The 72089-nt window shown below is 37.4% G+C and overlaps 1 protein-coding gene and 2 long non-coding RNA genes across 4 annotated transcripts; 1 reads left to right on the plus strand and 2 right to left on the minus strand.

Moving 5' to 3' along the window:
- Positions 1-779: 779 nt before the first annotated feature.
- LOC141576124 (uncharacterized) lies at positions 780-10007 on the minus strand. The gene is made up of 3 exons (XR_012504362.1): positions 9419-10007; positions 1849-2001; positions 780-1091 (listed from the first exon to the last, which is right to left on the minus strand). It is a non-coding gene; the product is annotated as an uncharacterized LOC141576124 (long non-coding RNA).
- A 2312-nt stretch (positions 10008-12319) lies between these two features.
- LOC141576184 (uncharacterized) lies at positions 12320-54199 on the plus strand. Of its 2 annotated transcripts, none has more exons than XR_012504439.1 (3): positions 12320-12731; positions 50623-50674; positions 53579-54199. It is a non-coding gene; the product is annotated as an uncharacterized LOC141576184 (long non-coding RNA). The 2 variants fall into 2 exon arrangements; XR_012504438.1 differs by lacking the exon at positions 12320-12731 and adding an exon at positions 45729-46961.
- Positions 13999-42667, minus strand: LOC141576183 (uncharacterized). Its single transcript, XM_074358652.1, has 13 exons — positions 42663-42667; positions 34514-36098; positions 32938-33013; positions 32538-32653; positions 32351-32432; positions 30990-31055; positions 30123-30186; positions 28721-28788; positions 26626-26757; positions 25175-25281; positions 23188-23302; positions 22745-22807; positions 13999-20517 (listed from the first exon to the last, which is right to left on the minus strand). Exons 1-3 carry the CDS (start codon positions 42665-42667, stop codon positions 33005-33007), a joined length of 1599 nt encoding a protein of 532 aa, XP_074214753.1. The 3' UTR covers positions 13999-20517; positions 22745-22807; positions 23188-23302; positions 25175-25281; positions 26626-26757; positions 28721-28788; positions 30123-30186; positions 30990-31055; positions 32351-32432; positions 32538-32653; positions 32938-33004.
- Positions 54200-72089: the final 17890 nt, after the last annotated feature.

Consider the following 72089-nt stretch of genomic DNA (forward strand, 5'->3'; position numbering starts at 1 on the left):
AGACTTTAAATCAAAGATTATAAAGAAAGTTTAAGAAGGACATTTTATAATGATTAAAGGAGTCATAGATGAAGATATTACACTCATTAACATATATGAACCCAACATAGGAGCACCTAAATACATAACAGATAAAAAGGGAAAATTTGATCGGAATACAGTCATGGTAGAAGAATTTAACTATCCATTAACATCACTGGACAGATCTTCCATACATAAATTTAATAAGACAACATAGAAATTAAATGATAAAATAGAACAATTTGTCTTAGTTAATATTTTCAGAACATTATATTTCCCTAAAATAGAATATACATTCCTCCCAAGCGCACGTACCACATTTTCTAGGATAGAACATATACTTTGGCACAAAAGAAGCATTAACAATTTGAAGAAGATAGAAAATATTTGAAACAACTTTTTCTGAACACAATACCATAAAAGTAGAAACTAACTACAGAAAAATAAAGGAGAAATAAATGACAGCATGGAGATTAAACAACATACTGCTTTAAAAAAAAATGGGTGGATGATGAAATCAAAGAAGAAATAAAAAAACACAGTGAGACAAATGATGATGAAAACACAACCACACAGAACCTATGGGATCCAGAAAAGGCAGTGCTTAGAGGGAAGTTTATAGCGAGAGTATCAGGTCTACCTCAAAAAAGAGGAAAAACTGCAATAAACAATCAAACTTACCACCTAAAAGAATTAGAAAAAGAAGAGCAAAAAATAACAAAAGTAAGCAGAAGGAAGGAAATAATAAAGATCAGGGAGGAAATAAATAAAATAGAGATATTAGAAACATTTGAAAAAATCAAGCCAAGAGATGGTTTCTTGAAAGAGTAAACACAATTGACAAAATTCTGCTCTATGCTGGAAATTGACACAACAATGCAAACTGACTATAACTCAATAAAATAAAAATTAAAAAATAAATATATTAACAAAAGAAAAAAGAAAAGGTAGTTTCTACTCACCAGACTGGAGGAGGGGACTGCACCCCATGCGGGGTCACACACCATGGGAAAGCCTGGGGTCAGGATTGGAGGAGCAGGGTGCTGTGGACAGGATCTGTCACAGGGTTTCTGCAGGAGGGGAGGGTGAGGCATGTGAGCAGGCTGAGGACTGGCCATTTGAGTAAGTTCATGGGCTCTAGGGTGGAGGGGCTCCCCCAAGTGTCTGGACTTGACTCTGGGTGAGTTGGGCAGGTGGACAGTGGCTCAGTGTGAGTCCAAGTCCAGTGGAGGAGGTAGTGCGTTAGATCTAGAAGGACTCCTTCTGGGGTGGGAGGGCCCACAAGGGAGGCAGGAGGCCAAGTCCAGGTGACTGAGAACAGGGTGTGTCCTGCATAGGCCTGCAGGGCAGACGAAAGCATCCAGTCTACAGAAGGTGGAAACACGGTCCATACAAGGGCTCAGCTCAGATGTCAGCCCCTCAGAGGAGCCTTCCCTGCCTGCACAGTCTACTGGGACAGCCTCCTCCACGCACATCTCCCCAGCAGACACCTTCTCCATTTCCTGCATAGCATTCAGGACCCGGGCCCCTGCTCCACGCCCAGCCATGGTTTCGCTGCCCTGAGGAAAAGCCCTCACAGGAGCCATCAAGCCCTGCAAGACCTGGGCCCCACCTCTCTGTCTCTTCTGCCACCACTGTCTCCACCTCGCCCTCTTCTCCTCCACTCCTGCACTCCTGACTTCCCCCAGCCCTGTGTGCTCTCCAGAGCACGTGTCCCTCCTAACATGCTGTGTGTGCTCACTGTGTCTCATCCACTGCATGCCTCCCACCCAGGTCAGTATCCAGTGCACAGTAGGGCTCAGTAAGTAGAGAATGAATGACTCTTACCATCACTGCTGGGAAGACTTTTGTCTGTGGCCTACAGTGATCACACACCCGTCACACATTCGCTGACGTCCTACTGTGTGTTGGGCGGGTTCCAGACACCGGGCACAGCAGGTAGTGAAGCAGGCAGGTCTCCATTCTCATGCAGCAGACAGCCTGGTGGGGGACACAGAGAAAATTAAGTAAAATATGCACAGTGTCCGGAGGTGATATGTTCCATGGAGATAAATAAGGTCAGGGAGGAAAATTGAGCAGATTCCTGGAGGTGTTTAAGAAGCAGGCAGAGAGAGACCCTGGCTGAAAGAGCAGCCAGCACAAAGGCCCTGAGGCCACAGTGGGATGCGCGTGGAGGGTCTTAGTTATCCGTGTGAGTTCTTAGTCCTGCCGTGAGTATGTATGTTGCTTTTATTTGTAAACAATTGATTTCACCTTTATAGCAAATTAACCTGCATCATCAATCTGCATAATTTAGCCAATTCTGTTTCAGGTGTTGTGGGCACAATGGCGGGCTAGTTACTTGGGTTGGTAAAAATTACCAGCATCTGAGAAGGGTTTAGGAAAGTTTAATAGGGACACTGCTATAGGCAACATCAGGCCACACAGGCAAGAGGTGCCTACACGAGGGCCAAGGTTGAGTTTGTGGGGTCTGTTATTGGGGGGGTGCTGTGCACACAAGGAGGAGGGGGATGCATGATCAATTCTTGCACAGGTACCTGGTTGGTTGTGAGATCTGACAGGGGCTTCTCTGAACAACAGTCTTTACCACTTTAATAAGGGCAGGATGTGGGGCCTCTCTTCCTAGGGCAATGAGTTTTCATAGGGTAAACACACAGCAAGAGAAGATGTTTTATAGCTTGTGGAAATGCATGTGTGCAAAGGGTCCTGCAGTGGGGAGTGGGAGGTAAGGTGTCACTGGGCTCTAGGCACACAGAGAGCCCAGGTGTGAGGGTGTATGACTCTAAAGAGTGCCAGCTGGTTTCACACCAGGGACTTTATGTGGAAACAGGAGACTCTAGGTTGTCAGCACGTGTCTACTCAGTGAGCTCCCTAAGTCTAGCTCTGTCAGGCACCATGTGAAATGAACATGAAGGTCCCCACCCTGAGGACCCCAATGAATTAACATCTTGACATCCTCAAGCCCCTTACCCTGCACCACCGCCCCACCTCATCTGGGTCTCAGCCTCTGACACTGACATCAGTGGCACCTTTGTTCCCCATATCCAGCTTCTCTGGACGTCTCTGTGATGAGATGTTCCATGTCAGCGAGCCCCAAACTGAGCTCTGCATTTACCCCATGAATGCTTCCTCCCTGTGAAGCCCCTTGAGAAGGAGCCACCACTAGCAGGATCCTTCAGCCCTGAGTCTCTGCCTTCCCCACCCCTCTGATTTCCCCCAGCCCATGATCCCCTCTGGAGGTCCCTATTATCCTCTCCCTCCCACATCAGTCGGGCTGCACACCAAATCCCTCTTCACAATCTCCCACAAGACAGGTCCAGGTCCACTTGGGGACACTGAGTTGACACAGGTGGGTGTTGCTGGGAATGAAGAGCAGGATCCTGGAGCAGAGGAGAGGCAAGGGCTCCCAATCCACCAGAACACAGGCTAAAGTGGGGGCAAGACACCCATAAAGGGTGAGGCAGGCATCACACTGCAGCCCCGCCCTCTGTTCCCCCAGGGTGCCCTGTGTTTCCTGCTTTGGCCTGGGGGACTTCCCCCCTCACTCTCTGTTAGAGGGGTGCCCATTCATTCATTCACACCCTCATTCACCATGTACATGGGTCCTGCTCAGTGCCAGGCCTCAGATGGATGACAGCTCATCCTTGGGGACACAGCTCAGATCTCACCTCCTCCATGAAGCACTTCTGGATTCCCACCCCTCCTGAAGTTCCTCTGGCCTCAGTTGGGACCACTAGGGCTGAGACCACACTCTGATTACCTCCCAAGTCTGTGATCTCTGTGAAAGCCCTGGGCTCAATGTGGAAAGAGACTCAGAAAAATGGGGCCAAAAGGGGCTAAGAAAAATGTTACTAGTTCTCTATTACAGAGAAGGGCACTGAGCAGAGAGAGGGCAGTGTCCAACCAAAGCCACAGAGGAGGGTCTCAGTGAGCCCTCCCATTGCCCTGTTACTAGTTCTCTGTTACAAATGAGGACACTATGCCACAGAGAGGGAGCAGAGCCCTGCTATAGTCTTGACCCCACAGCCTGTGTCCTTTATGACTAGCTCCATGCTGCCAGCAGGGGTGTGGGCCTGGAATGGAGGTTGAAAGCAGCCTGACCCCCAGGACCCCTTCATACACAAAGTCAGTCTCAGGAAACACCCCTCAATACCTACTCTACACCCCTGGGATTGGGACCTGATTGCTGTTCCTGGAAGCTGGCTGGGCTTCCTGTGAATTGGCCCAGGAGATGCTTGGGACAGACACAGGGCCCCTGAGGCTCCCTGTCCCCAGATGAGCAGCTCTGGTCCCCTTGACTGTCCCTGGCAGAGGCCTGATGACATAAGGTGTTGGCCGCGTAGCCAGCTGTGGAGATGAGGAAATGGGAGCAACATGCAGGTATATGCAGAAGTCCAGGTATTCACTCAACAATCATTGATTCAGGCCTTGCAGTGTGGCTGGCCTGGGCCCAGGCCTGGGTGTCCAATAGTGAATACAGTCAACCCCTTGAGCCTTCTGGGAAAGCAGTGCTCAGAGAAACGGGCCCTCAGTGCCCCCATCCTGCTCCCCATGAACAATCACACTGAGATGAGGCTGCAGCCATGGGTCCTAGTGGAGGGTGAAGGGAGGAAGGAAACCCAGAGTGGGCACTGACCATGAGCCTGGACACTGGAACCAGATGGCCTGGGCTCTGTAATCTGGGGTGGTCACCTCCCCTGTTCTCTCTGTGCCTCAGTTACTTCTTCTGCAGAAATGGTTGATAACGCCTGTCCCTGCCCCACAGATTTTCATGAGGAGTCAGTGATCTCTTATGCGTGTAGGACAGTGCCTGTCTATGGGTCAGGATCCTGCTCACCTCACAATAGTCTGTCCCACTTTAAAGATGAGAAAGCCAAGGCTAAGGGGGTTATGAGACCAGCCTGGGCTAGCCCCCTTCTCATGCTCTGCTGTCCAGGTCTCCTGCTTTTACATCATCCCTCTGCCCCCATATCCACCCAGCAAAGTAGGTGCTGAGAATCTGAGCAAATCAGAGTATGAATGGAGGCACACCCTCTCCCCAACTTTGGCTCTTGGGGCGGTGGGCAGGATGGGGATATCGGGCTCCCCCAGACTGTCCAGGAGGCCCAGCATGTCTGTCACCTCATTTCCACTCAACACGGAGTAGGTGTGTGTCCACGGGCCAGAGGGCGATGAAGTAACCCAGGGCGGGTGGATGCTAGGTAGGTGTGGGAGGCACAGAGTGGCCCCTGGAAGACAGTGTCCAGGCAGCCAAGGTGTAGGGAATGAGGGTGCCCAGAAGGGGCAGAGGACAGAGTCCAGCCTGGAAACCACCCCCTGCTGGACCCTGATCTGGGGTGAGAATTGGGACAAGCCAGGGCCCCGCTAGGACTCCTCATCCAGCAAAGAGGTGAGGAAAAGTTAAGGAGACAATGGAGGCTGACCCCACCGTGCTCCCTGTGTGAGGGCGCTGCTTCCAGGATCCTGGAGTTTCCTTAGACCTTTGTGAAGTGGCTGCTGTTTCCAGCCCCATGTGGGCAGAAGGACTGAGGCAGGGAGGACAGAGTGACTCAGGACAGAGCTAGCATTCATCCAAGTGTGTGTGCTGGGCCTCTCGCTGAGAGCAGCTTCTGGGCATCATGGACTCAGGAAGTGTCTTGTCCTCCCTCTTAAGGCCCCTGGCATGTTAGGCAGGAAAGGTCCCAGTGCCCATACCTGGGCCTCTCTGGGTGATGCTGACATGTGGGATCATGATGGTCCTGGGAAAAGAGAGAGAATGTAGGCTGGGCGTCAGGTCTGCATCAGACCCTAATGATGCCCCTAATGTTGTGTGACCTGGAAACTCCCTGACCTCTCTGTGCCTGGCTTTCCAGCTCTGACTCAGAGGACTGCTGTGCTTGGCACACAGTAGGACCTCAATCAGAGGAAAAAGCCAGCCCTTCCCCAGGAACCTCTCCTCTTACATGCCCAAAGCTAAGCCCATGTGCCACACATCACCAGAGCTGATACTTGACAAACAGGGCAAGTGAAATCTAGCAACCCCTCCCTCCTGCCTGAGGCCCTTCCCTCCTCAGTGAGTGGCTCAGAGCAGGCCTCTGCATCCCAGAAGCCTGAACTGAGCCTTGTGACCTGGAGGAGTCCCTGTTCCACACAACTTTTTTTCCAGGTGCTTCCAACAAGACACAAAAACACCTGGTCAGTCTCTTAGCTGCAAGGTCCTCCCTTTGCAAATTCCCCCATCATATCCGGGCTAGAAATGTGAGTTCCAGGGCACATGACCATCCAAATGATGACTTCAGGGAAACATCCCTGCCCACACTGCACTCTTCAGAGCCCACCTTCTAAAAGAAGGGGTAGTGACCCACGGTTGTGCACAGTTTTATCACAACACAGCCCTCACCCACCCACCATTGGAAACATGTGAGAAGCAGAGATTCCCAAGTGCCTGGACCCCTGTCATCCAGAAAGCAGAGGTTAGGGTAACAGACAGAAGGGGAGAAAGTAATTTCATACTATGTATCTGATAAGGGGTTAACACCCAAAACATATAATAACTCTTACAATTCAACAGCAAAAAAACAAGCAATCTGATTTAAAAAGTGGGCAGAGGAACTGAATAGACATTTTTCCAAAGAAGGCACACAGATGTCTAACAGGTACATGAAAAGGTGCTCAACATCACTCACCATCAGGGAAATGCAAATCAAAACCACAATGAGATATCCCCTCACACCTGTCAGGGTGGGTGTCATCAAAATACAAGAGATAACAAGTGATGGTGGTGGTGTGAAGAAAAGGGAAACTTCTGCAATGTTGGTGGGAATGTAAATTGGTGCCATCACTCTGGAAAAGAGTAAGAAGACTCCCCCAAAATTTAAAATTAGAACTTCCGTATGATCCAGCAAGTCCACTGCTGGGAATATATCCAAAGGAAATGAAAACACTATGTCAATGAGACAACTGCACCCTCACTTTCACTGTATCATTATTTACAATAACCAAGATATGTAAACAACCTGTGTCCATCAACAGATGAATGGATACAGAAAACGTGACGCATATATATGTATATATAATGGAATCTTATTCAGACATTAAAAAAATGAAATCCTGCCATTTGTGACAACTTGGATGGACCTTCAGGGTATTATGCTAAGTGAAATAAATAAGACAGAGAAAGACAAATACCTATGATCTCATTTATATGTGGAATCTACAAAATAAACCGAAACCCATAGAAACAGAGATCAGGTTGGTGGTTGCCAGAGGTGAGTCAGGGGGTGATTGAAATTCGGGAAGATAATCAAAATGTACAAACTTCCAGTTAGAAGATAAACAAGTCCTGGGGACATAATGTACTGCAAGGTGACTGTAGTTAACAACACTGCGCTGTGCATTTGATAGTTGTTAAGAGAGTACCTCTTAAAATTTCTGATCACAAGGAAAATAGTGTGTGACTATGGGTGATGACAGACGTCAAGTAAACTTAATGCAGTGATCATTTCACAATATGCACATGTAACAAGTCATTATGCTGCACACCTAAAGCCAACAATGTTATGTGACAATTGTATCTCAGGAATATTTATCCCAGGAAGCGGGGGTGCGAGCCTGGATTACCTACTGCAGGAGCTGCCTTTGCCCTCCAACAGCAGAGGGTGGTAGTTGTGACAGGGACTGTAGGTCCCTCAAAGCCTAGAATGTTTACTGTCTGGACCTTCACAGGGAGAGTGTGCAGACCCTGCCCTGGAAGACGGTGGTCATGGCAGCAACAACGGCCTGCCTGTGTGCAGGCTCAGCCCAGACAGCTCCTGTGCTCTGCTGTCACCGCATTTACTTCCCTCCACACCCTCAGAGGGAGAGGCTTCAATGTTCCGATTTTACACATGAGAAAACTGAGGCTCATTTGCTTTGAATTATTGACCAAGTGGTGGGGGAAGCTTTGAACCCCAGTGTTCTGATTTCAAAGCCACATCTCAGTCCTGATTTTTAGAAGGTGGAGGTCCAGGCACTGGGGACCCTCCACCTTCCCCACTTGTAGTCTTACTCTAGGGCTGCCATCCCCGAGGGGTCTGGGTGAACACATTTAATCCGCTTACTCTGCACCAGCTGAGCCCTTGGCTGCCAGTCTGTTGTCGCTGCCTGACACCAGCTGAGTTTTACAAGTGAACCATCACCCCCTGCCAGCCCACCTGCCCTGCTATGTGGGGCAGACCCCTCTTAGCCTGGTCATTCTAAACCCTTAGCTCACACATTTGCACAACTGCATCGAAAGAGCCCTACTCCCTGTGTGGAGGTATCGACAAGGGGAAGGGAGGGGAGTTTTGGGTGGCCCCTTACTCTGAAGGTGACACATGACAGGGACATGTTCATGTCCATAATGGCACTCAATTTGAAGCTAAGAACATGGTCACAGCGAGGGGTAAAAGCTGAGAGGCTACAAGGCTGCTGAGAAAGGGGCTTGACTATTGAATTGTAAATGTGTAATTTAATTTAAAAATTAGCCCCCTGGGTGATAAGAATTTGCCCCGAAGGCCAGAATTGGCCACCTGACCCCTGGGAACCCCTCAATTCCAGGATGTAATCATCTGAGCATGGAGGGGGCTTAAATTGGGGTGCTGTCCTCTCAGTCATGGTGCACCTGCCCACGTATGCACCCATGAACTGCAGTTCTCACACATCAAGGCACCTCTCATGCCCTGCCAAGGAGGTCCAGGTCATAAGGAAGGGATGACAGACTGTGAGGTCACACGTGTGCCCCTGCAGTGGTGAATGTTGTATAGGGAAGAGCCACCCCCCACTCTCACCTCCAGGAGGGGTGCTGGAGGGAGCAGGACTCCTGAGCCCATAGGCTTAGCAAGCATCCTGGCTGAGGGTGGGGAGGCTGTCCACTCTGAAGTCATAGGTCAGATGGTAGATTGGGGTCCCACCCCCACAGCTCACCAGTGAGACCGTCTAGTCTGTTTTCTCTGTAAACTGGAACCCAGTCACCCTCACCCTCAGAAGTGGGGGCAGCCTGTGTAAATTACAACACAAAGCCCTGGGCTGTTTCAAGTGCCCGGGGGTGTCCAGCCCCCCTAGGCCGGGCAGGTGGGAGAGGAGATGTATGAGTTAGCAGGTGTGAGAGCGGAGCTGAGACTTGGCTGAGTGCATGCACTCTAATATCCAGGAACTGCGAGCTACCACTAGCAAATCTGTTCACTGAGGCCATGTGTACTCTCCCTTGTCATTTACAATCCCCTGTTTGAACAGAGGCCTCTGGAGTCTATTAGCCACATTGTTGCCTGTCACCACACTGTTGCAGTTCCAGGGTCTCCATTTAGCCAGCTTGAAGGAATAGTCAAACTTTTTCTTAAAACCAGTGACAGAAAACCAAAGTGGCTTAAAGAAGCAAACAGGGCAGGAGAGAATGACTTACCTAACTGAGACATCCACAGGGAGATAGCTTCAGGCAGGGCTGTACCTGGTGCTCAGTGACATCAGCAGAAGTCATCCTTCCCCACCTCTGGGCTCTGCCACTGGTGTCATCTTCACATGGCTCTGCCTTTATGAGAGCAAGATAGTCACCAACTGCCACAGGCTGACATCATCACCCCTCAACTCCCAACTGAAATAGAACTTCTCTGCTCCCAGGATTCCAGTAACTAGGCCTGACCTCCGTGGAGCCTGATTAGGCTGGTGCCCAGCCCTGAGCCAATCACAGTGGCCAGGGAGGATGGAAAATGCTGATTGGCCAGATCAAGGCCATGTGACCATCCTCTCCAGGAAACCTGTGAGCTGTTCACCTGTTTTCAGGTTGGGAGAGTGTGATGTCTCCCAGAGGATCCTGCTACTAGTACAACCTGCAGGTGGCACAATGAGCTGAAATGAGCCTGTCTGCTTGGTGACAAGTGACAGGTCACTTAGTGGTTCCCTGCTCCAGGGAGGGAGGCATGTCCAAACAGTATTGGGGCTTCAGAGCCAGAATGTAGTAGAAAAGCCTCCCAGTATCCCAAAAGGTGGGAAAGTGAGCAGTGACACTGGAAAGGCACTCCTCTCTGTGGCCCTTGGCTTTCTCCTTGTTACAGTGGAGAGTGCAGTGTTGCCACTGACAGCCCCCTTCCCTGCTGGGAGGCCTTTGCAACAGGTGGGGAGTGCTTGGAAAAGCCCACTTATTCTGAGGAACTGTTATTGCTCCTGGTGGCATTATTATTTTCATGTCACTTGTGAGGTGGGCCCTGAGGGGTCCCTGACCTGGGGGCACAGACACCCACAGAAACTTGGCCCAGTATTACTGTTCATTCAACAATGACTTACCGAGAACCTACTGTGTGTCAGATTCCCAGGGTAGAGCAGTGGTGTTGACAGCGCAAGCCCCTGCCTCACCTCATCTCTGCATCCCAGGTGGGGTCACCAGAATGGGAGTTCAGGAAGCAGAGGACATGGCAGAAGCCTTGTGGGAACCCCTGGGGTTTTCTCTGTGCTGAGGGCACTAGCAGCACACCGATTGTGGGACTCAGTACCCGCAGGACCTAGCATTGATGGTTAAAGGAGAGAGGCATTTCTGCAAGCCCATCCTCACTAACCCCAGGCTCTGGAGGGCAGCTCCACTCTGCTCAACCTCAGGGGGCATCTTCCACCATCCTGATCACCCTCTGGTATTACTCCCCGCTCAGATACACTTTTCCCTGTGGCAGCTACACTCAGAATATGTGTTTGTTTCTCTCCCATGTGGTTAAGTGGACTTCAGACACATGATAGTGATGGAGTGGCTAAGCCTCTGGGCAGATTACTGGGTGACCCGCGGAAATTGCTGCACATGGTGAGCTCCCTTCTGCCAACCAATGGGCCAGGCCCCACCACTGTTCTGTCTGTTCTACCTCACTTAATCTGCACAGACATTCTGTGCAGGACATCCTGTTATCCCCCATCTCTGATGACCTTGGGTGGACAAAGCTTGGGTTTGAGAAAGTTGCCCAGGTCACATTGTTGACAAGTGGGGAGCTGGGGATTTGCACTCTGGTCCCAGGAGTCTGGATCATGGAAAGGCCTGGGTGGGGCAGCTTATTGCCAAGGGAAGTCCTGCCCAAGCCTCTCCCATGAGAGCCCACCCAACAGCACATCTAGCAGAGTCAGCATTTCCTGGACCAGATGGACAGAACCTCAAAACCTCTTTGCAAACAGATTGTTTCCATGTTCTTTTGCAAACACAGAAAGGCCACAGGCCAGGGAAGGATAAGGCCAAGAGTGTTTTCATTGGGGAGAGTGAAGGACAAGTGTGAAGACACACAGCACTCCCAGGAGCTTTCTCGGCAGAGCTTGCCACTGGGTGAGCAGCTACCATGACTACCTATCATAACACTGTGAGGTTCATGCCTGTACAACCCTGCCTGTGAGAAGAGCAAAGTGAAGCTCAGAGAGGTGTGGGGACACTCCAAAGACAAACAGATAAGGTGGGATCATCACCACCATGCTGTGCTGGGACAGGCAGTCACCTGTCACACTGCTCATGCATGGCCTGCTGGGAGTAGTGAAGGCCTGATAGGAGCACAGGAACACTGTGGTGAAGGTGATGTTTCTACTTGGGACAGCTGGTACCGGGGGCTCTAGCTGATTCTTCATTGTGCCTGCTTTGAGTGTCAGAATGTTGCAGCCTCATGTAGGGGAAGGGCTGTCTCCTTTCCACACCGGTGCACAAGGAAGAGCATGCACACACTGGCATCACCATTGACCACCGGCTGGATCAGGATCTGGAGCTCAGAGCAGAAACTGCCAACACCAGGAACTGGTGCAAGAGGAGGACATGAGTGCCCCCTGAAACATTTCTAATTTTAAAAACATACTTAATTAGGGGGAAGTGATAAACAGTTGATCCCTTCAAAATATTGTTTTCCAAGGAACAATAGCACCTCAGCATTGTAAGAGGATTAACTCAGTCGTCAATAACCGTCACTGTAGGTATGAGAAAACAGTGTTAGGAGTTACAAAAGGGTCTCAAGATCATGCAGGTCAGAACTGAGAACCGTCCAAAGCATGTGCTGCATGATAGCCTCTCTAAGCTACCTGAGGCTTGGTCTGCTCCTGACACAGGGCAGATGGTTCTGAGAAAACCACACTCCTCAGGGGACCCCAGGGAATTGACAGAGTTGAGTTTGGGTTCCTGATCATCTTCTAAGTCTAGAATTTTGAGATTCTTCTGCACCTGTCCTTCCTCCAGAACAGAATCTGATTCAGGCGGGATTCCAAAGATTGAGGCATGTGCCAGGCAAGAGAGCAGGCATGGCTGGATGAGCGCATCGCCAGTGCCATCAACATAGAGGCCAGGGCACTGAGATTTCCAGTGATTTAGCATCCTGGCTGGGAGGGGTCATGTGTTCTACAGTGAGTTCTGAGCATACTGCACCGCCCTCGAGGACCTGCAGGGGGCGCGCGAAGCCAGCGTGTCTTAGGTGGCGGTGCGCATGCGCAGTCCGCGTCAGCAGCCAGCATCTTCCCTGGGGGCGGAGCTTGTTTTCCTCAGGACTGAGCGGGCGGCGCCATGGAGGCTCCAGGACAGCGCTGCCTGCGTGTCCGCGGGAGGAGGACGCTCCCCGCCCGCTGTCTGAAGTTACGCCGGTTTCCCACTGCCTGCGCCCGCTTCCTGCCGGGGTGTGTGTGGACCTGACCGAGCTGGGGCCCCGGCCGGCTGGGCAGGAGGGGACGGGTGCGCTGGCGGGCCCGCTTCGACTATTCTCCTCGCCCGCAGGGAGCGGGTGAGTGTCCGCGTCCCTGGTCCTCACTGCCCGGGTCCCCGCTCCCCCGTGTGATCGGGGGTGTGTACACCGCGGGTCAGGAGCGGGGACGCAGGTGTAATGGGAAAGGGGCTGAGAAAGTACTGAAAGAGTTAAAGAGAAGTGTGTAAATCACATTATGTTAATTTTTATATTTTAAGTGTGTCAAAGTCAGAGTTTATCGTGCTTTTACTTTCTTGTCTTTAAAGGCATGCAATCATTTATTTTATACTTAAAATATGCTTCTCAGCTTATCTCGTTTTCAAGTCAAAATACTGCCATGGTTGACATTTTCTCATAATATAGTGACAATCTTCAACATGTGTGAATATAAACTCATCGAAAAAATCTTGCACCATTCCATGGTGAGTAGTCTTGTTAAAAATAATATCCAGGCCATTACTAAATTATTACAAAAATATAAATTTTTTGAATCACTTTTAGAATTTCCACACACAGTGGTATTTTTAAAACACCAACCACTGCATAGTGCTTAAGACCATTTAAGATGAAATATATTCAAACCTAAAACTTTAGAATACTCAAAAGGCAGGATAATGGCTGTTTTTTCATTGCAAATACATTTTTTCTTCATAAGTGCAAAATACGAAGGTATTCAGCTAAATTTTGTATATCTTTATTCAAAAGGTGAAATTAGAATATAATCTCATTTTTTATTTTAAGGCTATATTTCCCATAAAAATTGGTATTTTTATCTGTAGGATCTTAATTGTCCATTCATTTGTTTTTTTCTTTTGGTTTATTTTCTTTAACAGAGAGTGCATTTTTGTGTCTTGTTAAGAGTTTTTAATTCTCCTAACTTATACCAAGAGACTTTCTCACACTGATAGTAAATAAGGGGAGAGCCCTTATAGTAACTGTGCATCTTTTCATGTAGTCAGGATTTTTTTTTTTTTTTTTGGATGACTTTTTTTTACAACTTCCACTTGGTTCACAATATTCCCATTATGACAACTCAATAAAAAATTGTAATCTATTTACACCAAGATACTTATGTCAGCACAGTGCTTTTGCTGATATGATTTTACATTAGATTATAATATTTTATTTGATTTACATATATACTAATACATATTTTACATATGTACACACATATATGAATATCTCCTAAATGCCATTAATTTGCATGGGGTGGTAGCTGGTAACATGTGATCTTTCTGACCATTGGTTATTCTTATGTGTGTCTAACGTACTTCTTAGAACAGATACTAGAACATCACACCTCTCATTATACAGTATTTTAAAGGTTATATTTTATTTTACTTATTTTTAAACATTTTTTATTGAGTAATAGTCATTTTACAATGTTATGACAAATTCCAGTGTAGAGCACAATTTTTCAGTTATACATGAACGTACATACATTCATTGTCACTTTATTTTTTTGCTGTGAGTTACCACAAGATCTTGCATATATTTAAGATTCCACACATGAGTGATCTCATATGGTATTCCTCTTTCTTATGTTCTGCTCCACCTAGAATAATATTCTCCAGGAGCATCCATGTCTCTGCAAATGGCGTTATGTTGTCTTTTTTTGTGGCTAATACTATCCCATCATATAAATACCCCACATCTTTATCCAGTCATCTGTTGATGGACATTTTAGGCTGCTTCCATGTCTTAGCTGTTGTAAATAGTGTAGAGAAATCAGCTGAAAACCTTATGGGGGTTCCCTTGTAACTCACTCTTTGTTTTTCTCTCACTTCCTTTAGGATCATTTCTTTATCCTTGACTCTGGCTATCTTGATTAGGATATGCCTTGGTGTGGGTATGTTTGGGTTCTTCCTGTTTGGGACCCTCTGAGCCTCCTGTGCTTGGATATGATTCCTTCTATAGGTCTGGGAAGTTTTCAGTCATGAGTCCTTCCCATACCTTTTCAATCCCCTTTGTTCTTTTTCCCCTTCTGGAACTCCTATTATGCATAGATTGGCACACTTTATATTACCCCATAGGTCCCGTATATTGTTTTCATTGTTTTTTATTTGTTTTTCTCTCAGCTGTTCTGATTGGGTGCTTCCTGTTGTCCTGTCTTCTAGATCACATATTTGTTCTTCTGTATTTTCTAGTCTGCTTTGCACAGCCTTTAGGTCAGCTCTCATCTCAGACAATGAGTTTACTAATTCTACTTGGTTCTTCTTTATAGTTTCTATTTCATTTTTGACATATTTTATATCCCTAAACACTATTTTTTTTAGTTCCTTCAGTACTTTGATCACTCGTTTTTTGAAACCTTGATCTAGTAGGCCATCAATGTCTTTTTCCTTGATCATGCTTTCAGGGGATTTCTCTTGATCTTTTAATTGGGAGTGGTTTCTCTGCTTCTTCACATTGCTCCTATCTCTCTGGCACCGTGGCTTAAGGAGTATCAGTTACCTACTTAACCTGGAGATGGTGTGCCCTTAATGATTTGATCAAGAGGTCTTTGTATCTTCACCCTGCTTCGCGAACTCAGCTTGCTGTTTCATAGGCCTTCTGTTGGCGCCCTCATCTGTGCTGCTCTCAGTGGCTGTTAGCTAACAGATTGTGTCCCCTCCTAACACTAGGTCAGGAGCTGAGCTCTTACCCGGTGGGCGGGCATGTCACTCCCCCTCCTGATGCCACAGTCAGATGCTGTGATCAGGGGGAGGCAGGTGGGCAGATCACACCCCGTCCCAGCACCGTGGTCAGGTGCTGTGTTCCTGCTAAGAAGGTGGGTGGCTGCCCACCTGCTCTCTCCTCGTGCTGGTCACTCTGCTGCTCTGTGCAGCTGCCTGCTCTGCCTCGGGTAGGCGGTCTGTAGGTGGGCTCGGGGAAGACTGCGGAACAGCCCCACCTATGCTCTGTGCCAAATCTGAGCTCCTTGTTTCTCTTGGCAGCACAAGTTCTCTGAGGTGTCAGGGTAGAAAGATCCTCTCTGCCTCGGGCTATAAACAAGTCTCAGTCCTGCCTAGGAGGTTGTGGAGCCCCCACGTGCAGATTCAGGCCTCAGCCCCGCCCCCACCCAGGCACTATGCACAGGAGGAGATGGTAGCTGTGGCTGAGCCCTGCCTCTCTTCTTGCGAGATGTGCCAGTAATGGCACAGGTCTGAGGAGACAAAGGCTACAGCACCCCTCCCCCCAGGGCACATGCCTGTTTACAGTTTTGTTTACCTTCTGAGTTAAAATTTACCTGACAATGAAATGTATAAATTAGTCTTTTGAGGTTCATCCTTGTATCAGTAGTTGGTTCTTTTTTATTGTTGAGTATTATTCCATTGTTTGAATATACTATCATTTGTTTTATCCATTCTCCTACTGATAAATACTTGGGCTTTGGATATCTTTTTTTGCAAGCAAACTTTTTTTTAAAAAATGCAAATATAGTATACATGCTTAAATGTGAACACATCTTAAGTATACAGCTCAGTGATTTTTCACAAAGTAAACACATCTATGTAACCTTCATCCAGTCAAGAAACAGGACATTGCTGTTCCACTTTGGGTTTCTTCCCAGTTACTACGGCACCCCTTTGATGGGCTCACCATCCTAAATTCAGCCACCATGGATTGGTTTTTTTGCTTTTGAAATTTTTGGTCCCGTACTTTCCACTCAACATTATGTAAGATTCATCCACTAGTGTTTTCTGTAAACTAGTATATTTTTTATTGCTTTAAAGTATACAACTTGTATGCATGTGCCACCACTTATGGTTATGTATTTATTGTTGACAAGTGTTTGGGTCATTTTCTATTTGGGGGTATAACAAATAGTGATTATGAGAATTTTCTGGATGTCCTTTGGTGCTCAGATGTAGAAGGGTACACACATGGCTTACCCTTGGTAATAGGGTGTGGGTGTGTGTGTATGTGTATGTGTGTGTGTGTACATATATACACACACACACACACATATATAACTTTCATTCAAAAAGCCTATTTCCAAAGTATTTGTAAGAATTTATATTCCCACTGGCCATGTGTAAGAGTCCCCATTGCTTGTTGCCCTCACCAATGCTTCATATCACTTAACAATTAACTATTCTAGTGGATGTCTAATGGTGTTCCAAGTGTGGTTTTAGTACGTATTTCCATTATTACTAAAGAGGTCAGCCCCTTTTCATAGCTTATGTGGATTTTTTTGTGTGTGTGTGAAGCACCTGTTCAGTTACTTTGCATATTTTAATATTGAGGTTCTGCCTTTTTCTCCACTGGTTTTTGTTCTTTATATGCCCTAGATACAAGTCTTTTGTTGGATATAGGTATAGCAAATATATTTTCCCACCGTGTGGCTTAGCTTTTCACTTTCTTAATGGTATCTCTTGATAAAAATAATTCTTAATTTTACTGAAGTCCAACTTAAAACTCTTATGTTTCATGCTTTGTCTGGTTTAAGAACTCTTTGCCACTTCAAAGTCATTAAAATATCTCCTACACTATTTTCTAGATGCTTTATTTTGGTGGGGGATTAGGTTATTTATTTTAATGGAGGTACTGGGAGTTGAACCCAAGACCTTATGCATGCTAAGCACACATTCCACCTAAGCTTTACCCTCCCCCAGATGCTTTGCTTTATGTCTCAAATATATTAGATTTATAATCTATCTAAAGTTACTGTTCATGTATGGTACAGGGTTTAATTCAATGCTGTTCCATTGGTCTATATGTCTAACTTTAGGTAGTTATCACATAGACTTAATATTGTTTTATAAGTCCTTTAACATTGTTCTTTAATATCATCTTGGCTATTGTTGGCCCTTCACGCTTCTCTATGTATTTAGTATCAGCTTGTCAAGTTCTACAAAAAAACAGTAACAACAATTAACTGTTGGGGATTTTGATGTGCACATATAAATCTTTGAATCAGTTGAAGGGGAACTGACATCTTTAAAATGCTGAGCCCTCCAATCCATAAAGTTGGATTACCTCCCCTATATTTATTTTTATCACTGCTGTAACAAATTATCACAAATTTTGTAGCTTAAAGCAACACAAACTTACTATTTTATGGTTCTGTAGGTCAAGTCAGGAACAGGTATCATTTGGCTAAAAATCAAGATGTCAGCAGGGCTGTATGCCCTTCTGTAGGTCAAAGGAAGAATATATTTCCTTGTCTTTTCCAGCTTCTAGAGTTCACCCACATTTCTTTACCCATGGCCCTTCATCTATCTTCAAAGCTAACAGCTTTACAGCTTTCTAATCCTTCTTCCAAAGTCATATCTTTCTGACCACAGCTGGGAAAGATTTTCAATTTTTAAGGACTCCTATTGTTAGACTAGGCCCATGTAGATAATCCAGGCTAATCTCCCTGTCTCAGAGTCCTTAACCTGATACATCTGCAAAATCCCCTTTGCCATGTAAAATAACATATTCACAGATTTCAGGATTAGAGCATGGATATAGGTAGGGGTCAGTGTGGTGCACTATTCTGTTTATCAAACTGTTTAACATTTGACGCTTTCTGACAAACATACAAGATAGAAGATCCTGATCATGTTTAGAATGCTTCCTCTGCAAAATATTGGGCACTGAGTTTATTTGAAAGGACTGAAAATAATATTACCACAGGAATGGTTTCCTAATTCTACTGACATTTACTTACTTTATACTTAAATACCCAAAATGGTCAGCCAGGAGTGGGATCTTGGCAAATAAAATAAAAGTATAATTCAAGCTTTTATCACTGAATTTACTAGCTAATTCTATTTTAGAAACAGACAGAAAATAAAACAATTTAGAGTAAGTCTGATTACTTATATATTAAGTGAAAATTAAGTTTTAAAAGCATGTCTGAATATGGGATAAAGTAAGCATCATAAAATGTAATGTTAATATTTAGTACCTGCAAATCTCAAACTCCCAATTTATAAACAAGTTCATACTGTATAGCACAAGGAACTATATCCAATACTGTTTTGTAGTAACTTATGGTGAAAAAGAGTATGAAAAGTAATATATGTATGTTCATGTATGACTGAAGCATTGTGCTGTACACCAGAAATTGACACATTGTAAACTGACTACATATATATATATTTGAAAGGGCTGAAAGGACTATATATACCAAGAAAAAAAATTAGATTGATAACCAACAAAAAAATCTGTCAGTAATATAATGCTAGAAACACAGACACAAAAGAAAATCTCAGGCATACATCTGTTTATAGAGTCCTAGAAAAAATAGTGCCTATGCAAGTCCCTGATAAACATGAGAAAATAGGAAAGGCAATATAAAAGTTCAAAATGCTTTGCTATGTAAGAGCTGCAAGGTGACTCAGACACAAACTTAAGTGGTCAAAATGTTTATATAATTAATGATAACTTAAAGTAACTGAGGACATCATTTTAAATGAGATAAAAATAGCTGCTCAATTTTCATATTACTAAGCAAGTCATTTCTGTTTATAGTAGGTTTATATTATTTTTATATGTATTTATATTTTATAGACATCAACTTAGATCCTGGCTGATAACTGACAGTGGAGCAACTGATTGATTTAAATGGGTATCATAGACTTATCAGATTTCATATGCTTTAAATATACATTAATTATTAGCTGTCAGGAAGAGTTCAATTTTCATTTATTCTAACATAGCTGTGTCACAGGCAGGTTACTCTGTATTTACAATGGAGAATCATGATAGATATAAAGATATCAAGTCTTACTGATCTTCATAGGGGTGCTTTTATAAGAAAAGGAGAATAAAATAAGAAAAATCTAAAATACTACTTTTTTTATAGTGTTCTAACAGTTTTATCTTATTTTTATTTTTTTACTGAGTTATAGTCCGTTTAAAATGTTGTGTCAATTTCTGGTGTACAGCACAATTTTTCAGTACATTACGAATATACGTATATTTGTTTTCATATTTTTTCCCCATGAGCTACTACAAAATTTTGAATATATTTCCCTGTGCTATACAGTATAAACTTGTTTATCTATTCTATAGATACCTGTCAGTATTTACAAATCTTGAACTTCCAGTCTGTCCCTACTCATACCCTGTAAAATACTATTAAATCAATATATATTTATGAAGAACTATGAAAAATGGGAAACTATAAGTTGTTTCTTTAAATTGGAGCAAAGAGAACTACTTTAACTGGAAAATAGTTAAAATCTGGCAAGTTTTATGATTTCATGTTCACCCCTGGCAGCTTTTTTTCCTCCTTTCTCCTTCAATCTTTTTTGGACCTTCTAAAGAATTAAATTAAAAAAAAAAAGAAAGAAAGACAGAATAAAAGAAAATTAAGAAACAGATTTGCATCTAAAATAACCTCCTAACTGGAAAGATTGTATACTTTGTGAAAAATTTACAGCTGCCGACTTATGATCTATGTCTCTGTCCACGCTGCCTTACTTGTTAAGAAGGGTCTTAAAAAAAAAAAAAAAAAGGTAAAGAAAAATAGCAAATTATAATGGCTTTTACATTTTAAATTCTTTTCTATGTGTCTACAATCTGCTCTATCATGAGTTATTAAGACAAACATTATCAGCTATACTCTACTTTCCTATCATGCACATTGTGACTCTGAGAAGCACTCACGCTCTAACTTACCATCTGCAGGTGGTGTACAGGTTAATGCAGTTCTTTTGACAATATATGGTTTTGTAGTCTAGTTGTCTAACTACTACATAATGGAAAAGATGTAGAACTACTGGTACCACTGCCCTCGGTCTCTGTCATTTACCTTAAACATACCTGGAAATGTAGATTCAAAAACTCATTGGCAAGAACATTTTTCACACTCCAGATATGATATTTCTCTAGAGTTAAGATGGCCATTCTGAAAGAGAAACAATATTTAAGAATATCTTAAATCTTCATCTTCTTATATTATTTGAATAAAATCTGTTTTATTAAACTTGCAATGGTCATTTGTCTGAAAGAAAACTAATGATTTAACGTGATGCTATGTGTTCATCTGAAAGTAGGCCAGCAAGAATAAGTTCAAAAGTAACCAAACTCTGAAGTAGTCAGTCACAACGTGGGCAATTTATCACCAAAAATCTATTTCCTCCAGTAAGACCTGGGAAATAACTCACAGTATCTTCTGGTTCAAGGTGAAGTTTACTAACAGAACCCACAAAAGGTTCTGGTTAGAGAAAAAGGACTATTTACTAACTTTGAAAGCATCTTTCCAAACTCTCTGGATTATGCCCTTTGACCCTAACAATTTTCTAAGATCTTCTTTAAAACATCTGGCAATATTATTAGACTTCTTAAGAGATTTAAAAAAACTAAATATATATAATAAATGAGTATCTATATTAACATTTCCTCAAAATAAAATTTAACATTACTTTCACAAGTTGAATAAAGCAGTATTTTTTTTTTTTTTGGTGTCAAAGTGTACCAAAAATTACATTTATATACAGTAGACAATATTTCTTGGCAGGCAAAAATATAACCAAATGCTTCTTACTTCATGTTTTGAACAATCACCTTAACAATCCTAGATGAATAATAATGTTCTTAGCTTTTATTAATTATATTTTTATTATCTAATGATTTATTATTTAATGATATTTAATATTTATTATTAATGATATTCATGTATTCATTCAATATATAATACCATGTATTATAAGAAAAGATTTTAAAGCACTATGATGGTAATTATTGGCTTTCATGATGCAACTTCCATAAAAGTATATTAATACCAATGTAATGGTACAAAATAATGGGTAATATTGTCACAGTCTAGTCACCAGTGAATATGGGTAATAGGTTTGGTTGAAAGGTCCAAATTCTATTCTAAATTTTTACCATTTCATTATTATGGTTACACGGAGATGGAGCAGCTAAATTATCTTTTTTTTTAATGTTCAAAAGTACAGCCATAAGAAGAAACACGGTCTTACATAAAAATAGACAGCGATGATAACCTCCATACTTATCAAACACCCAGAAAAAAGGCAATGGAAATTGTATCTCTACATAAGGTATTTCCTAACAGAAACTTTCCTATGTTTCTGTTTTCATATATACCAAATAGAAATGGCTACCTTAGTTTTGGGCAGAAAAGTAAATGAAGACTGTTATCTGAGTTGCCAAACAAAGATCAAGCCCTGAAAAATTCATTTCTATTATTTATTTCTATTGAGTGTCAGTTAATAAGACTATGATGATTTCTTCTGGATTTGTGATTGAAAAAAAAAGTTACTTATTTTTCTAAGCCTGTAGAAGACCACTATGGTCTACATCCTACCATCTGCTACTTGGTACATGTCAACATTTGAATAGAAAGGGTCAAATTAACTCATATGTGTCTCACATATATGGATTATCTTCAGTTTCACAGGGATACATAGACATTAAGGCAAACCTATTATAATATCTTTAATAAATGTTGTGAAACTAAAAAAAATTCAAGGCTTTATTCTTTGTAAAGTACATGCTTGTTTCTGCTATTATACACTTATTCTGGCTGCTATTAAAAAACTTAGAACAGACCCTCACCAATATTATTGAAAAAAAAATTTTTAAAACTATATACACCACCCAGATTGAGATAAAAAATAATTTCCATCATCCCAGATATCCTATGGTCCTTCCCAGTTAAATGACCCATCTCCAAAATCACTATTGTAACAATTATTAACATGAGTTGTCTCTGTTCTAGAACTTCATATAAATTGAATTGTACAATGTGTTCTTTTATTCTGTGGCTTCTTTTGCTCAATATAAGCTTTGTCTTACCATAATGTATTAAAATGGGAGAAGTAAAGATTATAAACTACAGATGTCAAGGGCTGTCTCTACTTAATTTTTATAAAATGCCTAGCTTATAAAATATAATGTTTTTATGTAAATAACACTTAATGGAGTTGTTTAAAGGTGGAATGGGCTTTCCTTAGGGACAACTCGGAGGTATTGTAACGACAGGTCCAAATAAGCATTTAGCAGGGATGATGTAGAAGAGATTCAAGTATGTATACGTAAGGTATGTATACCAATTCAGAATATAATGTATTTTTAGAAAAGAATAAATTAGTCTCTGCTAGACTCACCTTTGTGGTGTCATGTGCATTCTATGTGTCTTCTACAATGTTGGATACATCCACATGTAATTCCTTTAAAACCAGAAACCCAAATCAGTAGTTAGGATAGAGAAGGTATCATTTTTATTAGCCAGTAGCTGAAGTATAAAGTATTTTGGGTCAACTTTTTTTTTCTTTTTTTAATTACAGAAATAGATTGTTTGTTTGCCTTAAAAATTTATGACAATTTTCCAGTGGTTTCATTTTTTTAATATAATACATTCAGCTTATTAAATTTTCTAAGGCAAATTCTCTTCCCAATTTTGCATCTTTGGCTATGAATATTTTGAGTAGCATAATATAGAACCTAGAAGTAGTAAGAAATCTTTTTCTCAACCTGTTTTAAAAAATTCTTCACTCTATGTTCCTGTTGGAAGTTTACATTCAAGAAGATGTATACAATCAGACTTTACCAGGGTATGATCGGTGCAGTTGTCCTTCCAGGCCTCTAAATGTGCAACCACGTGTCTCTCAGTTCAACCCTAGAGAGAACTCCATCACCATCAACATCAAATACCTTGAAGCAAACTAAAGGAAAGAAACTCTTATGGAGGGAAATTACTTTCATATTCTGAAGTATAATACATTTTATTACAAGCTGCCCTAGTAAAATTACTTAGTTCCTCAAACAATTACATTCTGGATTAAGTTCTTATTTGGAGGAGATTGTGTCATTAAAGTCCTTTGAACTTGTAGGAATTCCTGTACACTTCACAAGTCTCTCTCCTTATATCATTAGCCAGCTTAGAGAACTCTATCCTTCACCTAAATCTAAAGTTAAATTTCTTGTAAACTGAAAAAGAAGGGCCAAGTTACTATACAATATCTCACAGATTTTGAGAAGGTAATTCAAGCTTTTAAATTAATTTCTAATATTTAAAACTGATCACTTCAGAGTTGATTCTTACAATGTTCAAAATATTCCATCTACATTAAGAATCAACAAAAAGCTGGTACAGTCAGCCCCCTGTATCCATTGGTTCTGCATTCACAGGTATAAACAATAGATCAAAAATTATATATATATATATATAAATTTTCCCAGAAAGTTCTCAAAAGCAAAACTTGAATTTGCTATTCACTGACAACTATTTACATATCATTTACATTGTATTTACAAATAATTACATTGTATTAGGTATTACAAGTAACCTAGAAATGATTGAAAGTATACAGGAGGATGTGCATAGGTTATATGCAAATACTATGCCATTTTACATAAGGACTTGAGCATCCATGGATTTGGTATCTGAGAGGGTCTCAGAACCAATCCTCAGCAGATAATGAGAGATGACTGTATAAAGATTTTGCCTCTCCAGTGTAATTAATGTGCACCCAATATTTTTGCCTAAGAACAATCTCAAATCTTCAATGAAGTTTATATACAACAAGCTAAAAATCCGAAATATCAGCACTTTGCTAATTAACATCAATATCAGCAAAATTGCTAGTTAGTCTAGTTGGTTAACTTCCACTAGTCCACTGGCAAAAAATAAATTAAAAAAAAATTTAAGACAATAATTAACCTCAATTGAGAAACAAAGACTTCAGCCTCTTTAATACCAGAACTTTAATGTGAACAAATAATCTATCACAAAGCCAGGTTAGAGTAATGGTATACTATCAGGGAAGATAAAAGAAATCTAAATTTTTAAGATTAAATAATTATCTACTTCACACACCCGTGTGTGTAATAATTATGTATTAATTATGCTATGAAATTAACTGAGTACATCACAGTACAACATTACTAAAGAATATTGAACTAATAAGTATCATACCCAAAATACGCAGTATTTGTGAAGCTGTATTTTAGAAATATGCAGAGATAATGACCCTAGTGAATATATAAGAATTAGGTTCCAATTAAATGTAAACTGCTGCATTTTCCTAACCAAATATGGTTAAGATTTATTAATGTAATATGCTTATAAATTACGCTATAATATTTTAGCTAGGTTTAAAAGATAAATTTAGTATTTAATAAAATTGTTTTATCATAAATTTAATTTTGCTAATAAAATATCAATATACACAGTGCTAGAAAATAAGTTGGAATTCAAGTTAAGCAAGACAAATTTTCTATATAGACTACCAGAAAATATTTTCTATATGCTTAACATTTTCAAACACATCATGAATGATGTAGTTCATTTACCATGAATTGTACATTCATCTGGAAAATCAACCATTATTAATAACAAAGATCTTAAATTACTCCACAGTAAAGAAGAACAGATGATTGAACCTTTACACTGACCTCAGTAAAACCTCAGCAAGAGATTGCTATTTGCCAAAGGGATGAAAATTCAAGCTTTAATCAGATGATTTTTTACATGAATGGATGCTAATTTTTTTCTCTGTATAGCTTCCAAATTTTGTGATGTTTAACACACTTACATTTCTGTCTTTCAGCCAGAGGTCCTCTGCAACAAGCTGATAACCCACAGGATATCTCCTTAAAATCTATGTGGCTGTCATGATTTTCACCAAAAGCGTTAATAAACCTGTAAAATAGGACCACAGAATAAATCACAGCCAACAAACTTCCTGTTAATAATGACATGCTTATGAAAGGAGGCATGACTCGCACAAACTGACTTAGTTTTTAAAAGTTATCAGTAGTTTCCACTGTCTTAGGAAGTTTTTTTTTCCCCCCTGGCATAATTATAACCAAAATTTAACTTCCTAGAAGAAAATACTATCATTTAGTGTTTGGTTTTGTCTGCCTACCTGTCTCTATCTTATATGAATTCCAAAAGTCTAAAGTGATTGTAGAATGTAAAAAATAAAAGTATATTTTAAAAATGTAACTGGAAAAAAGTCAGAGACCACAATTATCCTAATTTGGAAAGACTAAGAAGAAAAAGGAAAAAAGAAGAAGAAAAGTTGAACTCTATAAAAGATATACTATGTTGTTATTAACAAGCTTCATACAGCTCCTTCATGAAGCAAAGAAAACTAACACACTATATTATAAGAGAAAGAAATTCTGTACTGCAGTCTTCATTGTACCACTTAATCTGTATACATAAATATATTAAATTTCAGAAATAAAGGGCAATTTATAATCTAATCCTGTGGATTTTAAACTTTTCATAAAAAATAAATGGAATCATTTTGTTTTCAAATGAAATGATTTCTCAATCTCTAATTCTAAAAAGGTAAAAACATAACTGCACTGCTGAAGTGGAAGCCCTGTCTGTTCTAGCTCCCCTAACAAGTATTTCTAAAACACACTAGAAACCTGAAGAATACAGACTATTTCAAGAATCTAATTCTGTGCCCTCAAAGAGCAGAAAATTGAAGCTAAGAAGTAGTTAAATGACTTGCTGAAAGTAAGAAATTTTTTTTAAAAAGGTCTGAATCAGAAGCAGAACCCAAGCTTTCAGATTTCAAATACAGTTTTTGTGATTATCACCCACAACTACTCCTTGTAAACCTCATTTAATTATATATATATATAGTAGTGAAAAGTTTAGAGCTAAGTGGGGACCTTAGAGATGGTCTAGTCCAGTGGTTTCTTAATTTTTTAAGGGTGGGGGAAGGATACAGCAGTGGAACCTTCTTCTATATAAAAGAAATACAATAGACATTACTCAGCTGAGGAAGAGGTGGGGTCATGTGTGGAAGCTAGAGCTTTGCCTATTCAGTGTCCACCACCCTGACCTTGCACCAGATGCTCAGGCACCGCACTGGAGCACAGTTTCATAATGATTTTCTTGGTCAAACCGATTTTATATATGAGAATATTCAGGTGCAGAAAGGTAAACCGACTTACACAAGGCTCCAAAGGTGGAACAAGGCTCACGTTTTTAGCAAAGAACATTTGTAGAAAATAGGATTCCCACCTTCACTCAGAGATGGACAAATTGGTGGTGAAGCCAATGGGCCAAATGTCTCTAAATCAAGTCATCCAGTTCAGGATTGAGCCCTCAGCAACCAATAGCATTTCTCCAGATGAATGATGTCTGATTCTTCCACTAACAAATCAAACAAGATTATAAAATCTCACTCTTCTCTTCTGGACAATTAATTAGTTCATCCTGATAATGTAACTTCTAAAGATACATTTTAATTTCCCAGTTACACTGTTAAAAAACTACCTAAAACAAAAACTCTGAAAGACAAATATATTGTATATAAAGTGGCATGAAAATTAAATTCAAATTAACATAAAAGAGGCTTTAAAATGGGAAAAAAACTTGCAATTTCCCATTAAGCAGGCTGTTTAATTCCAACATGTAAAATAATAAACTAAGATATTTATTTTTTGCTTCCCACACTTTTATCTGTATTCACTTTGGTGATTTTAATCTCTATCTTGGATTTGAAAATTCCTGATCATAGTCTCTCCTGGCTACACAGGTAACACACTAATAGCAGAATCTATGTTTGAGTTATCCTGTCACTATGGTAACCATTTACACATTTAATACTTATTAAATAAATGTACAAAGGGGATAGACCTAAGCTTCTCCTTCTTGGCCCTAAAATTCTTACTACCCCTCCTATAAAGGCAGGAGCCTCCTCTGTAGGACAGAGTGTAAATGTATCTCCTGAGAAGGATTCCCCAACAAGGGCTGTCTTTACAGCGTGCTTTTAGATAAGATGTTTTTATGGGACATTTCAATAAAAGGATCAAGGACCTAAGCTTCCCAGTATGGTGGGAGTTGTGATGGGCATGGGAGGATGCTCACTTGGGAGGATGAGATGTTAAAGACACTAACAGTGAAAAGGACAGGGCAAGATGAAGGGCGATTGGGAAACAGGACCACAGAGATGTGACATCTACTTCCCACTGTCATCTAAGTGATACCTACTTGAAAGAAATATTTTTACAGTTAAATTCTATAATGGGGGGTTATTTAAATGAAGCACACATATACTCAATGAGTAGATCACATAATTTTTAGAGATTCAGAGTGCATTAGCATTTTCAGAGTACTTTTTACATCAATAACTAGTATTTATAAATTCCTGTGCGCTAAATGATTATGTGGAATTATTTCCATTTTGCTTTTAGACTTACTACAGCTTAACCTATTCAATGCACTGATACAGAGTAATTTTTCTAATGAATAAAAATGATAATATACAACCTTGTTAAAGATTCTTTAATTTCTCCATCACCAGATTTATGAACACTTAGGCCTATGTGTCAGGCCCCGTTTCTTGCCAGCTTTTTCACCAACACCTTACATTTAGGTTATATTGCATTACCCAGAGGTCGGGAAATGTTCTTTCACACATCCATGTCTTTATTAGGTCCTGTGTCCTCTGAGGAGAAACCTTCTCCCCACTTTCACATCCTTCCATTTTACAGCCTAACCACTAATCCTTCTGTGAACACCTTCTAGTGCTTTCCAACCTCACCAGCTACCCCAGGGTTTTAACTTCTCTCTTCCACAACTGTCCTCCACTGTATATAGTATCCAATATTCAAGTGAAGTATGAGTCCTCATTTACAGGTCTGTGGCCTCTCTAGATTATAAAGTATTTGGATTCAGAAACCTTGTGCTTTTATCACTGTAGCTGCTAGAATTCATTTCATAGGACCTGATACATAGTAACCACACAATAAATACTTGCTGAATGAATGAATGAATGAATGAATGAATGGCCAAGGCAATCTTCACAGCCAAGGCTTCCCCATCCCAGCTCAGTATTCTTTCTGTTATATCAAAGAGACTCTGCCCCATGAAACAATAGACCCTGCACATTTTAACAAGTGTATACAATTATTAGGAACTATTATTAGAACAGAGACTAGCACTACTGTTCTCATAGTTATGTCACATAAGTAGTGTATTAAAGCTCATTCTGATTTGTTATTTATACAAATCAGCTATGTCTGTCACCAGTTTAAATATTAGTAATTTAGAAAACAAAAGTTATTGATTTATCCACTCATCAAAAAACATTATGACAGATCTACTTACATACCTCTTTTGTCAGTTTATATACCAACTGGAAAAGAAGGGGTGTACAGTCAACTCTGAGATTATAATTGCCTGCAAAATAAAATAGAGAGTATTTTAATACCTCCAAATGGACTTCAAACCTGTATTTAATTCTAACTTTATTTTCTAATTATAAACAAGATATAACAGATTTCAAATTGAAGTCATCATTCCTGGAGAATTAAAAATAGGGTGGACCCTACAGATTATCATATTCAGTGAAGTATGTCAGACAGAGAAAGGCAAATATCAAATTATATCACTTATATGTGGAATGTAAACAAACAAAAAAATGATACAAATGAACTTATTTACAAACCAGAAATACATTCACGACATAGAAAAGAAACTATGGTTACCCAAGGGGAAAGGGGGAAGGGAAGAGAGATGTTAGGAGTTCAGGACTAACAGATATACACTATTATATATGAAACAGATAAACAACAAGGACCTACTGTATAGCACAGGGAATTATATTCAGTATCTTATAATAACCTATAATGGAAAAGAATCTAAAAACAATGTATATGTATATGTATATGTATATGTATATAACTGTGTAACTTCGCTGTACACCTGAAACTAATATTACAAATCAAATGTACTTCAGTAAAAACAAATAAATAAAATTTTAGAATAGATAGATAGGTAGGTAGATAAATAGACAGACAGACAGTCTGGCTAAAACTAAAACACAAGGTGGAAATAACTCTTCAGGAGCCAGAGAGGCTGCAGCACACACTCAGGATAGGAGACTGCAGAGGCAGACTCTGCTGCTAAGGCCGCAGCTCCTGCAGTAACAGTAAGGGCCATTGCTCATTATGGCAGCAGTACCTAGGGGTCTTTGGCAAAGGAAGTGGTAAGGCCATAATGTTCACGTTTTTATTCATTCATTCAATTCAATATCAAGACGTTAGACTAGAGCGTGTCAGTAACTAACATGTGTCCTGTGACACTTGCCTAGAAATAACCATAACACGATGAAAGCCTACAGATGCACATGCCACATGTCAGGGTCAAAAGGAAGTCTGTAGTGGGTGCTTATTTCAGAGTTGTTCCAATACATACAGGAACTATTTCTGTATGAAATACTTTAGCCCAACTTTTAAAAATAGCTCCACAGGAAGAATGTCAAAAGTACTAAAGTTTTAAGTAGTAATCCAAGATAGGCCAATGGTAAATATACTAAAGAAATTAGGATCAATAGCTTAGTTATGAATCATATTGATTCATTTGAATCATAATAATGTTCTCTCTGGTAAAATGGAGAAATGGAGGTATTATTGAGGCATCTCATAGAAAGAGGATAATCCTAGTTTATGAGTTGGAGTTGACAGACTTAAATACTGGTATACTATTTAATGACAATCTGAAATAAAATTTACCTTCTGTGTATGAGTCTGCATTGATATATGCAACCTCTCTCTCCTGGAGTGTTTTCACATTCTCCTGTAGTTGAAGCAAAGCAGTCACTTAACTCAAAGCATTTACAATTGTGGAAATACAAGCAAAACAAACAAATTAATTCAGTAAAAGAGTGGTTTGCAGATACCATTATAAATCAAATGCCTATGCCTTTGACCATAATTTTAAGAAAATGCCATTAACTGGTTGATAATATTAATGCAATTAAAACAAGAAAGAAAAATATTAGTGATGCTGTAGCCACTGTTCATAGCAACAGCACGGAGACCCAGAGGAAAGCTGCCCCTGATCCCCTGCAACATAATATGAAGGGGTAAGGCTCGGAGATGCTCAGCCACACCCTGGATCTACTGGAAGAGAACTGCTCAAAGTAAGGCCTGGAAATCTGTATTTTTAAAAGGTGTCCCTGGCAATCCTTACAGACATTAAAGTATGAGACCCCTTGACGTTGGGGATCCAAGTAACTTTACCATATTAAAAGTGAGGAAGTTGGAAATTTGATTTATCAAGAATTTTTTGAAAGAGAAGATATTGATGAAAAAGAAAAAGGAGGGGAGGATAGAGAAAAAACTAGAGGGAGAGAAGAGTGGCTATTAGGACAAAGACAAGACATTTCTCTCTCACACATACATGCACACACGCACACACATTCTAGAAAAATACAGCAGAAGAAGACTAATGCCATCATACACATGGGAATATGCGGAGAGAGCTCTTTTCTTCTCTCTGTTTCTCTCCCTCTCTCTCTAGCTTGCTACCTTATAAGAGCAGTTACAGTAAAAACATTTAAAGCTTTGACTGGTCATCTCACAAATGAGAATTCTCACCTCTGCACTTGGCCACACAGGATAGATAACAGCTGATTCTGCTGCAGAGTTTCCATTATGACAGAGCTACAGTAGAAATAAAAAAGATTCCTTAACTATATGTAAAGGTAAATGTGCTGCTGAATATGATCAAGAAGCTAGTAGAAAATGGGAAACAATATTCAAATTGTCTTTTAACTCAAATGAATTTAAATTAATGCAAGGCATATTATCTTGTATCTTGGAATTATTTTATCTGTATTCTAAGCTGCTTAAATTATAGAAAGACACATGTATTTCTATATACATGTATTCACAAGAAATTACATATTTCTAAAAGTAAATGACCTTAATGAATAAGATCTGATTCATGTAAATAAGTGTATTATGAAATGCATGTTCATAACACCAACATAATAATAAGACTTTGCAATATACATGGAATCAAATATGATACAAGTAACTGTGATTTTATTCCCATACTTATTTGATTCATATTATTATTTTAAAGTATGCGGAAATGAGTCAGAAGGAAAGCATTTTAAAAACCAGACACAATGATAAGAAAGATATGATATTCTTTAAACCAATTCTATAAAATTTGGACTCATAAATGATGAACAAAACAGAGGATAGTCACAGGAAAGTGCTTTTTGGTGCACCTGCCTTTAAAAAAATACACAAGCCTACCTTGAACATGTAAGAACTTAGAGTTACTGGACAGAGAGCCTAAGGGAAGAAGATGAAAGAAGGGGGCCTATGAGAGACACTTTAAAATAAAGCATTAAGAGCCAGTGACAAATGAAAATTAATCATAATTGAATTAAAAATAAATCCTTGAAATTTTAGAGTAATTCAATTTACAAAATCAATGTATTATACTTCCCAATCAGGCACTTTTGTAAATGGTAAAATATACGTATGGTTACAATTTAGTATGGAATCCATAAAGGAGAGACTATAATCAGAGTATAGTCATCTTAAAAGAGCATGTTGTTTTCCTAGTAAGAAGAAATCCAAGGAAACTGTAAAAACTTGAAAATTAATGCCAAGGATCTATATCAGATTTTCAATAAGCTAATTCACTTGTCAGAAGCAGCTTCCTAGGTTTGACTATTTTCTGAGCTTACAGATTTTACTTATCACAAAACAAATATAAACAGAAACTAAAATACTTTAAAAATAATGAAAAAATTGGTTTGTACTTAGTAATTAAGAGGTTGTTCTGTTTTGCCAAACTGATGTAAAAGCAAAAACAAACTCTATTTCTTAAATTTTCTTGAGTATTTATCCAAATTAAAACAATATCAGGTAATGGAACACATCTGTGATTACCCTGAGTTACATGTTGACCAAGAAGATACGTTTTCTGTCTCAGTTACCTCAGCCCATTTGTGGAACCCAGAAGTCCAATTTTTTCTTCATCCCAGCCGGCAAAAATCGTAGTTCTTCTTGGTCTCCAGCCTGTAATCATTGTTAACATACATGGTTAGGTACATCTGCCTAAAAACAAAGGAAAATTCACTCAAGTCACTTTCTGTCATCACTTGCCAAGGAAACATTATTTACCTCTACTAATCAGTTTTCCAAAATTCTGGACAACTTCTTATAAATCAGCAGTTCCACTGGTTAGGTCAATACCTCCAAATACCCAGAAGTCCTGATGATCTCCCAGAATAACACACCTGTTTGGAAAGGAAGGCGTTCAAAAGAATGACAACTTAGAATGTATTATAAAGAGCAGTAATTTATGTTTTTAAATTAAACTTCCTCCTGCTTGAGTTTCCTCCATAGAAAACCATCAAGGTAGTGTCTCCTTTTAGAATTTACCTTTTTTCCCCACATTTAATTATATCACATCAACCAGGAAAAAAAAATTAAGAGTTTATTAAAATTTATCTTCTCTTACTCCTGTAATCTTTGTAAAAACAAAATGTTTTAAGACATTTTAAAAAATTCACCAACTCACCAAGTTTCACAGATCCTCAGGTAGTTCTGATTACATCGTAAATGCTTGTGATTTTCTTGATGTTATTTTAACCTTCCTAGAATTTCACAAAGGGAACAAATTACTTCACATACAGCATTATGTCTAACAGGTTCCTTTCAATGTTTTGTTATAAGTCTCAGAAGTACAGAAAACTGTTTAATAGGATGATAAATTCCCATATGCCCACCACCTAAATTCAATCATCGTTAATACTGTTGAACTATTTGCAAGCGAGTTGCGCAAATCATGACAGTTCTCTCCTATGTATTTAAGAATGCACCTTATGGTGAAGTTAAAAAAAAAAAATCAGTATTTTATATTTTTCCTCCCTCATAACTCTATTGTTGGTATTTATTTAAACTTCAAAATTATTATTCAACGTGAAAAAGAATCTTGTTCTTAGCATTTTTTTTTGAAAAAAAAATGTGTATTTGTCCATTTAGAGCTCAAATCAATTAAGGGATATAAGCCCCAGGTGCTTTTTTTGATATTTTGACCAGGGAAAATTTCTGTTTCTGACTTTTCTCTTAAACTGTTACTGAAGCTACATGCTCTGTTTTCCTTGTGTCTGTATGTGTCTGTTTATAAATCACATTTGTCATTGTGTACCTCTAGCAGGTATTAATACATGAGATAATAAAGTCTCCTATGTTAAAGGAACTCCATTCTAGTTGAGTTAAATAAAGACTTTTTAAAAAAAACTCTTATAAAATAAAACTGAACTTCTAATACGTTAAGAGTTCTGAAATTTTAAAACAAGCTTCTTACAGAACTTATAAAATACTTGCAGAATCCAAATTCACATTGCTAAGGCAAATCATTAACCAACAAGGCTCATTTAACCATTTTAGTTTAATAAAAACAGCTATCTCCTCTCTGATTCATCAGTGTGAAGTTTCCCTTTCCCTCTACATTTCAAGCCAGTCAAACTAAAGTTCTGATCATGTCATGCTGTTTCCCAACCCTGCACATGCTGTCCTCTGCAGCTGGCGTTTACTGCCTGTCTTGATTCCTTGGAAATCTTACTGTTTGTGTAAAATTAAGCTCAATGAGCACCTGTTCCGTGGTCATGCCTCCTTAACACCAGTGCTGTCCGGGGTTAGTAACAGTAACGACTATGATGGTAAGCGCAGGGGGCCATGTAGCAGTTAAGCGTTCACCACTGTGACCATCTAACCCACCCCCACAGAAGTGACCGGTGAACTTCGCTCCTTTCCCCCTTCTCTCCTACTCCTTCCCTTAAGTTAACCTAGGGTTTTGCATGCATAGTGTTTTGACAGTTATCTGAAACACTGTTTTAAACCGTCAGTTGAAAAGGGAAGACAAAATGTTACACCTGGCCCGGAGGAGGAGAGGGGTGGGAGTGGCCCAGAAGAAGACGAACGGGACGCGCGGCCTCGGATCACAACACAGCACCGTTCCTTCCAGAGTTTCGCAGCTGGGAAAGCAGAGGCCTGGGGCCCGGACCACCTCGGGGCCTTCAGGGGCCTTCAGGGGAGGCCAAGGGAGGGACGGAGACCCGCGCAGGACTGGGGAGGGGCCAGCAGGGACTCACCGTCTGTGCAGCGGCTCCTGACCCACGGCTGGGCAGTCGGCGGTGGCGGTTGAGGCTGCGGTGCCGGCTGAGGCGGCGGTACCGGCTGAGAGGGCTGAGGCGGCGGCGGTACCGGCTGAGGCTGCGGCGGCTGCGGTACAGGCTGAGGGGGCTGAGGCGGCGGCGGTACCGGCTGAGAGGGCTGAGGCGGCGGCGGTACCGTCTGAGGCTACGGCGGCGGCGGTACCGGCTGAGGCGGCGATACCGGCTGAGGGGGCTGAGGCGGCGGCGGTACTGGCTGAAGGGGCTGAGGCGGCGGCGGTACTGGCTGAAGGGGCTGAGGCGGCGGCGGTACCGGCTGAGGCGGCGGCGGCTGCGGTACAGTCTGAGGGGGCTGAGGCGGCGGCGGTACCGGCTGAGGCGGCGATACCGGCTGAGGGGGCTGAGGCGGCGGCGGTACCGGCTGAAGGGGCTGAGGCGGCGGCGGCGGCCGTGCCGGCTGAAGGGGCTGAGGCGGCGGCGGCGGCCGTGCCGGCTGAGAGGGCTGAGGCGGCGGCTGAGACGGCTGAGGCGGCGGCGGTACTGGCTGAGGCGGCGGCGGCCGTGCCGGCTGAGGGGGCTGCGGCGGCTGCGGTACCTGCTGAGGCGGCGGTACCGGCTGAGGCGGCGGCGGCGGCTGCGGTACCGGCTGAGAGGGCTGAGGCGGCGGCGGTACCGGCTGAGGCGGCAGCGGCTGCGGTACCGGCTGAGGCGGCTGATGCTGCGGCGGTACCGGCTGAGGCGGCGGCGGTACCGGCTGAAGGGCCTGAGGCGGCGGCGGCGGCCGTGCCGGCTGAGGGGGCTGCGGCGGCTGCGGTACCGGCTGAGGCGGCGGTACCGGCTGAAAGGGCTGAGGCGGCGGCGGTACCGGCTGAAGGGGCTGAGGCGGCGGCGGTACTGGCTGAGAGGGCTGAGGCGGCGGCGGCTGCGGTGCTGGCTGAGGGGGCTGGGCGGGCGGCGGTGGCGGTTGAGGCCGCGGTGCCGGCTGACGGGGCTGGGCGGAAGGCGGTGGCGGTTGAGGCCGCGGGTCCGGCTGAGGGGGCTGAGGCAGCGGCGGCGGCGGTGGCGGCCGCTGGAAGGACTTGAGGGACTCGAAGGCCTTCGACAGCTTTTCCAGGGTCGCCATGGCGGCCTCCCGCCCCGCGGGGTCAGCCCCCGGAGTCGCCGGGCCGACCGGCGTCTCTGGTCAGCAGCGGTGGCAGTGAACGGGGCTCGGGGCCGCCAGCAGGTGCGGACCCCAAGCGCGCGGCCATCTTGGAGCCGTCCCGACAGCCCCCGCGGCCCTGCGTCCTGCCACGCTCCGCCGGTGGGGCGGGGCCGGGCCGCGGGATTGACAGCCGGAGGCAGCGGCCTCCGCCAATGGCTGCCGCGCCCGCCCCTTGGGCCCAAAGAGCCGCCAGGGCTGCTGGAGTCACTGCGTTCTTCCCGGCGAGGGGCGAGGGGTACTGCAGGGAGATCGGGAGGGCGGTTCGGGGGCGGGGTTGCGTGGCACGGCGAGGAGGGTGGGGAGGGCGGGGTGACTTGTGATTGAGGGTCTCTCTCGGCGAGGGGCGTCCCCGGACGACGCCTAGCGGGTGGCGGGGAGGCGGGGCAGTGGGCTGGGAGCCCGAGACCCCCGCGGGGCGCTAGCCCACCCCGCGGCGCGGGCGGAGGGCCGGCTCGCCGGACAGCCTGCTGTAATATGCTGACTGTTATATATTTGGCCTTACCCTTGTTAGTTGCCTCAAATCACTCCTTGTTCACCTTCATGATCATTACCATAGATATACGTCTTACAATCCTCGTACTTACTATGTTCCCTCATGCTACAGGGCCATACACATGGTATTCTCACTCTCAGAAATAATCTTTTACACATCAATGCCCTACTCCCCTCAAGAGATTTGCCTATCTAATTCCAATCACTCTCAGTGCTCAGCTAATTTGTGAATTCATAAAGCCCATTACATTAACATAATTTCTTAACACCATGTCATTCTCCTTTATCACATTATTAAAGTATACGTTATAATAACATAAAAACTCTTCCATGCATGAAGGTAGATATTAAACAATTAAGTTCACAGTATAAATTTGTAAGTACATATACTGTATATTATGAAAAATGTTAAGGAATAACATACTATCGTTAAATTCATTCACAATTTTTCATAGAAATATGGAAATATTTATTCCAAGTTGGATCATCACTATATGTGTGTGTGTATATATGTATATATTTTTCATCCTTCATTCACATTATAAGTTCTGATAAAATATTGCCAACAATTAACTTTTATACCCCAAATTACCAATAAAGGAATAGGAAAGAAGGGAGAAAAGAAGAAAGGAAAGAAGGAAATTGAGGGGTTTTTGAACTCTTGAGATTGAGACATATTAGATAAAGACTCAGATCTGTACATTTATGTATGATAATTATTTTCCTAAAATTATATAAAAACATAAAGAAAACTGAAAGCTAAATATAAAATTATTTACAACCCAAATTTGAGGTTAATTTATATCTTCAATTGATATGCATTTTTTAAATTTAATATTACACTGTTCCATTGTTATAATATAATCAAATTCATAAACAGAAAACTATATATGATATATACATCCTCTCACCATTGATAACATCTCTGAAAGCATTTTTGAAGTAGAATACTTTATATTTAAAGTTTTTATCATTAGAAAGGCTTTGAATATTTTAACACTATTAATTTAATTTGCTTCATCGTATTATTTTTTCCATTACATGAGAAATAATACCTTATATGGTTTTGATTCATTCTTTAAGTAATTTGTTAATATTGTATAATAAGTGAATTCATGGAATTAAGGAAAGAATTTATTTTAGGGCCTGATATGTAACAGTTTGACGACAAATCCTTCCTTCCTTCCTTCCCTCCTTTTTCTCTTTCACTCCCTCTCATCTTCCTCTCTCCCTCTCTTCCCTACTTTCTTCTTATTCCTTCCTGATTTTAATAATCTGATTTACTAGCTAGCAGGACCATTTTACTACCTCTGTAGATCTAGTCTTCCACAATTATAGCCATCTTATTCTACATTATATTAGTGTGATAAGCACACATATATATTACTTTTATCAAATATGTAACTTATAGTTTTGATTTTAAGTTAGTTAGCTATTTAATTCAGATTGTCCATCATTTCTTAGAAGTCATGGAGTATTCTTTCCAACACTTAAATGAGATATGTAACCAATGGAATTTTTTCAACAGAATAGTGAAACTGAATTTTAGCAGTGACATGCAATAGTTTTGTGGATATTTATTGATAGAATTTTGTAAGATCTCTTCTGTAATGTATACAGTATGTACATTATTTCCACCTGTCAAAGAACTCCAGGCTTTGAAAAGAGAGGTTCTAATGGATCATGTGTTAAACTGCATTGGTTGATTGATCCTTATAAAAGCATGTTTAATCATTGCTGTTTTTGGTAGTGGTTTTACCAAAAAAAAAAACTGACAAATTTAATTGTGATAGTTAACAAATAATTCATAGATTATGTGTTATCACATAAAATAGAATGAATAATTGAATGCAAAAAATTCAACATGACTACTTCTACTCTATTGAAGTGTTCATATTGACAACTACCGTCTCCTTACACAATAGTTGCATTTAGTTAAATGTCTTGAAAAACATAATCTGGAAAACTCAAGGTCCTCGGGTGCCAGAACCTTTAATGTGCAATTCATTTTCACAATTTATGATTCTAAGAGAGTTGCTCCAAGTCAAGAAGAGGGAACCTGTTAATCAAAATTGGCAGAGAGGTACAGAGACGATTTCTTCCAGGTAGTTTTCTTTTTTCAAAGACACACAGGCATTGTGTGAACAAGACACTTCTGTTGTTTTTGTTTTTGAGTTAAGATTTTATTGCTGAATTCTGATCAAAATAATTTATACATTTTAAATTTGCACTGAATGAAGGGAAAATCTGCACAATATGGATCAGTTACATTGAGCTTTGTATTCTCTTTTGACAAGAGTGTGTCCCTATACTTTTGCATATAGATCAAAAACAATACTTCAAGGCATTCTCACCAACAGCAAGCAGATCTCCAATTTAGAGTGTCTTGTCTTGCTTTTAATTTGCATTTAGAGTGTACCTTATTCTAGTTGGGAAGTTGTAGTCTCACTTCTGTAAGTGGAATAGTGAAGCTGTTTATATGTGAACTTGTTACATGTTGGTATTATTGTGTCTGTTGGGGGCTGGGAAATAAGTAAGCTTAATAAATTGATTCAATTTTGAGTGTGTTTGAATTTAATGAAACTTAAATTGTACTGATTGATTCTCAACACTTTAATTACAGGTTAATTTCAGATCACTGAATTGTTTTATTTACATCAGGGCATCACAGATAGGATAGAATGATATGTTGTAATATTCTGGATACAGTTATTTTGGTTTTCACACTAATTAAAAGTTTTACCTCCATCTCCACCAAGGACAAAGGGACAAGAATACAGTTGTTTAGAAAATGATACATTTGTAGGCCATCTGCTCTTTGCATAGAACTGCATGAGCATTTGCTTATAAAAAGGAATTACGCTCCTCTTTTTAGTGTGCAGATTAAAGACAAGCCAGGAGAGAAAATATTAATGCAGACAATGAGAGGGCAAAAGCAATATGATTTGTTAATTACTACAGGAATGTAAAATGCAGGTGGAAAGGTACATCAGTGAAGGTTAACCTAAATCTTGAATTGTGAAACAAGCTATAACCGTGTAATTAAGCTGAACTATTTACAATTGTTCAAATGCTTTGAATTTTTTAATCTCAAATCCTTTGCTCAGAATGTTCTTCCCTGTGTCCTATTAGCTTGTTATTTATTTTGAAGATTTTTCAGAATTGCTCCATATTATCCTTCTGTAACTCCTCTGAATTACCCTCAGTAGAATTAAATGTTTCCTCCATTGTGCTCCATTAGTAGCTAGTACATACCTTTATCATATAACTATTCAGATACTTGTATATCTCTTCAGCTTGAACTTAATCGCCTAGAAGTCAAAGCTTTGTTCTATTTTTTCTGTATCTCCATTTCCTAGTGCATGCTCCCAGATTTTATTCCTCTACTCAAATCTTACTATTGAATCAATACTGGAAGTATCTTCTCTAGACACTCTTTGGGGAACCTGTTTTTATGACTTATAATTGCAGCCCAAGATATCTCTCATTATACCTCTAACTTCAATCTGATCACCTCCTCTGAAGTTTGACCTATACTCAGCTTTCCACCTGACATCTCTGCTTTAGTGCCAGAAAGGGTGTCTCTAACACATTTTGCAAACTCATCTCACTCCTTCCATAAACTATGTCCCCTATTTTGCTGCTTAAGCTCAGATTTTAGGGGCCATCCTTGATACTTCTGTATTCCTTAGTCCTCACATACAAAAAATCACCAATTCCTGATAATTATATTTCCAAAAAACACCTTCTTGATCTTCAGCATCAGGGCCACCACCCAGCATCTTCTAATATCTTTCTCTCCTTTTATTCACTGAATTTCAGTTGCAATGGACTCTGGTGTACTGAAGACTGTGACTTTTACCCATCTCAGTACTTAAATCTGATGATAGTCTATCAGAAAAACATGAATTTGAATTCTTGGGCATGGCTATTTCCTTCTCTTCACTCAGCTCTCAGGTTGATTTACTTCTTTAAGGACAATATTGGGCTGCATATTCTATACAAGAATCTGCTACCCAGATTGTTTTCTTACAAAGCACTTGTCTCTTTCTTAGTACGTAAAATGTCATTATTTTGTATTCATGTCTGCCTTTATTATATAATATTCATTTCCCCATTCTAATTTAAAAACCACGAAGATAGTAATCATCTCACCATTATGTACCAAACATGTAGAACAAAGCCAAGCACATAAGAACACCATAAATATTTGTTAAAAAGATGAATGCATAGATTGAGAAAGAGAAACACCATAATCAGAAGGATAGAGGATGCTATAATGCAAGTTTCGTGGAGGCAGGCATATTTTGTTTTAATCATTATATCCCTTTGTCTAAGGACATTCTGATGTGTTATATGTATTCAATATTTGTTGAATAAATGTAAGAATTTAGAAAGCAATGCTTAAAGCAGTTTTGAATGACAACATCAATGTCAGGATATAGATTCAAGAAAAATAAAATTAAATTCTTCCACATGCATGACACACTTCAGTTTTTACAAAATTTCTGCTAACTATATTCACTGCCTTATCAATCAGTAAATAAAAGGGGTAACAGCAGTTTTTTGGGTCACTGTATAAGATAATGTAATCAAGGTAATGAAGAAGCAGAAATAACTTAAAATCAAGGAACACAGTAATAAACTGACTAATTATCAAAATGACTTTCATGGAGAACAAAAAATAACAAAAAGCACTCATTATAAATTTTGATCTATAAGTAACAAAGGGAAAAACAAGAATTTCAAAAAAAAATTAAATATACATTTAATGGTATAAAACTTCTATAAAAATTGGTTTTCTGTCACTTTATACAATAGTTATCCAACTGCAAAACTGTACAATAACAGCTTTCACATTTATTTCTTCTAAAGTCAATGCATTAGGCTAATTTCTCCTATCCCATTTCTGTTTCTTGTCACTCTCTCCAGGAGACAATGGAAAAGACTTCTAAATAACTACAGCATTTGGCCAGTTCCCAATGGAGGGAAAAATCATCTATAGTTTGAGTGTTAACTTTCAGATGATAAACAACCCTCAATCTATTTTAGATTCTATTTTAGAAAGAATGAGAGGAGTAAATATGATATAACTAAATATCCATCCAAATAAATTTCAGAAATACACATAAATAGATTTTTAAAAAAGTTAACATAAAAGCATAATTTAAATTACAACTTAAACAAGGCTTAAATTTAATCCTAATTAAGCTGCACATTTCTTTGTATAATGTTCAGTGTGAGGATCTGATTAAATAAGTGTTTTCTTCTAAGTCTTCTCAAAAAGCAAGGGCATTATATTGCTTTTCATATGCTTAATGATATCTGTTTTGTAGTGTACTCTGATAGACACTAAAAAAATTCCTTTTATGGGCCCCAAGATCCCTGACATCACAAGGAAATGGTTCATTTACAACTTCGGTAACAGATGAGTTTTTTAAGCAGTGATTTGGGGCTATTGTTAATAACAAGGTACATGAAAGCTTCTTTATAAAACTAAAATTGTATAATAATAATAAATAATACCATTTAGTAAATGGTAAATGTATTATGTAAATTGTTTCATGGAATCCCACACTGGGGACCTGGGCCTATTGTTTCCCTTTGAATAACAGATTCTTCCCTAAATCATTTGAAATCTGTTCCCTGTAAATTTTAAATAGGATAACATTATTTCGTTATAATAGAGTAGTTTAAATTTAAGCACAACCATTATGTTTCAATTATAGAAGTGTCATTGGGATTTAATTACACAATTTGAAAGACTGAGAGCAAAAACTACCTGTGTGCTCCTGATCTGGGAAGGAAGGCCTGGCTCCTCTAGACCAGGGTTTCTGGACTTTGGCATTATTGACATTTTGGACGGGATTGTGCTTGTGTGTGTGTCTGTGGTAGGGGGGAGTGAGGAGGGATGCTGACTTGTACATTTTATGACATTTAGCAGCATCTTAGATGAGATCGCAAAAGCATTGCACTCCTAGTATGACAATCAAAAATCTTTGCAGATCTTACCAAATGTCCCAGGGAAGAATTACTCCAGGTGGAGACCTACTGCTTAAAAAAAAAAATAAATAAATAAAAAACTCTGAGCAACCCACCTGGCCACTTAAAAGCATAATCCTTCAGCCTCTCTTCCTTGGATACCTGGTGGAATCAGTGCCGCAGCTGTCACCCATTCCCTACGAAAATCACTGCCTTTGTCTGAAGTAGTAAAGCTGAGATACTGCACTCAAGAACTCACTACCAAGCAGTGAGCAATCTCCTCTCTACAAACATCATGGACTCAAGTCAGGAGCCCTTTATCCTTTACCCTCTTCCTTCACCCTCTAAGGTAGATGGAGGTAGTAACCAGATGTGCTTTATTCAATCTATGGTTTCTGCCAATAGCCACATTAGAGAAATGAAGCTGCTTTTGTTGGTTTAAAAACTGACCCCATGCATGGAGGGCAAAGAGAGCCTGAAGAAAGAGGTAAACCACTCCAGACTGGTAGGTGGCAGGTTTAATAAGCATGGGAAGTTACATATGAGGTTTGTCTTGGGTGGCTGTGGGACAAATAGACTTCTGAACCTGCCCACCAGAATCTTAAAAGTTTATTTGGAGGCCTTTACTGGATTCAGTCACATGTACTTTCCAGATGGTCTGCATCATACATTGCTCTCTCAAGGCTGTGTCCTTGAAAACAGCTCCAGCTGTGGGAAAGGTGGTCAGAAGGTACATGGAAAGGGCAGGGGAGGGGTTGAGGAGCTCTGATTGGTGGGTCCAGCTCATGAGTCAGCTGAAGTCATATCCTCTCATTGATGAACTCCAATAGCTCTTTGTTTCATTTTTGAAGCTCAAAGATCAATCTTTACCTAAGCCTTTATTAAGGACCTGTATGTGTTAATAAGCCAGGACTGTTGACATTTTATATCTATTTAAAAGACCATGGTGATGTGTCCTTCCATGGATTGTGATCACATGTAACCACAGGTCCACAGTTTCTGCTCTGGAGAAAATAATAAATAGGAACAGTGCAGAATCCCACCTTTAGATGAGCAGCTACCTTCAGATGTGGCTGACAGAGGACAAGGCCAATAAGCAGGCTAGTCCACTCTCATCCATCCTTTCTAAGAAAGAAGCAACCACAGCTCAGGGTCTCTAGAATTTCTAGACAGGTGAAGAAAGCCACATTCTGACAGGGGGCATGAATAGTGAACTTAATATCTAGAGATCACTTGATATTTAATTTGTCAGGGAAAATTTATTGAAATAATTTTGTCCAATTCCTGTTGGTCAGTGTTGTATCAGTTATTTTGTGTTGAATGAAAGAAACACCTGGAAACTTAGCAACTTAAAAAGATAACCATTACTTCTGTCAGGTTCTCTGGGTCAAAGCAAGTCATAGACAAGCCCAGATTCACAGAACTGAGATGCAGATTCCATCTCTTGAATAGGAGGTGCTATAAAATATGTTAGTCATTTGTTTTGTAATTTTTCTTAGATGTTCTGAATTTCATTAATTTTGCAGTTAAAACAATTAAATGAGGTGTTTTTCAAAGTAAGAAAATATCCTTAATTTTGGCAGGAGCTATGAAATTTATAATATAGATTTGCACAATGTTTATAAATGATTCTATTTGAAGAGCAGGCATAGACAATTGTATTTTATAAAGTGCCAAGCCCAGGAAAAATGTACTGCTTCTAGGAAAATTGACTCCAAGCCTTTTTTCTACTTATTTCTTTTTCTTCCTTTGTTCTTTCCACTCAAATTCTTGATACTTGGATGTCTTCACGTGGTAGAAAAGAAGTAGTATTTTTTTAAATAACATTGAATAAATATTTTACTATATCCTCTTACACAGTTTCCTGTAATATTAATCTATAGGTTTATTTACTTTCAGGGGAAATCATGATTCAATTAATGTGCCCAGGATCTTTTAAAGAGTGTTTTTGATTCATATTCAGATAACAGATGCTCTGAGGCTATGTAAACTACATAACTTTCTCTCTGCCATGACAACAATTATAAGCACTTTGCTTCTGGCTTATTTCCATAGATTTTAATATATAAAAATTCCAAATTATATCATTTTATATTTGATGTCTGTGTATTTGCAAACATACTATTCACATGGAGATTTTGCTTATAAGCTTAAAAATGACAAAAATATTTGTATAAAATTATAGATTTAGGAGTCGTATAAAGTTTGCTATTCTATGATCATATATATATTACATATTTTTCTCTTAAAAAGATAAGATATATTCACAAATGTACTATAAGACTGTAGATCTAAGAATAAAGGCTTATGCCACAAAGAAAGCACAGTACAAAAAAGGACATGAAGAAGGGACATAAGAAAGTTTGAAGCCATTAAGTAAGAAAGGACAATAGAAAAGAGGATGAGGAGGAGAATGATATAGAGTAGTTTAAAAAAATTACAAAAAAGCAATGTATATGTTTTCTTTCCTCTTTTTCATAATTTTATGTGCTTTTACTGTTTTCAGAGTAAGCCACACAGTAAAAGAAACCCACATTCTACTGCTGAATACTCAAGCATGCTTTGAAAGAAGCCATGGTTTAAACTGTGTGGGACAGCAGAATAATTCGGTGGACCTGAGCTCAGATCTAGTCCTACCCTGACATTTGCCATCTGAAATGAGCTGGGGAAGCCTCCCTGAAACTCATTTTCTTCAACAGGAAATTGAACATGATAATAGTTCCCTGTTAGTGTCAATGTAAATTTTGAATTTTATTTAACACAATCTTTTTTTGAGGTGAGTGGGGGCCAAGGTAATTTGGTCTGTTTGTTTGTTTGTATAATGGAGGTCCGGGATTGAACGTAGGACCTCGTGCATGCTAGGCATGCACTCTACCACTGAACTCTAACCTCCTCCTCAAATCTGAATTCTTGAAAAATTAAAATATGTGCAGAACAGTGTAATAGTCCAATAAATGGTAGATATTTTACAAATATACACCAACATATTTTTGAGGAAACACTTTCTATTCTGTTTCTGTTATACAATTTTTATATTTGTAGAAAATAAAATATATGCAGATACTTGAGAAGTCTACCTCTCAACCTTTGCTCAACTTTTAAGCAAACAAGTCTAGACTGTTTAAAATTTTAGGGATGTCAAAAAATTTCAGTTGCATCTTGCTGATATTTATGTTTTTTGACAAAATCAAGGGTTTAAAAAATGTTAGTGTAAAGTTGATTCACCAATACTTAAATACTTAAAAAGTGCTTTTTTCCTCTTGTTCAACTGGACTGGAACTCAAAGCTTTCACAATTCAGTTCTCAAATTGATTCCTTTGGACATCTTTCAGTACATGGTGTCCTATCTCTGTGTCTAGACAACTTTTTCATAAGACAAAAGATGTTGGAGTAGTGTGTGTGTGTGTGTGTGTGTGTGTGTGTGTGTGTGTGTGTGTGTAAATTTTTTAAGAAATTATCTAATAGATAAAATCACTGCCTTAGAGAAAATGCTCCACTGAAGATCAATTGAAATTAGAAGAATACCTAAGACTTTTTCATGGCCAAATTGAGCCCATATTATTCCTTAACATCCACCCCATAAAACTTTTCATGGTTTTCTTCAATCCCACTAACAGTTTCTCATCTTTTTTTCTCTTTCTCTCTCTCTCTCCCTCTTCCTTCCTTCCCTTTCTTCTTCAATTCTTTGGAAACCTGAAGCCACTATCCTCCTTGGAAATTAAGCCTGACATTCTCTTCTCCCAATATCCTGTTGTGGCTGAGTGTCCATTTGTCACACCCCAGCTTGAAATGTAACTCCCTAAGAGAAGACATTCAGAACACTAGCTCTAAAATAGCCATGAAAACATCCTCACTCTATACCTTTGCCCCCTTATTTCTTCTTTACTTTTTTATTTTTTGCATTCTGAAATTACTTTACTTATTTTTTTCATTTACAGTGTCTCTCTCCCAGTTAGAATGTAAGTTCTTGGAATGCAAAAATTCCACAGCCCTTTAGTATAGAGAAAATGTGTGATGAATACATAGTATATATATTTGAATGACTAACCTTTTGAATCAATAGATGTATGAATATATTAATAAGGGCTGGAGAGGGGACAGGGAGACACACTTTGACTTACTCCATTCATAATTATTTCCTAAAGAATGGGTGAGTGGTTTATCTCCTGGAACACATGTAAGTCAGTGTTACACTCCTATGTGTGCGTGGGGAGGAAGTTTATTATGACATCACTGAGTGGCTCACTTGAATCTCCTTTTATCCTGAAAATGTTTAGATATATCTGCTGTGCTACACACAGAAAAAGTGATAGAGAAAGCTGGCCAACACTTGGTTTATTCCCTTCCAAGTCCATTATATTTTTCAATTTAAATATGAGAGATGATCAATACACTGGGTGCATTCCAGATGTGTTTTTAAGACAGTAAACTGTAAATGTGATATGACCTGAGGTTGAAAAAAGAAAACTGTGTGCAGAGGCATCAATGAATTTCAGTGCCATCACTGAGCAGAAGTAGCAAGAAGGATTTTGAAAGCAGAGAATGCAGCTTGTTCCTAGGGGCATTATAAATTTTAGGCAGTTTCTGCTTTTTTTCTCTTCCAAAAATATTAAATGATCTTACCAATGTTATTAATCTTTCTTACAGTAATTTTATTTTACATATTTACCATGGCTGATTCTACTAGAACCTGAGTTAACCTATCACAAGAAAATCATTCTGAACAGAGACACAGTAAATTATCACAAGGTATGGGTTAAAGCAGTTTATGAAAAAAACTATCTTACTCAGGAAACAACTTAAAGGAAAATTGGATTAATTCTCTTCAGGAAGCAAAAAGTGTTTGTTTAATTAGTTATCTGCTTAGACATCAGGCATTTAATGAAATTATAGATAGATATGCACGTATATGTATATAAAGTCCTGCTCTTCTTTTCTTCAAAATTCCTAGACTTTCTATGAAGTCTTTTCTATTAGCTTCATTACATTCACCCTTTTATTCATTTATCTATAAGTAAAGTTGTATTATAAAATTACCAAATGCCAGGCACTAATCTATAGTAGTGAATTCACAGGTCCCTAGCCTCACAGAGATTACACTGTATTGGAAATTATTAGCTGGCATTTAAGAGCACTCCTGATACTCCAGCAGTCTTAGTTCTTTGGTGGGCATTATGTTAATATCATTTCTCATTCAAAGGACAAGGAGATGAAGTCTCAGAGCATGCAAATCACTTCTTCAAGATCATCAAGCTAGTAAGCATTAAATATGAGATTTAACCCCATCCAGTTTGCCCATGCCCACGAGTACAGCTGCCATGCTAATTCACCTTTTTAACACATATTCTTCTAATACGTATTATCTATGCTACTCACATGTTTCCTTGCGTTTTTAAGTAAATTTAATATTTTAATGGTGAAAATAGAAAACAACACAGAAATTTGGAAAATGGAGAAAATATTCATATTGACACCATGTTATAACTATTATTCTCTAAATATTCTCATGTTTCAATCTGTTAACACTTGGAATCATAGTTCATGAGCAATTTCACCTCCTGTCATTTCCATTTTATTATAATGTTTCTATTATGTTACATGCAATTCACATACATTTTATTATAATGTTTCCACAATGCTACACAGAGTTCATAATCATTATTTTTAGAGGCCACTTAAACGTATATTGAGTTGATATAGCATAATATAATTAATACTATCATTGGTAGCTATTTTACTTCACTGGAGGGAAGAACCCCAGGATTTTATCACATAAAAAATGTCTTTAGAATTTCAATTCAAGTTAAATTGAACATGTGCAATTGTTTGACAACTTTATGATAGCTAGCCTTCCAGGTACTGATATGTCTCCAAAAATGCACTTCAACAAATATTTCTTGTAGCCTAACATTCACCACTCCCTGTGATAGGTCTTAAGGATGTTTAATTGGTGGGAAACAGTCTCTAAACTGAAGAAGCTTCTAAATCAGTCACAGGTGACAGAAATCCAAAACAGTATTAGATAGAACATATAAAAATGCAGCAAGTCTAGTAATGTGGTGTTGATGAAAATGGATGTGATAGAAAGGGCTTTGGAAAAGGTAATATTTACACAGAAATCTGAAAGTGTGATAGAAATTGGTTGCTTAGGTTGAGACTGCTCAGGCTGCTATAACAAGATACCACAGACTGGGTGGATTAAACAACAGGCACACTTATTTCCATACCATTCTGGAGGCTGGCAGTCTGATATATAGTTGCCAACAGGTTGGTCTCTGGGAGACCTCTCTTTCTGCCTTGTAGATGATGATCTGCTCTCTGTGTCTTCATATGTCCCCTTTTTTGTATGTACATGGAGAGAGAACCTGTATCTTTTCCTCTTTTGATAAAGACAGAAGTCCTGTGGGATTAGGGTCCTACCCTAATGACTTAATTTAACTAATTACCTCATAAGTGCCCTATGTATGGCCACAATCACATTGGGGGTTAGGACATCATATGACATCATATGAATTTTAGAAAGACACAATTTAGTCCACAACAGATAAGCAGAAGGGTGGAGATGAGAAATGAGTTAAATCCTGAGGAAGGGAAGGGATAGATGGATAGATAGGTAGGTAAAGTTCATCAATAATACATTTAGAAAATTGTTTTAAAAACATGATGGGGAGAGAAGAAACTAGTAAAATAACTTCATGCTATCTTAGAGGAGATTAAATTGAAATTTCCAGCAAAATTAACAATCACAGTTTGAACAGGGCACTTAAAACAAGACAGGAAATCAATTATTTAATAGCATTTTTAGTTTATAGATTTGCTTCTAGTTAGGGTCAAGTATGAATAATTAACTTACTTGATTACAAAATCATTCTGAATAATCTGCTTATAATTTTAAAGATAATATGAAAACTATAATCATAAAATGTGAGAGAAGAAAATATATAGATGAAAGAAGGTTGTTAACAAGAAATATGTACCTCCAACAGAGGTCTCTAAAGAAACTAAACTAAAACTTTGTCAGGGCAGGAGACAGGAATAAGATTATAGACTCAGATTCTTCTTTTGACCAATATTTGCACAAACTTGATCCGATTGATAAAGATGAAAAGATGACACCTGCCTTAAACTTATTATCTAATAATGATGTTCAAGTGTTTTCAAAGGCTGTCTGTATTTCAATATATGAAATCTCTTTCTGTATTATGAGAGTTAGAGTTCAAAAAATCTTCATTTGTGGACTCACAATATATGTTAATATGACAGCTAAATTTTTTACATATTTTTAGAAAATGAAAATGATTTATTAAATACAATTTTAATAATTTGATTTATAAATGAGCTGGAGGTGGCAACCCACAATAAATTAATCTATTGTGAATTATGAAAATATTAATCAGCTTGATGTAAACATCTGTGGTTCACAGAAATGGCCTGGAATTATTTATCAGTGTCATTTCTCCTTTCTGCCTCACCTAACTCCACTTAATGACTGGGACTCGCATGTCTTTGTCATTACATAGGGAATAGAATATGTGCCAAAACATTCAGCTCAGGGTTTAAAAGTTAAATTGCATGAATATTTATGAATACACTGTCTAGTATACAAAAATTCTAAAATACCTCAATGATTGAGATTTAGCATTCAACTTGACAGAGTAGGAAAATGTTCGCTTTAAATTTAAAACAAAATAACTATCATTTCTTAATCTGTTAGACTGTACTAACAGCTTTACCTCCCCTATTTAATTTAACTGTTCAAAACAATTTTATTTAAAAAAATACTGAAGAATGCATGGGAATGCAAATTGATGGTAAGTTATAAAGCCAGAATTTGAAATCAAGTATATCTGATTCATGATGCCATGCTCATTTTTCTCATCTGCAAAATTGAAAAAATATATACCATGTCCTCCTTAACTCACATTATATTGAGGTTCAAATGTAAGAGTGAGAATATTGTAAATTGTGACATCAAAATAGTTGTACAATTATTTATTCAGCTATGGGTGATGGTTGCTAGTACAAGCTAATAACAACATAAAACTCATATATATGTGGATAGTTGAGTTAGAATGAAGTTCTTCAGTGGATTAACAGGAATTACTGAAAACTTGTTTTGTGGTTGTTAAGTTCATCAAATCATTGAAGAAGAAATGTTTGAAAAGTCCTTTAAATCACATAAAGAAGGTAGATGTTTGATCCAATTCCAAATCAATATCCCTTCCTCCTTTAAAAACATATGTCTAGTTTCCAGCTCACTTTACAAATTTTTTCCAAATCTTTCAAACCTCTATGGCATTCTTCTCTGGTGTTTCTATATGAAAAGCTTCCTGGATGTCTGTTTTATATTGTTCTAGTACTTATCCAAATATTCATTTTTAATTAACATTTCCTATCTCTATTTCCTAAGGCTGTTATGTAACTGTGTCTATGATACCAGAGAGATCACGGACTTTGCTTCTGTAAGTCACAAAACCCTTCAATTAATTATCCTGCAATTAGCAATGCACAATGAAGAAGTAAGTTCTTAATATTTGCTTGTGGTTGACAAGTATTATGACAATGCAATTTTCTGAAAAGGTTACCAGCTCACTGGGAGTGTTTAACAACCTGGGGCCTGACATAATAGACCATATTGCATTCATATCTAACATCATGAGGCTCACTATAATATAAATGATGAAACTAAGCAAATAGCTAAACTGGTAGAGACTTTATGCATGGATTAATGTCTTTGAAAAATGTTTATTAGTGTATTTGTACCTCCAGTATGTCTGAAAAATGTAGGTAATAATCTACCTTCTGGAACAGCACTGAATATATATATGTATATGTGTGTATATAAATATATATATGTATATGTGTATATATATGTATGTGTATATATATATATGTGTATATGAATACATTTACTTAGATTCACATCCACACACCCACAAGCAAACATACAAAATATCCATTATATATATTTGTAAACTTATATAGAGGACTTCCTTTTTTATGTGTGAACTATGCACTTGGTATCTTATTTTTAAAACACATTATGCGTATAAGAAACACTGCATTACACATATCCATATGTAGGAGCCTAAGCGATTGTTGATCTTTTTTTTTTAAATAGGACTATTACTCCATGATCTCTTATTTCTAAATCCAGAACTCTCTTCCCTACTGTCCTATGAAGGGGAAAGTGGAGTGTGTGTTGAAGAGCAGAAGTAGATGAGAGGCCTTTGTAAATCAAAGAATGAAAACTCATCATTTTGTCCTTAGATATGTGACATACAATTTAACCACATTCATCAAAGGAAAAACATTCAGGAAAAACTTTAAGTCCCCTAGTTCCATTTGTTAAAGGTGATATAAGTTGATCTTTTTTATTGCTTTATGCTTTTTTTTTTTTTGAAAAATGAATTTTCCTCATTGAAGAAGTTTGCCCTGCCTTGAAAAACAACTTGCCATCAAACAAGTTCACAAGATATTTACAAGCTTGATGCATTAAAGGGAAGAATTTTTGTATACAAGTCTTTGCAAATTTTCTTGGATGAAATGCAAGAAGGGTTTGATTTGTATGAGATTCTACTTGATGGCAAACAGGGCAGAGATATCTCATGGTTCCCAGGAGGCTTACACCCAACAGCATGAAAACTTGGAAGTCTGCCTGTATTACCTTATGTGATGACTGCAGAGCTCAATCGCATTTAAGATTTAATATCATTGGCAATATGCCTCCAGCAGCCACTGAATAATATGGAGTAAAAATGTCTTAATCTCCAAAAGATTGCTGCCTTGTGAAGTAAATTACTCTAGTTACATTAACAATTTAACTAGGTACAAGGTGAGAATATAAAATCTTAGAACTAAACTCTGGTTCATATATATTCAAAAGGTAGCAGGATAAAAGCAATGTATAGACTAAGAAGTAGCAGGGAGAAATTTGTGATGTTTGGACACCAAAGATATCTGAAATTTATGAGAAAGAAGTATCAACCTAGTGTAAAAAGCTGGGTCTCCTTTGGCTCTAATACTAAGTTTGTCATTTCTAAGTAGTGTGATCTTGGACAAGTAACTTAAATTCTTAATATCTGTTTTCTTGATTGTAAAATTGGATTAATAATGAAACCTAGCTCATGGAATTTTCAGGGAGGCTTTAAAGGATAAAATACATTAAATTATTAGAACATCTAGACTTTTATACTATAGTTTTATGTAATTATCATTATCAAAGTCATTAAAATTAGGAATTAAAAGTGATCATTTACTTTACTTTTCTATATGTAACTTCTATTGTTACCACAATTTCTTTATTTCTTAATGCCTACATTCAGTTCAAGCTCTAAAGAGAAAAGACTGAAATTTTTCTATTATTTTAAAGGGTTAGTAACACATTCTTTAGAATGGAACAAAGTCTCTTATTCTTTATCCTAAAATGACCCACTAAAATAGTAACCTGTAAGTTACAGAGAATTTGGTAAATCTAAAAACTCACCTTGCTATTTATTTTAACATTAAATTAAGATGAATGCAAAGATTCTTTAATCTGGAAATAAAGATGAGAGATGCATCAGTACATATTTGGTGATTGAAGCCAAAAAATTAGTAATTTTGGACATTAGGAAATTTAAATCTTAGGACATTATTTAAGAATGTACAACTGCTAGAATGGCACCAGAACACAAACACTGGAGTGGAGGCTACCAATTGTAAAGCTAGTATTCATAAACACTAAGGACTTCTCTCACAATGCTTTGATATTTTTTCCCCAAAGTGTGACCAAGGATAGAGCATTTATCGAGACTTAATTGTGATAAGTATCAGGATCATGTGTTTGTCTGAAATCCATCAATGAAACATAATGAAATAGTCTATAACCACGGATTTAATATTTCCCCTGTTATTTGATTGTGAATATGGGGGGTGGAGAATAAAGTTTAATAAAATTTCAATCACATAGATGCAATAGCATTCAATCTCAATATCCCAAACAAGTGGTTCAAAACAGAATGTCATATATCAAATCACTGATATGCTCATCCAGGACAATGACATTAGCATTTGTCATCTTGTCACTCGTAAAAACCCTGAAGACCTCAAGAGGCTGAAATATCCATTTTCCTGCCCCCAAAGGCCAGTCTCAGATAGGTTGATGTAAATTCTCATGTATTTAGAATCAATTGAAGACTTTTCAATAAAACTAAAATTATATAGCAGTTTTAAAAAGAATTTTACTCTCAGAGGAAACACAGCAGTAATGAGAGAGAGAAAAAAAATTAAAAAAACCCTTGCATTTACTTGGCATTAGTTTTGGCTATTTCGATTCTGCTTTCAAAGGATGTCCGTGATAATTATTTTTCTTTATTTTCCTTCAGATTGGCCCTTCATTTGACAATGACTGTGTAAGCTCTATGTTTTGAATATGCGGCTGATTGACAACAGCAAAAGAGGAAGAAATTGTCACTTAACTTGAAACTCCACAGGAAAACAGGACACTCATATAAAGATGATTTTAAGACCTGAATATATGTTATTCTGTTTGAAAATCATTGTACTGAGAGAATTTTAATAATAATATTGTAATTAATGTGTGATGAGAAGGAAGTCTGCATTTATGGTACTTGTACAATATTCACTTTGATTTCATGTCTTTTAAAAATATATTTTCTACAGTAACATATCTGGTTCATTGACAGTCATTTATACTACACATTAGATGATAATACATGAATGAAATTGTAGTTAAATGCATAAACTATCACTACAGGAGGCAAAGATTCTAAAATAAATGCATTAAAGCTGTCTGCCATTCTGCCTGATGCTCCAGTTGATCGCTGATATTTAGGTTGCCATGACAACATGAAATGTGTGTACTACTTAGCATTTAAGAATTTATTTTAATTTTTATCCTTATTTGATTTTTTAATATATTAAACAATAATTTCTCACATATTTCTGTTATATATCAAAATAATAAAACATTTGAGCACCTTAAACTGTTCTAATGTTATTATAAATATTATTGTAATAAATTATATAGTTACTGTTTATGAAGTTACAATAAATTATATAATTAATAAAAATATATAGGTATATAGTTTTCTGACAAATTATTAAAATACTATAATAAAGGACACAAAAAATTATGGCAAATGCTTTGCCCTTATGGAATACTTCTTTATTCCTAGTAATACAAATAATTCTAAGAATTAACAACAGCCCTGATATTTAATAATTTAGTCCATACACACACATGCAGACACACATACACTGACACTAACACACAAAAATCATATACTGGCCAATGTTAAGGGCACCTTCTTAAGAAGGAAGTGTCATATCTAACACTTGTTTTGTTGTTTTGGTGGTTGAAACTCTCCCAGTAGGGACTTTGCTTTATTGGTAACCCTCTTCCCAAAATGCCATCACAAGGAAATGACTGATTCAACTGTGGCTAAAGAGTTTATGAGTGATTTGTTTACAACTTATTTCTATTTTTCATTTTGTGAAGATCAATGGAAGTCAGCAGTTATGATACTTACAAATCTAAAAAGCATTAAGTGCACCACCACATAGTAGGTCCAGGAATGTTCCCATGTATGTTTATCAGCTTTACTTATACAAAAGCCTACAGCAAAACTCCAAAGAAGGACTCCATCTTTTCACCTCCTGCTCCTGGGAAGGCGGTGGGGATATTCAGCCTGAGGGGCCAATCATATTAAAATAAAAGGTAAAGAAATGGAGCACAACCTTATACAAGGCCAAAAATAATATAGACCTTGTTTAGAACTATTACCTATTAAAGGACGTGTGAAAAGCAAGAACAACTACAGATAAACAAACACCCTTTGATCCCAAAAGCCTGTCTTTCCTTCCCACTTCTCTGTTAAAAACCACAAATAAACTTAATAAGGTTATCAGTGTTTTCAGATGACACATTAAACTCAGGAAATGACCAATATTCAGCCCAATTGGCTTAGTTTGTCAGGGATTGTCTTCAAAGAGAACATAAGAGAAAATACTTGGTGTTTCAGGGAACATTATTTCTTCCTGATGAAAAGGGAGAGTAGTAAGAAAGATCTCCTCCACACACTTCTTCCTTGCTGCTTTCAGATGTTGTTAACTGAGGATGTGATACTGAAGCCCCAGCACCATCTAATGAATGGGGAGTAGCCCGAATACTCAGCAGAATGCTTGAAAAGGATTCCATCATTCCATCACTGGAACACCATTTTTGATATTCTCTTTTTCTAGAATTTCTATTAAAGGAAAGCACACAAGTGCCTACAGTAGAAGCCAAAATTGTTCAGATTTTCTGCAACTTGAAGACAACACATCCTCACTGAATCAGATGCCCACTTGGAAATCAGATTCAGGATTACACATATTTGTTGATTTTCTCCATTCTCTTATTCCACTAGGAAGCAGTTTTGGTTAATTTGTGAAACCAGAAAGAATTTGAAGCCATAGGAAATATATAAATTATGATGGCTATAGAATCTGCTTGCCCTCATTTTGTCCACTTGTAATTTTATCTGGTACCCTGCATTTCTCTATTTCACTTACTTTTACTGCTTCATTTTCATGTGCTTTATCGTATCAATTGACATCAATTCATATTACCATATTTGGTTGGGCAAGATAAGAAATTATTACCCATGCTAATCCAAATAGCATAACATTCAACTATCAGTGAGTACACATGTATAGCATATAATTTTGTGCCTTATGTTTATCTTTGCAATTATGCTCTGTTTACCATGATATCCAATTGAGGACAGAAAGAGGGCAAAGATAGAAAACATTCAGGAAAAAGTCAGAGCATACCACCAAAATGCAACAAATTAGAAAGCTAGAAGGTTAATAGTAACTACTTAATCCAGTTCCATTCATGATAAAACTAAGATGAGAGACACAAAGCCGTATCAATCCCTTGTGGTGGTATAGTCAAGAAATGAATCCAGGTTCCTATTTACTGACATGGTCCTCTCTTAATTGCATTACATGGCATGCTTTCAAATGGAGCATCTTGGATGTCACATGATTTGCCCTGTTGATAAGCCAAGGCAAGTTAGCCTTACCTATGTAAAATATTAAATGAAGGATGGATGCAGAAATGAGCTAACAAGAGTGAAGCTAAAAGAACAATTTAATTTAATTCAAAATAGTACAGATAGATTTTCTTTTTAATCCTCTCTTCTCCCAATTCCCCTGTTTGAATATTTCTTCTGGGCATTATCTTATTTAATTATAATTATTTGTTGATATCTTCTTGAATCTGTATGTATATTTTTTAACTCTGGTCTTTCTATTCATGTATAGGCCAGGCATTTTTTCTAGGATGTAGGAAGATTGTGTAAATAAACTGACAAATTGCCCCTTCTCATGTATCTTTCACTCTAATGTGAGAAATAAATAATAACAAATAAATGTATAACCTAACATTGGGTGTTTTCCATGTGCCAGGCACTGTTTTTAGCCCCTTAGGTAAAGTAACATTATCACTATCAAGGTACTATTATTAGCCTCATTTTTAGGGTTATGGAAACCAGAGCACAGAGTGGTAGGTAAAATTGCTCAAGGTCACATAACTACTAAGAAGTAAAACCGAGGAAATATGGCTTCAAAATCTGTACTCTTAATCACTATGCTATGACAGTTCTCCATGTAAGAAGAGTTCTGAAAACAAATTAGAGTGTAACTTGTTAAGAGAAAATAGCATGAATGTGTGAAAGATGAGAGAGTTTTTAGTTAAGGAAATAGATACATGCACCCCAATGTACATAGCAGCAATATATACAACAGCCAAGTCATGGAAGCAACCTAAATGTCCATTGATAGATGACTAGATAAAGAAGTTGTGGTATATTTACACAATGGAATGCTACTCAGTGATTAAAAAAAAAAGAATAAAATAATACCATTTGCAGCAACATGGATGGATCTGGAGGTTGTCATTCTAAGTGAAGTAAGCCAGAAAGAGAAAGAAAAATACCATATGATATTACTCATATGAGGAATCTAAAAAAAAAAGAAAAGAAAAGAAAAGAAAAAGAGGGCACTAATGGACTCATCTACAAAACAGAAACAGATTCTCAGACATAGTAAACAATCTTATGATTATTGGGGGAAATGGGTTAGGAAGGGATATATTTGGAAGTTTGAGACTTGCAAATGTTAACAATTATATATAAAGATAGATTAAAAACCAATTTCTTCTATATAGCACAAGGAACTATAGTCAATATTTTGCAATAACCTTTAATGGAAAAGAATATGGAAATGAATATAGGTATGTATATATGCATGACTGGGACATGATGCTGTACACCAGAAACTGATACATTGTAACTGACTATACTTCAATTAAAAAAATGAAATAAAATAAAAAAATAATAGGAGAGCCTCAATGAGAAGATAAGGGAGTTAGCCAAGTAACTAGATGCGAAGGAACTTCAAAGGGGTCTGCAAAGGTAAAGCCTTACTGTGGGATGTGCTTCCTGTGGTCAGGGCATAATCAAGAAAACACCTTGGATGATCTGCAGATGGCGGATGAGTCAACAGAGCGAGAAATGACCAGATCATGTCAGACTTTTGATTGCAGTATGTTTTTTATGAGTAATGAAAACATTTTGAGGAACTCTGAGCAACTAAGTAGCACATTCAGATGAAAAGGATTAGTTAGCCTGGGAAATACAATATAGACACTAAAAGTGAAAGAAGAAGAATCAATAAATATTTGAGCTTTAACAGCAGAGGTGGTGAATAGTGGTCAGTTTTTTTTTTTTTTTTTTTACATTTGTATCACAATTTCCTGGACACTGGATATGAGGGGTGGAAATAGCCTAGAGTTAAGTCTGACTTCAAATTTTTTGACCTTAGCCCACAGGCAAATGACAGTGCCAGGTACTGTAGTCGGGAAGCCTAGGAGAGAAGCAGATTTGAGGGTAGGGTAAACATGCAATTTGTGACTCTGTAACTTTGAGACACCTGTTTTTCCTACATTGTTTTATATGGTAGCCTCTGGTACTTAGCAGAGACCAAATTTTACATTTTATTTAATCTACTGAAGTTAAACTTAAATTTAAAGCTGCTACTCAACTCACTGAAAAATTTTCCTTGTATTTGGATCAACTTAGCTTGTGACTCTACTTTCTGAATTGCAAATTTTATAAAATCCAAATACAGATCAAGTAATTGATGAAAATCTAGTATCTGAATAGGGATATTTTTTAAGTGTAAAATACATGCTAGTTTTCAAAGATTTGAGGTGAGTACCCCATTAAATATATTGTCTTCCATTCATTAGAGATATTGAGATTGGAGTTATGCATTTTGAAAGCATCAGTATAAACACAGGGTTGAAGCTTTGGAACTTAATCATTTGATTAGAGTGTGGTTAGCAAGGAGTAACATCTTCCTATGGGTTGACAATGTGACCATGGTGAGCACCTGGCTTCTTCAGAGGAGGTCTGGTTTGCTTATTTGTGTTCAGGAGTTGGAGGATGGGTGGGGAAGGAAGGGAGAGGAAGGAGAGATTTTATCCTCTTTGTTTTCATACAATCTTAGAAAAATAGCTAGATGCTTAGATTTCAGTCCTTTTCACCCACAATTTTCAGTACATCTAGACCAATTTTGGCAAGATAAAACTAACCATCAAATCATTTAGCTAATTTTCAAAAATTTTCCCAGAAAAGTAGTGATTAATTAAGATTAGGATTTAAATACATTTCAATGTATAATTCAGCAATGATTCCATTATCCTCAGGGTGACCAGATGCCCAGGTTTTCACAGCCTGCTTTAGTTAGAAGTTTCTTGTTTGATTTAATTATCAATAGTGCTCCTTTTCACCCTAAACTCTTTCCTGATTCAGATGATAAATTATATATTCACCAAAATTATTCTACTGTTTTTCTTTAGTCTGATGAATCAAGGGTTTTTTTTTTTTTTATTAGTTTATTTCATCTGGTTTTCTGTTTTTGCTTTTATTTTGTTTTTTGGTTTTGTGCTTTACTTTGTTTAATTTCATATTTTTATTTTATATTTCCTAATACCTGTCTTATTGTTTTCCATTCATCTCCACCACATTATTTTATATCAGATCAGCATCAATTCTTACTTGGATTATGCAATCAGATTTTTAACTAGAGTTCCTGAATCCTCATCTCATTACTCTAATCCTATCAACACTGCAGGACTGATCTTTCTAAACTACTATAAAGGAAGTAAATGTGAAGGATTCAGAATGGCAGAAAAGGAAGAGATTGATAAAAGAAAGACAGAACTGGAGGTGAGACCAGCCTCACAATGTGCTGACATTTAAATTTGACCTTGATAAAGAGACAGACATTTCCCCATGGGGGTAAAAAATGAAAAGAAAAGGCAGAGACTTTGATAAAGAAGAAAAGAAGGTAAAACCAGGAGAAGGTTGTAGACCTCCCTGACATAGGACTGTTCAGTTTATGCTTTCCTGCTACAAAGCTCTTAAACATTTTTTTATCTCTTCTCAGAAAACATTTTTTGCAGAATAATGTTTATTTTTTACATAAATGCATACTGAATGCACTATAAAATGTGATAACTCAACAATATGATTCCAAACAAAGACACACCCAAAAATGAAAAGAGGTTTCTAGTGACAAATTGTCTAGCTTGTACAATGTCACATGGGGCATTTTGAGTCACCTGCCATGTTTTGATGGACCCCAAGCAATTTACATTCCCCTACCTATGCCAATCAAGACAAGTAAAAATGTAGCATTTTCTGCAACTGCTCTATCTGTTTTGCACATGCAATATTTCCAAGTATTTTTAAATCCTCTCTAATATAGCCTTTATCTTTTCCTAAGCATGTTTTCTGTGTTGTAACAATATTTAAGGGCTGCTTGTTTGTTTGCCAGAATAACTGGCACACTAAAAGCCTGGAAACATAAACAAAGAATAAAGTAACTTTCTAAGAATGATCCCTTTCCTGTTTTTATCTACCAACCACAAGTCATTTATTCTTTTATTAGTGAGGCCAGCACACATTCAGTAGAATACATGTTATGGAAATAATTTTCTAAATAATAATTTGGTGTTTTAAATAATTACATTTAGGACCAGAGATTCTTAGCATGTTAAAATGCTAAATGTAGCCACTTCTTCCAAAAATGCACGCCAGTCTCATGGCATCAGTGAGGTCACTTTCATTAGGGCATGGGTGAAATGAGGTAGGCAGAGTAATTAGGAATTGGGAAATCAGAACAAGAACCTTAATTCTGCTAAGAAAATCCCCAGACTTTCTTTTATTTACTCCGGTGTTCTAGCATCTAGACCAAAGCCTGATATTCATTAGCACTAAATAAACACTGATGAATGAACTCAAGGATACCAAGCACAGCAGTTCTTCAGTTTTCTCATCTGATGTTAAAGGGTCATATCAAAGAATTCTGTTTCTGTTGCATCCTATATTCTATAGTTTAGCTAACAAAACAATGTTAAATGTTATTTTTGTTGCCTATCATTTTCCATATATCATTCTTCCTTCCTTCCTTTCCTTTCCTTTCCTTCCTTTTCTTCTCTTTGCTTATTTATCTTTTGTCCTCTCCATCTTTGTCTTTTTTCTTTTTTTTCTTTCTTATTAACATCTTAAAGATAGTAGAACTGAATCTTTTCAAGTTTAAATAGCATGAGTTATCTTTGCTTAGAAGCAGATGATAAGTAGTGGTCCAGAAAAAAAGGAAACAAGAAGCCCTTCTCTGCCTTTCAGAGAATGCACAGAACATAGGAAACAGTTCTTTTCACATAGAAAAGGAAAAGCTGTCAGCCCTGAGACACAGGGAGGTGCTGAGGTACAGGTAGAAATCACTGATTATTAACTCAATTTTTGGCCTATCTCTCCTCCCTGGAGAACAGGGGATGAGGCTGAAAGTTCCAAACTTCTGATAATGGCTTGGTCTGGTGACCAGCTCTGATGCTGAAGCTATCCAAAAGCCCACCAAGAATTTACTCATTAGAACAAAAGATATTCTCATCATCCAGGAAGTTACAAGAGATTTAGAAGCTCTGTGTCAGAAATTGGTGGCAGAGACCAAATATATATCCTATGTTTCACATATATTCATATATTCAAGATAAGAAAATATATTTAATAATTAAAATAATATGCCTTCAATGAGCATTTTACTTATATTGTAGTATCAATTGCCATAATCACTCATTTGGAAAGTACTATTTTAATTCTTAGTTTTACAGATAAGGAAACTAAAGCATAAAGGATTTAAGTTACTTGATTATATCTAGAACATGCCTGATCCAGAATTCCAATCCACGCAGTTTACTCTAGAGTTTACTATTTTAAACATTTGTACATTTATGTAGTGATAGCTGCAATTGTTTGGATAAAATAATTTAGAAATATTTTAAATAAGATTCTTTAGATAAGTGGCTGTTCATGGTTCTACTGCACATAATCATATAGTGACGTCTGAGTTTACCATATTGAATGGAAAATGATATTGTTTTTTAAAATCATAAGTAGAAGTTTTGCCAGAAGTGTTAATAATTTCCTGGAAGTGCTATAACACTTGAGTAAAGAAATTGTTTTGATCTATGTTCTATGTTTATTACTTTACAAGAAAGAAAAATTCTGAGAATATCAGAGAGTGACAATTTAATTTGGATATACCACAAAACCATAAATGAGTTTGTAGATTGAAACAAATTTATGTCTGGGAGACTCATTAAACTAATTTGTTATCTTTTCCTGTTAATGAATTATATGAATAGCAATAATTACCTATCCTATAGTACTGCCATCAATGACAGTTCATTTTTTTCTATAAAGTAATTTAAGATAAAACAGCTGATCAAAATGTTCATAATGATGCAAAATATTTTTAATGTATTAATGTCCATATGCATAAAATAGAAACGCTCACATGGTATCATGTAAAGATTAAAACATATTGAAATCGGATGTGTTTCCCCCCCCACAAGATTAGTCTCCAACATTTCTAATGAAATCATGAAGACATATAAAATAAGTAAAATTCTCTATCAGCAAAATAGATTAAAATTTACTCACAGATTTGACATTTGAAAAATTACTCCCAGACAAAAACAAGTAAAGCCAGCTTCAAAAATTTGCCAACCAAAAAATCTGTAAAGCAGAATTGAACACATAAGAATCAAAGAATGACCACATTCATGGCCTCCAGTATCACACTAGATGAGAAAGCTTATTATACTTATTCAGATTTGTTAAGAAAATTCTCAATTCTGTAGGAATCCCTGCAGGGGAAAAAAAAATTCATCCATTCAGGACACAAATCTTATTGAAATTCTTAGTCTAGCCCAGTCTTTCATATGCTTATTTGGCTGTGAAATGCACTATGGGATCACTTTCATGAGTTTTTGATAATGCAGGCCACTGGGCTATTAATCCCAGCTTGTGGACTTTGTTCTAGATAAATTCATTGACTTTGTCTTCAGAAAAAGAAATTCTTACTGCAGGATGAATTTACCCACCTTGGCTACATCAGTATGCACCAACTTCCTTCCTGTTCATCAGCCATTAGCCTCATCTGAGGGCTGGACAAATCAAACACTCTGAGAATGGCAGAGAAGAAAGATGAGAAGAACTGGGTCTTTGTTGATGTCACTGCATGTCAACAAATACAGTTTCATAATGTCCTGTCTCTAAATGTCTTGTATACAAATAATATACATACAGTTAAGTGCAAGTTGTTTTGGAGTCTTCTGTTATTTGAAATCTAACAATATGTACCAGCCTGTTGTGCTTGATTCTCTAGAAAATTTCCTGATGGACTTTATTGCCTTACAATGTTGTTTCTGGGATGTAGAAGGTTTGTATCTAACACTTGAATTTTATAAACTATGGCCTAAGGCTTAAAATCTGTACCTTAATATATTCTAACTTTTATTTTCAAACAGCAAAAATTTTCAGTACTGAGAAATGCTTCTCTAATTTTTGTACCTTCTTTATTTATTAAATACTTAGTGAAAGGAGCAAAACAAGCTGAGTTAGTGATTTTCATGCCACACGTTGCAACATCAAGTAAAATATTCACTTTCAGCTTAGACTAATCATGAAAAAAAATCCAAGTTTCCTTAGATAAAATATAATCCTTGCCATTCAGTGGTCAGAGATAAATTTATTATGGTTATTTATGTTGTTATGTTTTATTTTATCTAAACAATCTTTCAATCCCCCAAATGTGAGGGTTTTTGCTTGTGTTTTTTCTGCAATCTGACACCTATAGGTGAGAGAGAAAAGCCCTACACTCATTTCTTTCTTTATACACATTCTCTGAAAGCATTCTCAAATATATATCATGTCTCTAAAGAAAAGCATAGTACATCCTCTGAAATTTTCCTGGCTCCCTCACTAGGCACATCTCCAGCATCATGTTGATGGGCCTTTTCAGATTGTCAGCATCTGTGATTTTATGCTTGCACTGTAGGGAAAACTGAATATGTAGTTAGATGATGCAACCAACCTATATCCTTTAGCTTGACCATGATAATTTCAGTTAGACTTCATCAAACTACACGCACTTGGATTTGTTCATCTAAAGCTAAAGAATAACAAAGAAATACAACATAGAATATCTTTGTAGGACAATTTCTTTTTCAGGAAAATATATGTGCTGTTTCTTCTTTTTTTGCCTTTTACAGCAGAGCCTTTAAATACTCCACAAACAATATGAACAAATGAAACCAATGGATTTGTCAATATCTGAAATGTTGTCATAAGGAGAAGCCAAGAACTTAGATATATTGGGAAAGTCTTTAAAAACATGAGGAAAAAAGATTAAATGGAGACACACATCTTGAATAATCCTTTATAATAAGAAAAAAAAGGAAAAAAAAGACACTAGAGGGAATGCATGGAACTACTGTGTATTCATTTTAAAGGTTCTATTTGTTGGCTCTTTACTTAAGACTCACTCCCTAGAATTCTAACTAGAGGACTCAATTTTTCTTTTGTGAAAGGGCATTCCGATTCCCCTCTCTCCTTGAGTTCGATGGGAATGATTAATCTTAAGCTCCGTGAAGGACTCCTCTTCTCCTAGCCACAGAATTCAGTTCTGAGATGACCACAAGACCTAATCCATGTCATGTGACATTGAGAACACTTAGCTAAGGCAGTAAGGAAAGAAGCTTTGTCTAACTCCTTGAGAACAACAGAATATTGGACTGGTTGGAGTAGCATAGGGATTTTAGGAACTCCTATATATATTTTACTCATCAGATGAGCTGTCCTAATGGTGAAAGTGACTCACAGAGGAAAAAAATGCCCAAAACATCACAGAATACACAGAAATAAAGCAAAATTTCTGAGGATGTGTGAATGTGGAAATTAACATTCAAAAGAATCCAGGGCTCTTTTTAAGTTTTCTGCTCTGTGATCTAAACACTTACCTTTTTATTTAAATGAGTATATATACATTTATTTACAAATATTTCATATATTAAATATATTATGTATATAGTTATATTTAACTATAAAACTCTTAAATTTTTCAAAGACCAAGTTCAAAATTGAGACTACCAATAAGCCTTAGAAGTAAGTGAAACAATGCTGAATTCAGATTTCTAATCACTTAATAATGAAGAAATAACATTGCAATATCATTTATTCTAAAAATTGTACATATTATAGCATACATATATTTTTATTTATTTTAAAATTTTTTTATATATATATAAACAATCAAATATTTCAAGAAGGCAATTTTGCTGAGCATTTAATATGTCTCAAACATTGTTCTAAATATTTTCACATATTAAATCATGTAATCTTTAAAACAACACCATGAATTAGGTTTCTGTATTATCTTGATATTATAGGAAAACACATCCAATATATTGGGCATCAGCATCCAGGAACTTAACATTTATTTATTATATAAATAATAGGTTGATTGTGAAAAGAGATTGTAGGAGGTAAAGTATAAAACCAGTGTATCACAGGTTAAGATTTAAGTTTCACCCATTAGGTTAGAATAGCTCTATTTTTGTTTTTCCTCTCACTATTGCAGACTTGTAGTACAAGAATTAAGTACATATTTCCCCATTCTACTTTCTACAAGCTTTCAATATCCCCAGTTCCCCCAACAGAGATATTCTAATGCTTTGGGCATGAATAATTGAATATATGTGTCTACACACATATGTTGAATATATATGTATGCTTTTAAGTATAATGTATTTTTCTTGCATATCTTCATTGTTTACATGCATAAATGTGATTGAGAAATGATAATACAATGACATTTTATTTTTCTTCTTGTTTGTGCTCAACATCATGTTTTAAGATCCATCAAAATGCTCTGAGGGCCTCTAGTTTATACATATTTGTTTTGCTACCTATTATGGCATCATATGTAATACACATATCCTACATTTGCTACCTATTATGGCATCGTATGTATTACACATATCCTACATTTGCTACCTATTATGGCATCGTATGTATTACACATATCCTACATTTACATTGTTATTTATAGTAATCAGTAACAAGGATGGTTCCAATTGTTTGCTTCCACATAGAATGCTGTAATAAACATCTTGAAAATATACACTAAAGGACATATCATGTACAGAGGCCCCTCTTTCCTTTGCTTATTAGTGAGCTTTGTCCTCTTCGCATTTGGTCTCTACTGTTTTTTATTATGTTGATATAAACTTGTATAGTGTAGATGTGAAATATTTTTCAGATACTAATTTTGCAAATACCTTCATATCTCTATTATCTCAGCTTATTTTTCAGTTGTGCCTTTGATTGAACAACAATATTAAATTTGCCAATACTGAACCAGAATTTTTAATTTTTGGCCTTGTATATGTGCTTTCAAATGCTTTATTAAAATCCCTTACTGAACACAAGGGTGAATATAGTTTCTTTGGTTTTATTCTATTACCTTTACAATTTTACTATTCCCAGATAGTTCTTTGTGTATATTGATATGTAGAGATCCAAAGTTATAATCTTCTCCATGATTCAGTTTTTCCAATACCTTCCTTTAAACAAGCTGCACTTTGTCCAATTTTTGCGATACTTTTACCACAGAATAGATTCATTCATATGTGTTTTATTTCTATTTTAAAAATTTCCAATTTATTCCAAGAAGCTGATTTGTTTACTGTGATGTTTATACTACATTGTTTTGTTTCTTTAAAATATGACATCTTCTCAGGTAGGAAAAGTCTTCCAGGTTCTTTTTTTTTTTTTTTTGAAATGATTGAACTATTATTAAATAGATGCTCTTGTGTATGTATGTTGAGTATTTACTAAAAATAATTTGTCAGGAATTATAATTTAAACTTCACTGAAGTTATGATGGTTTGGGTAGTGATAGTGGGTGACCTGGTCTTATTGTCAATCTTAAGAAAATATGGAATGAGCAAATGCAAATTACAATATATAAAATAGATGAGCAATAAGGATTTACTGTATAACATGGAGAATTACACCTAATATCTTATAATAACACATACTGGAATAAAATCTGCAAAAATACTGAATCACTATGCTGCATACCTGAAACTAATACCAAAAAAACCCATATAAATTTTTCTAGTACATTTAACTTTTACAGAAAGTTATATATCATTTACAATCTTAAAATAGCTACCCTCTGTTCATTGCATTAATAGGATAATATTCTTTAAGTACTTTTATGTATCTATTTAAATATAAACAAATATAAAGCACTTCCTGAAGTTGGTGTCCCAATAGGGTAGAATAGATTTGGACTACCCCATAGAGCCTTATTCCTACAGATATCTTTTATTATTATTTGGCATGGCAGCCCCCTGTAAACCCAAATTCAACAGCTGCTTTTTATTTGATACGAGTCAGCATGTAGAGTGGAAATTTTTACCCCAGGACACGTGTTAAAAACCATCAGCCATAATTGTTTAGTACCACAACTGCTTGAGCCAATAACAACACCTGGAGCAAATGGGAAGATGACCAAAAGACTTAAAAGGAAAAATTGGAAAATAGGACATCCATAGGGGTTTTTAAATAGCTCTGATATATTCCTGAGAATGTGGAAGGTCATGTATAGGGCAGTTTTTAAGCCCAGGAGGAATTAAGAAGGTCTTAATATCTCACTTCTGGCTGATATTGAAACTTCAAAGTGAGAGATGAAGCATAGTGTAAACTGAAGGAGCATTAAAGATGTGTCTAACATGCACATAAAACCCCTCAGCAATATCCAGGAGACTTATTGGAACATCGCATTTAAGTAAAATATGTGCACTTATTAGGTGACCGCTAAGCTAATAAAAGAGGTAGTTCTGGTGACAAGTGATATAGAACACAGACTTTACAGGTTTGTTCAGGAAATGTACCAAAAAAAAAAAAAAAGCAGTAAGAACAAAAATCTTATTTCCACAATTGCCACATTATATTACTTTAAATGTTCAGTTTTCAACAACAAAAAAAAACAAACAAATTTATGAGACATGCAAAGAATCACGAAACTATGCTACACAATATGGAAAAAAGAGTAAAGAAACTGTCCCTGAGAAAACTTAGATGTGGGATACACTTTACAAAGACTTTATATCAACTTCTACAAATATCTCCCAATAATCAAATTAAATCATGTTTAATGAACTAAAGGAAAACATAAGAGTTATGCCTTGCTAAATATAAAAATGTTTCCATATACTTACAGATGACATGTGAGTGGATACAGAAATTACAAAGTATTTCACACACACTCAAACACAATTACAAGTAACAAATGAGTTTAGCAAGATTGTTGGATATCAAATCAGTATAAAATATTAGTTGTAATTCTATACAATAGCAGTGGACAAATTTCATACATTTATGATCTTGCATATAAAAGAATAAAATGTTTAAAATCTATTTATCAAAAGAACTATAAGACTTGTACACTGAAAACTGTAAAACCTCTTTTAAAGAAATTAAGATAAACTTACATAAGTGGAAAGGAATCTTGTATTCATACATTGGCAAACAATATTTTGGGGGGATCAGTAGTTCCCAGACTGATTTAGATTCAGTGAATTCCCTATTGAAATTCTACCTAACTTTTTCACAGAAATTGATAAGCTAACTGTAAAATTTATATGGAAATTCAAGGGTCCAGGATACCACAAAAATGGAAAAGAAAAACAAAGGTAGAAGACTCACATTTCCCAATTTCAAAACTTTCTATAAATTACATTATTCAAGATGGTGTGGCACTGTCAGAAGGATAGAGATCAAGTTAACATAACCCACCTCTTGATAAACAATGTTGGAGGGATTACAATTCAAATGATATTAAAAGAAAAACATAGTTACTAACAACTTGTGAGCCATGAAAGTATAGTGCAGAATCAAATATATTGAACAAAATACAAAACACTTAAAGGAGGGTATTAATTCTGAAAATGATCTGTTCCATAATTTGGAAAATGTTTGGGAAATTGTTTTGAATTCTCAGAAGAATATTATTGATTAAGTGACATGGGGAACAATTTGAAAAGGTTTCCCTGAAATCACAGGACAAGATGAAAATTAACAGAAAAAATATGCAAGTATCTATAGAACCTGTAAACTGGTGATTCTAAAATGCAGATTACTGGTGATTACTGATAGAACAGAACAAAAAGGGAAGAAGTGGTAGCCAAAATTGTAGTGTGGATATGTTTTCTAGACAAATAAAAATGTTTAAAAATCATTGCATGTGCAATGAAATGCTCCCTATGTTACATGTAATATAATTCTAAAGACACCTACATGTAAACACAGAGGAGAGAGGAAGGAAATTCATCCCATAAAATATATAACAGAAAAGTCAAAGATAAAGGTTAGCTTCGTACTAAAAATAGCAAATAAACAAACTCATATTCCTCACATTTTCTTTTGAAACACAAAATGATAGAAGAAAAAATAAACTCACAGCATCATCCACAGTTTAATATTGAAAATAAAAGCTCATGATCAGATATTCCTTTTCAAGATAAAATCCACTTAAATTAAACAGGACTCAAGAATAATTTAAACCTGTTTACTTTGCCTAAAAAAAAATAAATAAATAAAGATCTATTTTAACCAATTGATAGAAAAAGGAAAATTAATACTCTTAAATAGAAAGATTGATTAAAATGTCTAACAATGAACAAGGCTTAATGATAATTCAGAGATGATATAAATAATTGTTAACTTTATTACAACTGTAAAAGCAAATTATAATTAATAAGATAATATCTATAGCATATTGGACCATTAAAACTAAAACTGATTGTGATTATTATGTATTTATTTCTTACATGGTTGTAACAAACACATACACCCCCTTTTTTTGGTTATCTATTCTTCTACTTTGTGGAAATTTCTACCAAAATGTGTCATTTACCATTCCCAAAATTAGGCACATTGTGGTTGTTTCAAACATGTTCTCAAATTCTCACAAGATATATGAGACTTTGGAATATGGACTGGTTTATTGACTCATTTCTAATGAATATAATGTGTCAGAAGTTACATTGTTTAACTTGTGACTCAAAGAAAAAGGAAACGCAACTTCCTTCCACCTGGATCTCTTGTTCTGGAACTTTTGAGCTGACACATTAAAAGCCTGATTACCCTAAGCTTCATGCTGAAGTCAGGTGATGAGACCACATGGTGTAAGGAAGAGATGCCATAGGATTCCTGTCTATTCTGCCCCTAAGCTGTCCAACTCCCTCTAACTTCAACCTGCAGACATATGAGTGAGAGAGACTTCAGATTACTTCAGACCCCTGACTCTGAGATGCCCTGGCAGATGTCAAGTGAAGCAGACAAGGCTTCCCTTCCATTCCCTGTCTGAAACACTGACCCACAGAACCAAACAGCAAAATGAATTTTCACAACAAAAGTTTTGATAATTTGTCAAGAAGCAGTCACTGCAAAACACAGAGACCAACATTTCAGTTCGAATGTATCTTCCACAGATTGCAATTGGTTTAAGGATGATTATGTGGTTTAAGCTAAGCAAGACAGAATTGGGATTGCTTGCTTGCCTGATTGCTTGATTAATTTGATTTATCTTGATTGATTCTTTTTTCTGGGTGGTAGAAGTAGACATATGTGGAGTTTTCAACGTGGAATTTGGAAAGGAGGATATCTCTGCATGTGAGGTCCTGAAAAATAAGTTCTTTGTTAAACTGGAACTCTGAGCAGCATTCATAATGATGAAGAGAGGGTGTCTCAGAAAGAAGTCAGAAATGAGATGCAGAAAATGATACAGGTTGCTAGTTACATATTTGAAGCCTGGAATCCATTCTCACCTGAAATAAGCATTTTTCGCCTCGGTTGGCCTGCTTCCGATTCTCAGGAGTGTGCTCTCTTTTAGTACCTTTTTACTTTACTAATAAAAACCTTGCTTATATCACACTTTCTATCTCTCATTAATTTTTTTTCAGTTCACTAAGAACCATGATAATTCTTATTTCCCTTATCACAGTATCTATCCTTCTCAAAGTATGGACTGATAAGTAATTTTTTTATGGCTTAAACTAGTTTGAATCAATGTCACTTTTAACCAAACGGTTACTGAATAATGCAATAGTAAAACATGTTTTATTGTCCTCTTACAAATCTGATTCTCACAGATTTCTTCCAAACAGTATTCACTTTCTATCAGTGTTGTTCCTCAGTAATTCTCCAAAGGGGCATAATACCCTCTGAGAGCTGCCCTACATCAAAGAAAATAAAAAAAAGTCAGTTTATTTGGTTATAATACAAATTTGGGAACACTTTTTTCTAAGGAAGTTGCGTTTTAAAAAATTTGGATCTGTGACAATTGTGATTTATTACAAGTAAATAAAACCCCAGACAATGTCAAAACTTTGAGCAACTGACTATGGATATTTGAAAATAGATAATTGAAAAGAGATATTTGACAGTATCTCATTTCCATACTCATAAAGGAAGACAAGAAGTGTTGCAGATGATCTTTCTCATCTATTGATATTATGCTGTCTATCAGATCCTAATAACATATCTGATGTATATAGTTTCAGATGCATTTAAAGCTATTTTTAGGACATTCAAAAATTAATTGTTGTAAGATTATTAAAGGAATAAACTCAAAATATTTTCTTCTTTAAAATATTAAAATACTGTTTGAGAATTAATATTTTAAGAGACTAGTTATATTCTCCATTTCAAACTTGGGGATTGTAAATAAATAGAAACAAGTATGAAACTGAGTTTTAGAAAAAAAATATGGATAACCATACATTTTGTTCTACTATTTTCTTTTCTTTCTTGTTTTAAACCTGAAGCTGCCAATCATGTTTTTCCATAGGACATATATTCTTCTGATTTTATTCCTTTCAAAATCTAGTTTTTCCCTTAGGGAAAAATGTTTATATTTTAAAAAAGGATCTGGAATTTCTCAACAGAGTCAAGGAACCATGTTGTATGAGTCAAGGGTACAAATGGTGTCTTTTTCCCTACACCGCTCCCACCCAATCAATCTGCATGAAACACTGATGCATGGCAAATTCCAGAATAAAAAAATATAGTGTCAAGAAGAATAAAGCATGACAACAAGAGTGATACAAGATTCACTTTTCTCATTGTGTGCACATTCTCCATTTCCCCATTGTATTGTCATTAAGTTCTCACACTATGTAACAGTGCAGAGTAGCCAGAAGTTGGTGAACTATCCTTTCCATCAGAAAGCATACATGCATAAACAAACAAACAAACAAAGTACAATTGTAAAACACAAACCCCAAAAAATAAGGAAAGAGAAGAGGAGTAGAGGGGAGGGGAAGATCATAAGAGAGAATGCTGTCAAAAACCCACTAGCATAAATATTTAACACACAGGAAACAGAAGCAATGTAGCAGGTGTG

The sequence above is a fragment of the Camelus bactrianus genome, chromosome 36, assembly GCF_048773025.1.
Source record: "Camelus bactrianus isolate YW-2024 breed Bactrian camel chromosome 36, ASM4877302v1, whole genome shotgun sequence".
NCBI classification, from domain to species: Eukaryota; Metazoa; Chordata; class Mammalia; order Artiodactyla; family Camelidae; genus Camelus; species Camelus bactrianus.